Source organism: Arvicola amphibius, chromosome 14 (genome assembly GCF_903992535.2).
Source record: "Arvicola amphibius chromosome 14, mArvAmp1.2, whole genome shotgun sequence".
Lineage (NCBI taxonomy): Eukaryota > Metazoa > Chordata > Mammalia > Rodentia > Cricetidae > Arvicola > Arvicola amphibius.
Window position 1 is genome coordinate 19880022 of NC_052060.1, and position 54499 is coordinate 19934520.

The 54499-nt window shown below is 40.4% G+C and overlaps 1 protein-coding gene across 2 annotated transcripts; it reads left to right on the forward strand.

The window, feature by feature from the left end:
- The first annotated feature begins 1814 nt into the window (after positions 1-1814).
- Wdr47 (WD repeat domain 47) lies at positions 1815-52826 on the forward strand. Of its 2 annotated transcripts, none has more exons than XM_038311236.1 (15): positions 1815-2059; positions 16396-16562; positions 19328-19411; positions 20631-20715; positions 26318-27120; positions 28630-28756; positions 30670-30848; positions 32553-32810; positions 35046-35121; positions 37464-37621; positions 41679-41848; positions 42962-43132; positions 43785-43916; positions 49465-49683; positions 51592-52826. In XM_038311236.1, exons 2-15 carry the CDS (start codon positions 16405-16407, stop codon positions 51732-51734), a joined length of 2763 nt encoding a protein of 920 aa, XP_038167164.1. In that variant the 5' UTR covers positions 1815-2059; positions 16396-16404; the 3' UTR covers positions 51735-52826. The 2 variants fall into 2 exon arrangements, with proteins under 2 accessions (XP_038167164.1, XP_038167165.1); XM_038311237.1 differs by having other exon boundaries at positions 28633-28756.
- Positions 52827-54499: the final 1673 nt, after the last annotated feature.

Here is a 54499-nt window from a genome sequence, read left to right on the forward strand (position 1 = left end):
ATGACATTGAACTCAGTCCTCTGGTCTTTGCTTCTCAAAGTCATCTGTGAGTCATTTGGCTTTTTTTTAAACTGGTTACTTTTTATTTTTAGATGGAGGTGTCTCACTTTCTACCCCTAACTAACTGTAAGCCAGGCTGGCCAAATCTCACAGAGATTGGCTCACCTCTGCCTCCCAAGTGTTGGACACCTGGCTGGACAAAATTATGCCAAGGGTGTCTTCTATCTATATTGTTACAATCCTGAAGCTTTAATCCAGCTCCTTGAGCATCATATATTTGGGAGAACACCAACACAAGTATTGTAGGAGCGAGGCTCCTGCTGTAAGTAAAAGAGCAGGCAAAACAGTGACCCCGAGAAGTGCTTCAAGGAAGGATTAGCTTTACATTTTAAGAAACTGGAAGGGGGCCAGGAGGTGGTGGCGCACACCTTTAATCCCAGCACTCAGAGGCAGAAACAGGCAGATCTCTATGAGTTCGAGGCCAGCCTGGTCTACAAGAGCTAGTTCCAGGACGGGTACCAAAGCTACACAGAGAAACTCTGTCTCGAAAAACAAAACAAGACAAAAATAAATAAAAGAAACTGAAAGGGGACAGACAAGATGCTAAGATTTCATGGAAAGAAGTAGAGTATGGAGAAGAGGATGCAAGATTTATTTAATTTAACCTTTATTAATAAATTATTGGCCGGGCAGTGGTGGTGCATGCCTTTAATCCCAGCACTCGGGAGGCAGAAGCAGGTGGATCTCTGAATTCGAGGGAGTTCCAAGACAGCCAAGTCTACACTGAGAAACCCTGTCTCGGAAAAAAAAAATATATATATATATATATATATATATATATATATATATATTAAGTAGAATAACAGTGGAACAGTGGAAGTCAATATATATGTATATATAGTGTATATGTCTATTGTATATATATATATATAATATATATGAAGTGCACAGAGGTCTTCTACATCTGGAAGCGTCAGACCTGTTGTGTAGTTACTCTTTTATTGCTGTGTCAAATCACCATGACCAAGGCAACTTTAAAAGAAAGCATTTTATTTTGGGGCTCAGGGTTCCAGAGGGTAAGTCATGATATCGTGGCAGGCTGTATGTAGCTAAGAGGTTTACATCTGATTCACAAGCACCAGACATAGAACTAACTAGGAATGGTCTGGGCTTTTGAACCCTCAAAGTCCACCAGCCAGAGACACACCTCCTCCAAGCAGTCCTCGCCTCCTAACCCAGTGGTTATCAACCTTACTAATGGTGTGATCCATTAATACCTTCCTCGTGCTGTGATGACCCTAACCATAACATTATTTTCATTGCTACTTCATAAGTTTGCTACTGTTATGAGTCATAATGTAAATGTCTGATAGGCAGGAGATCTGATATGCGACCCCTGTAAAAGAGTCCTTCCACCCCCAGGTTGAGAACCACTTCCCAAACAGTCCACTAACAGGGGACCAAGCATTCAAATGTATGAGTATATGGGGATAATTCTCATTCACACCACCACACCTGTCCACGCTATTTTGGGACACCCGATGGTTCAGGGCCTGCATCCTCTTACCGGCACCTCCAAATCCTTAAGGGCATAGAAGTTGGGAGCCAGGAGCCTCCGGCCCAGTCTCAGTTCCTGCACTCCCTCTCCCCCCCGCCCTCGCGTTAGGCCCCGCCCGCAGGCCCCGCCCTATCCTCCCTGGCCGGCCCATCCGAGTCTCTTCTGCGCAGGCACCTGCCTAGCCGCCCCGCGAGGAGAGGAGGGGTCCTGAGACGGCCCCAGGGACGGGCAGTGATTGGCTGCAGCTGGCGGCTGGAGCCCGGCTCCAGCGGCGCTTGACAACCGCAGTCTGCGGAGCTGAGCGGTCGGAGGCGGGATTGAGGCGAACGCGACGGGGACCGGCTGCCGAGCTGATGGATTGACGTGCGGGCTGCTCAGCCCCGACCGCCGCCCTCGCGCTCGCGCCTCAGCCGGGGGATCGGCTGCCTCGCGGCTCCGGCCGCCGGCCTCTCGACCGCCTTTCCCTCCGCCGCTTCTGCCGGCTCCGCCCGGAGCCCTCAGGTGAGTGGATTCCAGAAGGCGGGGGCGGGCCGCCGGGCACCGTGGGTTGCCATGGTCACCCGTCGCCACCTGTCACGAGCCTGATGAGGCGCAGACCCCACGGCCCCCCTGGGTTGGTGGTCGCGATCGGGAGGGGTGTCTGGGGTAGGCTCGGGTGGCGACGGCGAGTAGATGGGTCGCGGGTGAGGCCCGGGTGGCCAGGGGACAGGACCTGGGACCCGCCAGGCCGCCTCTCCAGGCCGCCGCTCCTGGACCACACCTTCCCCTCGTTGCCAGCCCGATTCCGGCGGCGGAGCGATGCGCCTCGCCCTGGCATGGTGTACCCACCTCGCCGCCGCTGCTGAGGGAAGCGAGGCGGGCTGACTGCGCTGCATCTGCCTGGCCCCTGTGCTGGGCTGGAACGAGATCGAGGGCTGCGCTCTTGTTCCTTTCCCGGCTCGGCGAATGGTAGGGAGTGGCGGGGCTCGGGGGAAGACACGGGGGGGGGGGGTCCTGGTTTGCCCTTTCTGACGTCAGTGGTCTCTAGGAGCAGGCCTTCGGGGAGTCTGGGAGGGTGGTGACAGGGGCACCGTCTGAATTTCGAACGCGGGTTGTGCTGCGGGGCGGGGGGGCGCCTGCGTAAAGGACACCGGAGGGGGGTTGTGGAACTCAAAGGGTTAAGCCTCTTAGCTGTATTGGGGAGAAAAAGATTGGGACTCTAGCTCTGGGACGACGCCTTTGGCAAAGGAGTAGGGACCTAGGTAGGCAGGGGTAGTATTTGACCTGATGATTTTTTTTTCCTATACATCCAGTCATGCAATTAGCAACTACGAATGATGTCTGAGGGGAGCTTCTGGTTTCCTTTTTTTTTTTTTTTTTTTTTTTTTTTTTGGCAACTTGGTTCTCACTGCATAATGAAAGGAGAAGTCTTTGTTCCACCCAGATTCATCGGTTGAAATCCTGACACTTAGTTTTCCCCCTTTGTTGTAGAGTTCATAGAATGCTATAAAAAAGTTAATGACACAGAAATTAACATACAGGTTTAAAAGGGCTGTAAATCTTTTTCACAGAAAATACAGGTTCAGTTTTTTGTTTTTTGTTTTGTTTTTGTCTCAAGTGCTGGCATATGTTCTTTACATTTTACTAGAAAGGAGAACCGCCGAGGAGCCAGTTTTCCTTTATTTGACACATTCCGGAGGTCTCATTATAAGGGAGATGTAATGAATCATTATACATTAGTATTTGGAGGAAGGTACATTGCTTCCAACAGCAATATAACACATAAATGGGAAAGACAACTAAATAACCCATAGGTAAAGCAACCACAACATAAACTCCTTGATTTGGGGTGCCATTATTGTGTGTGTGTGTGTGTGTGTGTGTGTGTGTGTGACATTTAACTTATTTCCCACCATGTCACTTCCTAGTTTTTGTCCCTTTTTATGAAAATCAGTAGTAGGAATGTATCATAGGAGAGTAAGAGCACTAACCAATATTTTCAGTTACATAATTGTGCAGTCTCTTTTGCTGTTTGTGAAATAACTTCTCACTGAATGGACACCATATGACTTGGTTAGTATATGCTACAGTTTGAAAAACATTTCAAAATAAGAAAAATGTCCAGTTTTTCTTGGCAGTTCAGTTGCCTAGAAATCATGTTGCCTGGATTTAGGCTTCTCTTTCTTTGCTACTGTAATCACAGTCTTGGAAGAGATACGTATCCAATCACTGACCTTGTTTTCTTTCTTGTTCTGTAATATAGGAGTAACGCCTGGTGTTGAAGTCTGAGAGGGACTGTGATGTTGAGAACAGTTTATTTGCAAGCACTTGAGACAACATTAAGGCATCTATTGACCACCTCTTATTAAAAGGGACACAGACAAGGATCATTACCATTTTCTCTGCAATCTTTTTAACATTTCTAGTCCTAGGACCTTATTTATTACAGGGGCTAAAAGGAATTATGGGAACACTTGAGGTGTATTTCCATTCTTGGTAGAGTTTTTTAAAAAATTTTTCTTGCTTATATGGTGACGTAGGTGTAAGGCTATTTTCTTCTTGTATGTAAGGGTTAGTGATGCTTTCTTGCAAATCAGGCTGTTACTAATAACTTGAGTTATGTTTGGCACTGGATAATCCTCACCGTGATTCACCAGTTCTTGACTAATGAAGACATAGCTTTATTCCCTCAGACTTAAGTTTTTAAAAATTCAGGTGTTGACACCATTTCAGGTTGGGTGTGTAGTTCAGTGACAGATACTGTTATAGTTTCCACAAACCCTGGGCTTGATCCCCAGAACAACAGAAATGAAATAAAGCATGAATAAGCTTCAGTAGCCAAGAAACTGATCTGTATGCATGCAAGTGGCACAGGAAGGTGTCCTGAATTTCCCGTGAAGAGTTGGACGTGTTTGTGCAAAACAAAGACACAGCGGGAAGGCAATATTAACACTAATTTCATGATAACATTTAGAGATTTCAAAGTAGATTTCCCGTTGGAGTTCACTGACGCCAAATAAACTCTCAGCTGAGTTTAGTTTCTTCTGTCCTTAAGTATAAAAGTTAAAGAAGCTTAGTTAATGAATGGCAAGTTCTCACATAGCCCAGGAAAAAAGCCAGATTTCAGTTTTGTTATTTTTAAGGTTTTGAAAGGTTCACCATCACTTAAATTCTAATTTTTCCTTCTATTTTAAAGCCCTGTAAAAAGTTAAGAGTACTGTAATGGGAAATGTGCAGCTTGGTCAGTGGTTCTCAACCTGCAGGTCTTGACCCCTTTGAGGGGTTCGTGCAACCCTTTTACAGGGGTCACATATCAGATATCCTGCATATCAGATGTTTACATTAAGATTCATAACAGTAAAAAAATTACACTATGAAGTAGCAATGAAAATAACTTTATGGTTGGGGTCACCAGAATGTGAGGAACTATATTAAGGGGTCACAGTGTTAGGAAGGTTGGGAACCACTGGTTTAGATAGATTGACCATTTCATCTGGGCCATGTACTTATTTTCTCTAGAGGTAAATTTTACTCCTGAGCATTTAAGTGTAATCCCCTGTAAAATGATGATCACAGGGGCACAAGGACTAATATAGATAGATAATGTATAGAAGTATCTAACAGAAAGTCTTCTGTTAGATACTTCTGCGTAGTTTCAAAGACTAATAGTTTGGGGCTGGAAAGATGGTTCTGTGGCTAAGAGCACTGGCTGCTCTTTGAGGACCTGACTTCAAGTCCCAGCATACATATAGTGGCTTACAACCATCTAAACCTCCAGCTCTGGGATCTAACACCCTCTTCTTACCTCTGTAGGCATTAGGTGCCTGAGTGGTGTGCACAGACATACATGCAGGCAAAACAATGATAAATTAAATAATAAAATACAAAATTTAAAAAGAATATTTTTATGCCCGTGTACTCTGTACTTCATGTTCTTTATAAAATATCACACTGAGCTGGGTGGTGGTGGCTTCTGCCTTTAATCGGGAGGCAGAGGCAGGCAGATCTCTGTAAGTTGGAGGCCAGCCTGATCTACAGAGTGAGTTTCAGTACAGTCTCCAAAGCTATACAGAGAAACCCTGTCTGGAAAAAAAAATCACACTGTTTTAAAACCAAGTGTACATGTGTTTGCGTGTGTGTTATTCTCATGTTCACCATAGTGACTTAACATTGTATCTGATGTATGCAGACTGGTGTTAACACGTAAAAAATACTTAAATATATGTTTAAAACTTTCAGTTACATTTATTTACTTACTTTGTGTGCATGCACAGTGTATATGCAGGGGACAAATTGAAGAAGTTGGCTCCCTCTTTCCATAATATGGGTCCTGGGATCAAACTCAGGTCATTGAGCTTGGTGGCAATTACTGAGGCAACTCGCTAGTACTAGTTAAATGTTTTTGTTTTAAAGATTTATTTAATTAGCCTAGTGTGGTGGCGCATGCCTTTAATTCTGGCACTCTGGAGGCAGAGGCAGGCTGATCTCTGTGAGTTCAGGTCCAACCTGTCTACAAAGTGAGTTCCAGTACAGTCAGAGCTACAAAAAAAAATTTAAGAGGGGGGGAAGGTGAGGGGGAAGAGAAGGGGGAGAGGGAGAACGTTTGTGTGTGTGTGTGTGTGTGTGTGTGTGTGTGTGTGTATGTGTATGTATTTGAGTAGGGGTGTGTGCTTCTTAGGGCTGGTACCCAGGGGGACCAGAGGTTCCCCTGTAGCTGAAGTTTAAGTGATTGTGAGCTGTCTGATGTTGATGCTGGTCCTGGGGACTGAACTTAGTCCCTCTATAAAAGCAGTAGATGCTCTTAACTGATGAGCTCTCTCAACTTCTGGTTTTAACAGTTTTTCAAAGGTTATTTCAAAGGGATAGAACTAAGTAAGTTTTGTTTATCAATTTTAAGAAAAGTTGTCGGTGGGGGGGGGGATTGTTGGGGATTTAGCTCAGTGGTAGAGCACTTACCTAGTAAGCTCAAGGCCCGGAATTCTGTCCTCAACTTTGGAAAAAGAAAAAAAAAAAGAAAGAAAAAAAAAGGGAGGAGGGTATGGTGGCACACATCTGTAATTCAGCCCTTGGGGTGGAGTCAGAAAGATCATTAGTTCAAAGCCAGCTTCTGCTACACAGCAACTTTGAGGCCAGTCTGAGCTATAGGATCTCATATAGATCCTGTCTCAAAAAGCAGTTAGAATTACATGCTGTAATTCCAGCACTTGGGAGACGGTGGATTACTGTGAGTTTGGAGGTAGCATGGTCTACATAACAAGTTCCAGGACAACCTAGACTATAATAATGCCTCAAAGTGTGTGTGGTGGGGGGAGGCTTGGTGACGAAACTTTAGGTAATGCAAAAAGTAGATCACAAATAAGTGATGACATTAGGCAGGTTTTTTTTTTCCTTTGGTGCATTCATTGTAAAATGGCCTCAGTTGTGAGAAGTGTTAGTTTTACTGTATATCGTTACTGACCAGACCATACCCAAAATACTGTGTTCTAATCTATGTGCTTTAATTAAGACATATTTGCATGTGTTTAGAGGCGCATCTTCCAGTAGGGAGGGGATGTGAAGAATGGTTTTGTAAGGCTCTATTAACAATATACATAAGATCTAAGAATAGTACCCAGTGTTTATATATTGTAAACTAAGCAGTTAATCTTGTTTTGGGGATTCTGCTTTAGTTTGCAGCTCAAGAATAGAACAGAACCTTTGTGATCTAATTTAAAATTTTTTCATTTGTAAATTTTATTTAAAAATTTGAAGGGTTTAGTTTTACTTTTATTCCTGTGTGTGTGTGTGTGTGTGTGTGTGTGTGTGTGTGCACATGCCATATGCGTATATGTGTATATAGGGCCTTTTGTGGCCCTAAGGAGGGTATTGGATCCCTGGGAGCAGGAGTTCAAGCATGTTGTAACTCATTGGATATGGGTGCAGAAACTGATCTTGGGTCTTCTGCAAGAGTGGTGTGTGCTTTAAACTGCTGAATTATCTCTTCAGCCCCAAGTTTTTAATTTTAAAATTAAAAGTTGTTTTCATATCAGAAACCCACTGGCAGGGTGCATACCTTTATCTGCAGTACTCAGGAGGCTGAGGCAAGAGGATCTCAAGTCTGAGACCAGCCTGAGCTATGTAAGATGATGATGATCCTTTGAAATGGAGTCTTTCTGTGTTCATAAGACTGCTTGGAATTGCTGAGGTTTGAGCATATAGTCCTGCCTCAGCTTCTCAAGTATGTGGAACACCATAGTCGTCCTGGATGAGGCAATTTAGATCCAGGAAGACAAGCATTGCATTTTTTCTCCTCATATGTGGATATTGGTTTTTAAGCTTTAGATATGTGCATTTCATTTAGAATACTCACAATGGTTAAGTTGATAGAAAGTGGGATGTTTCCAGGAAGGGGAAATTCAGTATACTGTTATAAAAGGATAAGGGGGAATCAGAACCAGAGGATCAACTTGGGTAGGGATTGAGAGGGCAGGGTAGAGGAGGGACAACTAACACTAACCTTTTGAAAGCCACCTCGGGGGAGTGCTGAGGATATGGCTCAGTGAGTAAGAACATTGACTGCTCTTGCCGAGGACCCAGGTTCAATTCCCAGCACCCACACGGCAGCTCACTACTGCCTGTAACTACAGTTCCAGTGGATCTGACTCCCTCACAAAGACATGCAGGTCAAACACCAATGTATATAAAAATAAAAAGATAAAAAAAGATAGCCATCTGGAAGCCTGCTATAGTAGAAGTTTACTAAAATAGATACATATAAAAGGAGTTTACATAGCATTACCTTATAATGAGGGGAACAATAGTCCAACTAAACACAATATGCCACCAAATAAAACCCCCAGTACCAGGAATGGATTACATCTTTATGAGTCATTGGCCAGTTGAGGTCTGTCGATCCCACAAACATTACAAGCTATTGCCAATGCAATATTATCCTTCACAACTTGATAGTAAGGCATTGTTGCTGAAGACACTACATTTCTTGAGTCAGAGCATGGAGAAGTCTAGCTGGTGCTCAGCTGGAAGCTGCTGGAAGGTATTATAAACAACACTGGAGGAAAAATTAATCATTATTCTCACCCAGCTGTGAATGCTATGAGCTATAACTGAACTGCCTGCAAAGTAAGTCCCCTGGTGCAGTAGTGGCACAAACGTTATGGGGATAACATACTACTTTTTGATTGGGCTTAAGGTCTGCTCCATAAGATGGAGGCCGTACCTGGTAATGGCTAGTTAGGTCTTTGGCCCTAGGGGAAAATCTGTTACTATTATTAAATGATCATAGCAATACTAAAAATGATTCCTAATTACATATTGCTATATTCATAGATCAGTGCCAATGTGAGAAGTTGTCTTGGATTATGAGAAGATACAAATGTCTCTGAAGTAATACTACTTTAATATATATGTACTAATTTGTTTTTTTTTAGGGTTTATTTTTAGTTATATGTATGGTAAGGTTATGTGTGCAGGTGCCTGACTATACTGGCACTCACTATGGAGACCCAGCTGACCTGGAATTAATTGCTTCTGCTTCCAAGTGCTGGGATTACAGATGCATGTCACCATGCCTGGCTCAGAATCTGAAGTTGTTTTTTTTAAGGTGTTTCCTTTTGTCAGTTTGTCTCTTCCTTCCTTCCTTCCTTCCTTCCTTCCTTCCTTCCTTCCTTCCTTCCTTCCTTCCTTCCTTCCTCACTCTGTTCCTCCCTCCTCCCTCTCTTTTCTCTCGCTCCTTCCTTCGTCTTTCTTTCTTGTGTATATGTGTGTGTGCATGCACACATGTGTGTCCATGTCTCTCTCTCTCTCTGTGTGTGTGTGTGTGTGTGTTTGTGTGTGTGTGTATGAGAGAGAGAGAGAGAGAGAGAGAGAGAGAGAGAGGGTCTCAATACACAGCCTTGACTGGCCTAGAAATCTCTCTGTAGGGCTGCCCTCAAACTCACGGATATCTGCCTGCTTCTGTCTGTGCTGCTATTTTTAAAGTATATGCTACTATACCTGGCATAACTGTTTGCTTATGTTTTATTATTTAAAAGGTTTTTTTTGACATAAGATCTTGCTATATAGCTCAGGTTAACTTGCAACTTAATGTAGTCTAGGCTGGCCTTAAGCTTGCCATCTACTTACTGAAAATCCTCAAGGCCTGGGATTACCATACTTGTGTGTTTGTGCAAAACTCAACTTTGTGTAGAAATTTTTATGTTTTAATAAATTTCATGTGTGAAATTTAATAAATACATGTGTGCCACATGTATGCAGTTGCCTGCAGAAACCAGAGAAGAAGTTGGGTACTCTACAGTTGGAGTTACAAGTGGTTGTGAGCTACTGATGTAGATACTAGGAACTGGGACTTGGGTTCTCCGGAAGAGTAACAAGCTTTCTTAACTACTGAACCTTCTTTCTAGCCTCACATTTACATTTTTTGAATGTATATTGTTTTATTTGTTTTTGTTTTCTGAGACAGGGTTTTTCTGTGTACCTTTGGAACCTGTCCTGGAACTCATTCTGTAGACCAGGCTAACTTCGAACTGAGATCCACCTGCCTCTGCCTCCCGAGAGCTGGGATTAAAGGTGTGCACTGCCACTGCCTGGCTAATATTTGTAATGGTACAAAATTCAAAAGATTTAACAAGGTATATTGTAAAAGTCATCTAGCCATTTCTATTACTTATCTAGGTCTTCGGGAAACAACCATTATTGCCAATTCCTTGTATTTTTTTTTGAGAGACATTTTAGGTATATGTATATGCTAACTTTATTTCTGTAGCTACTTAAAGTAGTACCAGGCTTTAAGCATCATTTGTCTCGTTATGTCCCCAATTGTCTGTAGTCATGTCTGTCCCTAATTCCCCCACCCCACCCCAGCTTTATCCCACTGTTGTGATTTAGGAGTGTGCCACCATGTCCGGGCATAATATGTTTCTTCTTGTTTTAGCTTTTAAAAGTTTATGGTGTGTGTTGTGTATTTGTGTGTGCACGTTATTGTGTACATGTGAAGGTCAGAGAATAGCCTGTGGGGGTAGGCTTTCTTCTTCTAAGACATGGATTCCCAGGGATCAAACTTAGGGTTTCAGGTTTCATGGTCAGTGCCTTTAGGTACTGAGCCAGTTCTCTGGTCCCCTTTTTATATTTTGAGCAGGCCATGCTGGCCTTGAACTTGCTCTGTTACCAAGGATGACCCAGTCTTCCTGCCTCTTCCTCCCGAGGGCTGGAGTTGCAGGTTTGCATCACCATGCCTGGCTTATGTGGTCCAGTGCTTCTTGCATGGTAGCTAAACCCTTTATGTTCACATCTTCAGCCCCACAGTCTGTTTCTGTGGGTCACCACCATCCACAGTTCTGGAAGGTAAGTGAGTTGGTGATCAGAAGATGGTTGTCAGCATTATGAAAGGACACGTGTTTATGGGTGATTAGCAGAATGATGAAGCTTTGGAGTTAGAAGGGAAGTTTCATTTGGTAAATTTTTTAAAGAGACCTGGATAGATGGTTCAGAGGTTAAGAGCACTCACTGTGCTGTTCTTCCAGAGGTTGTGAGTTCAATTCCCTGCAACCACAATGAGGCTCACAGCTTTCTTTAATGAGATCTGGTGCCCTCTTCTGGCGCAAGGCGTGCATGCATGCATAACACTACATACATTATACATAAATAAATCTTTAAAAAATTACTTAAAGAGTATCTATTTTCTTTTATTTAACTCACTTTATAAATTCAAAATTTCTGATTATCCCAGACTTTATAGTATCCACCAGAATATGTGCTTTCCCTTTCTAAAATAGTTGAAGTAAATCACAAAAATTAAATGCAAATCATAGAAAGGAAACTCTAAGCACTTTTTTTTTACTATCCTAATTTCCTCCGCCTTAACTTCTGAATCATTCTTAGCCGCCCATGTTTTCCTTCTTTCCAATTCTGTATTTTAAGTAAGCAACGTCATTGCAAAGGAACAGTTAAGTCATTTCTATTTATATTTGGTTAGAAAGCTAGCCCTGATTTTTACTTTTGAGACTTTGTCTTGCTGTGTAGCCCAAGTTTGCCTTAGACAAATTAGATAGCTCAGGCTGACCTCAAATTCTCGGTAGTCCTGATGTGGCCTCTTGAGTGCTGAGTTTACTATAGTATGTTACCGCTTGCAGCTAGTTTTTCATGAAATTTTTTTTGTTTTGGATTTTTAAGACTGGGTTTCTCTGAGTTGCTTTGGAGCCTGTCCTGGAACTTACTCTGTGGACCAGACTGGGCTTGAACTTAGAGATCTGCCTGCCTCTGCCTCCTGAATGCTAGGATAAACATACACAGCTGAGCCAGTGTACTTTTTTTTTTTTTTTTTTTGGTTTTTCAAGACAGGGTTTCTCTTTGTAGCTTTGGAGCCTGTCCTGGCTCTTGCTCTGTAGACCAGGCTGGCCCCAAACTCACAGAAATCCACCTGCCTCTGCCTCCCAAGTGCTGGGATTAAAGGTGTGTGCCATCACTACCCACGCCGGTGTTTTAAATCACTGTGTGACCTCTTCAGCCCCTATTCTCTTATATTAAAAAAATTGTCACCTAGTTTAGTTATTAAATAGAAGTAAAAATTTACCTCTCAAAAGAAAATCCCTAAGAAACATAGAATTACATGTTGTGACTTCAAAAAAGCTATCATTTATTAATGGATTTGCGGACATTGAAATCCCTCCCCCTATTTCAGTGGAATATACCCTATTGTTGTTCCTTTGTGAATTCTTTTCTAAGTAACCATAGGCTGGGAAGCCTACCTAAGATGTTTTTAGAATTGACTTCTACAAGGGACCAGAATGGCATTTAAAAAAAATTAGAGAGGTTGGAAACAAAACTAACTTCTTATGGCCTTAGAAGTATATGGTATGTATGTATGTATGTATGTATGAATGAATGCATGTATATTTGTATTTTGTTTCTGTTTTCCTTTTGGGTTTTTGTTTGTTTTCAAGACAGGGTTTCTCTGTGAAACACTCCTGGCTGTCCTGGAATTCACTCTGTAGATCAGGCTGGGCCTGAACTCACAGAGATCCACCTGCCTCTGCCTCCCAAGTGCTGGGATTAAAGGTGTGCGCCACCACTGCCTGACTTGTTTTTTGTTTTTCAAGACAGGGTTTCTCTGTGTAGCCTTGACTGTCCTAGAACTGTATAGACCAGGCTGACTTCAAACTTAGAGTTCTGTCTGCCTCCGCCTCCCGAGTGCTGGGTTTAAAGGCGTGAGTCACCACTGCCTAACATTTTTTGCATCTCAAGTTTGTTTAACTAGCATTAGTTGAACATATGTGGTGTTGTGTCCTGTTCCGTCCTGTGTGTGTTGTGGTCGTGTGTCCCCCTCCCCCATGACAATTTCCATGATGGATCCAAGGGATCTCATGTCCTCCTCTGGTGTCCTTAGGTACTGCATGCACATGGTGCACAGATATATAAGCAGGAAAACCATACACATAAATAAGTCCAGCATGCCTTTAATTCCAGCACTCACTCAGGAGGTCGAGGCAGGTAGATCTCTGTGAGTTAGAGGCCAGTCTGGTCCATATAACGAGTTGTAGGTTAGCCAGGGGTTATAAATTTCTTTTTTAGTTAAGTAATTATCTTTTTAAAAAATATTTATTTATTATGCATACAATATTCTGTCTGTGTGTATGTCTGCAGGCCAGAAGAGGGCACCAGACCTCATTACAGATGGTTGTGAGCCACCATGTGGTTTTCGGGAATTGAACTCAGGACCTTTGGAAGAGCAGGCAATTCTCTTAACCACTGAGCCATCTCTCCAGCCCCTTAAGTAATTATCTTAACACACTCTTCTCCTTATCCATGAAGCTTCTCTGTATAACAAACAGTATGCTGATTGATGATGAGAACATTCTCGTTGGCTGTACATTTGCATTTCTCTTCATGAAGAAATAGAGAATTAACAGATTGAGAAGAGCAGAACTGGATTATCTACAAGCTTGTGCTTATGTTTCTGTGAGCTTGGTTAGAATGACTTGATCCTGTGAGAAAGAATGCTTCCTGGTAGTTCTGTTAGTTATCAGGACTGTTTCTTGCAGCTAGTCCATTAGCATGATAATCTTGCATTGCTGTGAGGAAGTTTTTATATATATTTATTTTGTGTCTGTGTGAGTCAATGCATGTCATAGAATATGCAAGTCAGAGGACAACTTGCCAGAAATCTCCTCTCCTTTCACTGTGTATGTCCTGGGCATTGAACTCAGGTCGTCAGGCTGGACAGCAAGGACCTTAATTGCTGAGCCAAATTGACAGCCCTGCTATGAGTTTGTTTTCTGTTTTTTTTTTTTTTTTTTTTTTTTTTTTTTTTTTTTTTTTTTAAAGATTTATTTATTTATTATGTATGCAACATTCTGCCTCCATGTATGCCCGCACACCAGAGGAGGGTGCCCGATCTCATTACAGATGGTTGTGAGCCACCATGTGGTTGCTGGGAATTGAACTCAGGACCTCTGGAAGAGCAGCCAGTGCTCTTAACCACTGAGCCATCTCTCCAGCCCCCGAGTTTGTTTTCTTTAATAGAGGTATTTTACTTTTATTGTTCCCAAATTGTACTTATGATCCGGGATCTTGTTTCTGGAGCTGGGTAACTCAGGTCTCACTCATCAGCATGCTACACTGCTCCCTTTTCAGACACACAGAGGCCATCCAAAACCTTTCTGATGGCCTGTTCTTAACTGTTGTGACTTGTTGGTTCAAAGCCATGGAATTGAAACAAATTTAATATCATTTCCTTCAAGGATTATCTAGGCTTGAGAAACAGAACATATTTTTCATCCAAGATATTTCAGATTTCAACCAGAGACCCATTCTTCTGGATAGTAACAGTGCTGTGCAAGTGAGCATGTGCAGACCTCGTTTTGTAATGGAAGCTCAGCGTAACACTCTTGGTCCTGTTCTGATCATGACCACAGATAGTTCAGACAGTAGCCATTCGTCAACCCAGAACCTCTTCTTTTTCTTTCCAATGAAACTCAGCTTGATGTTGATGTGATCGAAGTCCTCCTGAAGGGTTCCTCTCCGGGCCCTTTACAGTAACCACGCCCCTTCAGTGTGATGTCACATTTTCTGGAATGTGGACAGTCTGATTGCTGAGAATGCTCTTCATTTTCACCATAGATGTAGCAAAAAGAGAGCTACCTTTGTCCATGTTCTTGTAATCTGTCAGGGTGTTTCCTATGTGTTTTAACATTTGAAAAGTACAGTTGTATACAGCCTGTACAAAATGAGAGGATCTAATGGTTCTTTTAGTCCTCTGAGTTGTAAATCTTTCTGCTTTCATAGCCTGTGTATTAAGTTGTATCTTTACAGATTATAGGTAAGTGTTAGGGAGAGGAATTTTAGTTTTTTCTGTTGAAAACAGTTTTTTTTAATGAAATATTCTGATCACAGTTTCCTCTCCCACATCTCCCGAATTATTTCCACCTCCCTATGCATCAACTCCACATCTCCTTTCTCTCTCTCTCTCTCTCTCTCTCTCTCTCTCTCTCTCTCTCTCTCTCTGAGAAAACAGGCAAATAAAAAAAAATCGAACAAGAATTTAATGAAAATGTGCACGAAATACACACACAAACAAAATCCATAAAAACACAAAATTGGAAACCATAATACACAAGCAAAAGACCAGTAAGATTTTAAAAATGCTCAAACAAAGCAATATGAGACAAAAAAGTTCTACAGAAATATCATTGAGTTTGTTTTGTGTTGGTCATCTCCTGCTGGGCTTGGGACCTGCCCTTAAGTGTGGCTTATATACCCAGTGAGACTCTGTTGGAGAAAACTAATTTTCCTTTTGCGAGCAGTTGTCAATTGGAGGTAGTTTCTCGGTTAGGGATGGAAGTCCTTGTCCATGTCCCCCTCTGAGCACTGGGACCCCATCTGTCTTGGGCCTGTGCAGGCCTAGTGCATGCTGCCTTTGGGTTCATATGTGCGTCAGTACTGTTATGTCTGGAAGGCACTGTTTCCTTTGGTGTCTTCTTCCCCTCTAGCTCTTGGAATTGTTCAGCCTCCTCTTTGCATAGTTCTCTGATCCTGCAGCGGGAGAGGTTTGATGAAGTCATCCCATTTGTGACTGAGTGTTCTTTGCACGTTGTTGAGCTGTGGTCTCTGTATTAGTTTCCATCTGCTGCAAGAGGAAACTTCTGTCTTGATGACTGAGTAAGACGCTGATCTATAGATAGGTACAGCAGAATATTGTTAGGAGTTATTTTATTGCTATGTTTCTTTAGCATAACAATGATAATTGGTTTTCCTTAGACCCATGACTAATCTAATCTGAGTCGAAGGAATTTTAAAGTGTTGAAATATAATTGATATTACCAGTACAACACTGAAATTACCAATACATTGCATGTTTCAGTTGAGCCTTATTATGTTTAACTCCAAAATGATTCATGGGTGACCAATGTTTGATCCACAGGCTGCATGTTTCCTAGGTTGTATATGAATTTAACCCAGTGAAAAATTGTAAACTTACTTAAAATTATGATTTTTTTTTGTTGTTGTCGTTAACTCAATTGGGAGAGGGGAGGTATTCTTGAGATGGGCTTCGTAGGTGACAGCATTGTGGCACAGTGTCTTGAGTGTTAGACACTCCTGATGTTGTTACTGCTAGATTATTCTGAGACGCCTCAGACCTCATCATTTAATCTGTCATCACTCCAATGTGTATTTCTCACAGATTAGTAATTTTAAAATATCTGAGCTATATTTTTTAACACATTAAAGAATGGCTCAGTTTTGATAGTTAATTTTACTTTGAAATACATGTACTAAAAATTCCCAAGTGACATTGTCATTTCTAGGCAACTAAACCTACACATAAAACAGTAAGACTAAATTTTTTGTTATTTTCATTTATTTAGGCTAGCAATATGACGGCGGAAGAGACCGTGAATGTGAAGGAGGTGGAAATCATTAAGCTGATTTTGGATTTCTTGAATTCAAAGAAGCTTCATATTAGTATGCTGGCTCTTGAGAAGGAAAGTGGAGTCATAAATGGCCTATTTTCAGATGATATGCTTTTCCTGAGGTATGTTACATCATTACTACAAGGCTTACATGTAGCTCTTCCAAAGAAGACCATTAATATGGTGGTATGTGTAATATGCTCATAAAAGACTGTAAGTATAATTGTATAATTGGTTTTTATTTCATGATAGAATATTCACAGTGTATAGTAACAGATCTGTAAAATGTTTTCAATGGTAACATGCATAGTCTTTGGAGTCACAGTGTTATCATAGCAATTTAAAAAGTACTCAAGAGGGCTGGAGAGGTGGCTCAGAGGTTAAGAGCATTGCCTGCTCTTCCAAAGGTCCTGAGTTCAGTTCCCAGCAACCACATGGTGGCTCACAACCATCTGTAATGAGGTCTGGTGCCCTCTTCTGGCCTGCAGGCATACACACAGACAGAATATTGTATACATAATAAATAAATAAATAAATATTAAAAAAAAGTACTCAAGAAATCCAAGGCACTGGAAAGGTAAACATTTCTAAAATATGCATAAGGAGTACAAGGAAACAAATGCCATAAAATAAATTATAGAAATATATTCATTATTAAGAATAAAGAAAATTTACCACTACCTAGGAGCAATTGTGATTCATATATATGTATATATTTATATACATGCACGTATACATTTTAATATAGTTAAGCTTTATTTATGCATATTTGTGTTATGCCTGAATGTATGTCTGTGTACCATGTGCATGTTTGGTACCTGTGAGGGCTAGAAGAAGGTGTCAGATCCCCAGACCTGAAGTTAGAGATGGTTGTTAGCTGCCGTGTGGGTGTTGGGAATTGAACCCTGGTCCTCCAGAAGAGCAGGCAGTACTTTTAACCACTGAATGATCTCTCCAGCCCATCTTGTGTATATTTTTTTTTAAATAGAAAAATTTCCAGGCATTGTAGTGTATGTCTTCAGTCCCAACACCTGAGAGGTAAAGGCAGGCAGATTTCTGTGAGTTCCAGGCTAGGTTGGTCTACATTACTGGTTCTCAACCTTCCTAATGCTGCAACCTTTTATTACAGTTTCGGATGTTGTAGTGACCCCCAACCATAACATTATTTTTGTTGTTCCTACATAACTGTAATTTTGCTACTGTTTTGAATCATAATGTAAATATCTGATGTGCAAGATACCTGATATGTGACCCCAAAGGAGTTGAGACCCACAGGTTGAGAACCACTGATCTATATAGTGAGTTCCAGGACAGCCAGAGCTAGACTGTCAAAAAAAAAAAAAATTGTATCACAAGAATTCTCTGTGATTTCAAATATATATGTTAAAACTTTTCAGTTTAGTCTCTTAATGCTTCACCCATTTTTAGATCATTGTTTCTAATTTTCTTTTTTTCTTTTTTTTTTTTTAAAGATTTATTTATTTATTATGTATACAACATTCTGCCTTGATGTATGCCTGCACACCAGAAGAGGGCACCAGATCTCAGTACAGATGGTTGTGAGCCAACATGTGGTTGCTGGGAATTGAACTCAGGACCTCTGGAAGAGCAGCCAGTGCTCTTAACCTCTGAGCCATCTCTCCAGCCCCCGTTTCTAATTTTCTTAACTACTCTATTGAACAGTTTTTATATATGGGACTTTCTGTATTTTGAATTATTTTTCTAGGGCACAATTCTTAGCAGGAGGGATTTTCAAGGCAAGGGAAATTGCCATTTTTGCCACAGTGGAAAACTGAATATATCCCAAACTGGCTTGCATGGAAAAGAAAAGCTCTAAGATAGAAATACAATTTATTTTAATGATTCCAAATATCCTTGAGAAGGACTGTATATTCTTGAAAGAAATGCACTGTTCCTAATTATGAACATGGAGCTGAAAGGAGAAGCAAAGGTTTGTTATATGAGCTGTGGTGTATTACACTTGTACTTTCTGCACCCATGCTGTGGTCCTCTAACCTCAGGGACTACACAGTGCTGGAGATTGTGCTCTTTCACCCTTGTCTTTCTTCTCCTCCTCCTCTTATTTTGAGACAGGGCTTCTCTGTGTGTCCTTGGCTGTCCTGTGACTCGCTCTGTAGACCAGGATGTCCTCAAACTCAGAGATTCACCTGCCTCTGCCTCCCAAGAGCTGGGATTAAAGATTTGCTCCACCATACTTGGCTTGCTGTTGTCTTTCAAGTGTTGATACCTCTGGAACTTAGTACTGTTCCCTGAGTCCTCTCCAGGAGCCTGCTGGCTTGTGATAGAATTTTCTGGTCTGAGGTGAAATGGAAAGAATTACAGGATAGAAAGTTTTTATTAAATAAATTAATGTATTCATCTTAAAGATCTAACCTTTGAAATTGTGCCCTTTCTCCCTTTTTGAGATTAAAACATTCCTTTAACCCTAAGAGAGACATATATGGATCTAATCTACATGGGTAGTAGAAAAAGACAAGCCCTCCTGAGTAAATTGGGAGCATGGGAACCTTGGTTGAAGGGGAGGGGAGAAGCAGGGAGGGGAGCAGAGAAAAATGTAGAGCTCAATAAGAATCAATTAAAAAAAAACCATTTCTTTGTAAAAACTACTGCGACATGTATTGATTGGTTATTAGTAGTCTTTAAGTAAAATGTTGGTAATCTTATAAAAGTCCTTCTGCCTATCCTTTTTAAAAATTTACTGTTATCATAAATCCAATATTGAGAAATTTTTGTTGTAAAATAATACTCTAATGTTTGAGGAATCAGGTCAATCTCATTATTTGCTTTAATATCTGTTTTGTCATCTGTTCTATCAGCTGTTAGTGTGACCTGAATTGACTAGCATTCTGGGTTTTTCTTTATTTAGGCAGCTAATTCTTGATGGTCAATGGGATGAAGTTCTTCAGTTCATTCAGCCTCTAGAATGTATGGAAAAATTTGACAAAAAAAGGTAGGATTTTATTTTAAACTTTAGTGTCTTGTCATTGGTAGCAGCCTAGCAGAACAATAAATACATTTAATGTAGCCTTCCTATGAAGCAGCACACTGCATCCGTAGGATACATTACATAGTTAGAGTTCTTGAAGTCTTTGCAAGTCTGAAATGCAGAGTTACTTAGTCGGTAGTATGTTGCAAAGAGATATCAGCACAGGCTTCAAGGATGTCTTCCTGCTCCCTCTTGGCCTTCATTGTTCAATGAGCAGTCAGCAGTAATTTGGGCCCTTATTCTCTTACTGTAACCATGTGTGTGTGTGTGTGTGTGTGTGTGTGTGTGTGTGTGTGTGTGTGTGTGTGTTTGTGGTGCCTTTGGAGGTCAGAAGAGGATGCCAGATCCCCTGGAACTGGAATTAGAAAAGTTGTGAGTGTCTATGTAGTTTCTGGGAGCTGAACCCAGGTCCTTTGCAAGAACAGCAAGTGCTCTTAACCACTGAGCTATCTCTCCAGAGCCCAGTTTTACTTAGAGTAACTTCTGAGTTCATTTGTCAGATACTAGAAAATTATGGTTTTTAGGTTTATTTTAAAATAATAATTGATACCTTTTAAAACATGTAATTGTATGTGTATATATGTGCACACCTGCTTTCCATAGTGTACATGTAGAGAGCAGAGGACAACTTATAAGAACTGATTTTATCTTTCCACCATGTTGGGGTTTGGGGCTCAAGCTTAGGTCTTCAGGTGTGTTAGCAAGCACCTTTACCTGTGGGGCCATCTTGCTGGCCAATTTGATCATTTGTAAAACAAAATGGAGTGTTGCTCTAGCTCAGTGATAGAATGTGTGCCTGGTGCTGGGAAGAGGTGGCACACACCTTTAGTCCTAGCATTCCTAGGCAGAGACAGGAGATTTCTGTGAGTTCGAGGACAGACCGGTCTACAAAGTGAGGTCCAGGACAGTTAGGGTTACACAGAGAAACCCTGTATCAAAAAATACAGACAAACAAGCAAACAAAAAAGATTATGCACCAGGCATATGCAGAATCCTGGGCTTAGTCTGCAGTTCTGCAGGAATCAAACTTTGCCTGTTGTGTTTCAGAAGCTGAGGTTTCTTCAAGATAGTGTCTTCTCATGTTCCTCCTTATCTGCCCTCCTGAGTCAGAATTTACAGATGTATGCGACTGCGGATGAGATCATTCAACTTTTTAATCATTTTAATGTTTCCTCTTTCTTAGGTTTCGTTATATTATCCTCAAGCAGAAGTTTCTAGAAGCTTTGTGTGTTAACAATGCAATGTCTGCAGAAGATGAGCCCCAGCATGTAAGATTTTTATTCCTGAAGGTTTGCGCCCTAGTCTTGCTTTCAGTTATTTTATTCACTAAACCAGAAGGTTATTATCATGAGTTTTCAAAGTTCTGTGAGCTGTGATGAAGCAAGATCTGTAGTTTTGCAGTTGTGGTCCTATTAATCTATAGTTCTTTTAAACTTGCTCCATGATCTAAATCAAGGTGCTGTAGGACCACTTCAAGAGTATATTCTTCTCCTTTCAGGTAGGTTAGACCAGATTTGTGTGTGTATGGTGTGAGCTGTACCCATGTGTGTACACACGGAGGAGGGAGAGTGCTCCCAAGGGTGTCCTCAGTTACCCTCTGCTGGGGAAGGATTATAGAGCCATCTCTCTATGCACTCGCTTATTTAAAAAGAGGGCCTCCGAGATTGATTCCCAACGTCTACATGATGGCTCATGGCCATCTGCAACTCCAGTTCCAGTTCAACACGCTGTTCTGGCCTCCCGGGGGCACTGAGCACACATGTGGTACACATATATGCATTCAGGCAAAACACTCATGCACCTAAAAAAGAAAAAAGACAGGTTCCCATGTAGCCCAGGTTGGCTTGGAAAAGGCTTATAGCAGAGGAAGACCTTAAACTTCTGTAAGATCCTCCTGCCTCATATACAGCAAGCCAACAGCCAGCATCAAACTAAATGGAGAGAAACTCCCAGCGATCCCACTGAAATCAGGAACAAGACAAGGTTGTCCACTCTCTCCATATCTATTCAATATAGTTCTTGAGGTCTTAGCTAGAGCAATAAGACACCAAAAGGAGATCAAGGGGATACAAATCAGAAAAGAAGAAGTCAAACTCTCACTATTTGCTGATGATATGATAGTTTACATAAGCAACCCCAAAAATTCTACCAAGGAACTTCTACAACTCATAAACACTTTCAGTAATGTAGCAGGATACAGATTAACTTAAAAAAAAAGTCAGTAACCTTCCAATGATGAATGGGCTGAGAAAGAAATCAGAGAAACACCATCCTTCACAATAGCCACAAATAGCATAAAATAATCTTGGAGTAACTCTAACCAAACAAGACTTGTATGACAAGAACTTTAAATCTTTGAAGAAAGAAATTGAAGAAGACACTAGAAAGTGGAAAGATCTCCCATGATCTTGGGTAGTTAAAATTAACATAGTAAAAATGGCAATCTTACCAAAAGCAATCTACAGATTTAATGCAATGCCCATCAAAATCCCAGCAAAATTCTTCACAGACGTCAAAAGAACGGTATTCAACTTCATATGGAAAAGCAAAAAACCTAGGGTAGCCAAAACAATCCTGCACAATAAAAGAATTTCTGGATGCATCATAATCCCTGACTTCAAACTCTACTACAGAGCTACAGTACTGAAAACAGCCTGGTATTGGCATAAAAACAGACAGGAGAAACAATGGAACCGAATCAAAGACCTGGATATTAATCCACACACTTTCAAATACCTGATTTTTGATAAAGAAGCAAAAAATATCAAATGGAAAAAAGCATATTTAACAAATGGTGCTGGCATAACTAGATATCAACATGTAGAAGAATGAAAATAGACCCATATATATCACCATGCACAAAACTCAAGTCCAAATGGATCAAAGACTTCAACATAAAGCTAGCTACACTGAATCTCATAGAAGGTGGGAAGTACACTTGAACACATTGGCACAGGAACCACTTCCTAAATAGAATCCCAATAGCACAGGCACTGAGAGAAACTATTAATAAATGGGACCTCCAGAAACTGAAAGGCTTCTGTAAAGCAAAGGACATGGTCAACAAGACAAAACGACAGCCTACAGAATGGGAAAAGATCTTCACCAACCCCACATCAGACAGAGGTCTGATCTCCAAAATATACAAAGAACTCAAGAAATTGGTCATCAAAAGAACAAATAATCCAATAAAAAAAATGGAGTCTAGACCTAAACAGAAAATTCTCAACAGAGGAATCTAAAATGGCTGAAAGACACTTAAGGAAATGTTCAACATTCTTAGTCATTAGAGAAATGCAAATCAAAACAACTCTGAGATTCCATCTTACACCTGTAAGAATGACCGAGATAAAAAACACTGATGACAACTTATGTTGGAGAGGTTGTGGGGAAAAGGGAACACTTCTGCGTTGCTACAACCCCTTTGGATGTCAGTGTGGTGATTTCTCAGAAAATTAGGAAACAACTTTCCTCAAGACCAAGCAATACCACTTTTGGGTATATATCTAAAGGATGCTCAACCATGTCACAAGGACATGTGCTCAACTATGTTTATAGCAGCATTGTTTGTCATAGCCAGAACCTGGAAACAACCTAACTGCCCCTCGACTAAAGAATGGGTAAGGAAAATGTGGTACATTTACATAATGGAGTACTACACAGCAGAAAAAAATGACAACATCTTGAAATTTGCAGGCAAATGGATGGAGCTAGAAAACATCATTTTGAATGAGGTAACCCAGACCCAGAAAGACAATTATCACATGTACTCACTCATAAGTTGTTTTTAAACATAAAGCAAAGAAAACCAGCCTATAACTCACAATCCCAGAGAACCTAGACAACAATGTGGACACTAAGAGAGACTCACATAGATCTAATCTACATGGGAAGTAGAAAAAGACAAGATATTCTGAGTAAATTGGGAGCATGGGGACCTTGGGAAAGGGTTGAGAGGGAGGGGAGCAGAGAAAAAAACAGGGCTCAATAAAAATCAATTAAAAAAAAAGATCCCTCCTGCCTCTGCCCCCTGATGCTTCTCATTTTTATGTAAGGGATTAAATCTTGGCTAAATATTTTATATTGCAGGATGTAGCACATCTTCAACATTTTCAGAGTTCATCAATGTTTTAACATCTTTATTATTTATTTTATTGAGGGTGTCATACACTCCATGGTGAAAGTATGTGGAGGTTGGCGGACAGCTTGCAGGACTCCTTTTCTACCATCTGGGTTCCAGGGATCAAATTGAGGTCATTTATTTGTTTGTTTGCGACAGAGTCTCACTTTGTAGCTCTGGCTGGTTTGCAGCTCACTATTTAAACTAGGTTGTCCTCGAACTCCAGAAATCTGCTTGCCTCCGCCTCCCTAGTGGACATGGCTTTAATCCCACACCCTGTCTCCGAACTGACTTTCAACTGATGGTCAGTCTCCTAAATGTCGAGTTTATGGGCAGCAGCATCATGCCCTGGCTTCCAGGTTTTTTTTTTTTTTTTTTTTTTTAATGAAATGCTTGGTTTTATGACTTAAGTTCAATACTATATGATACATTTGGATTAACAAGTTAATTAAAAGTTAAATTTAAAAAGTTTGTTATTTTAGTACAGGGGATTAAACCCAGTGTCTCACGTGTCTCAGGCAAGTACTTGATGGAGGAGGGTCATCTATGTGTTACTTTCATTGGTTAATAAAGAAACTGCCTTGGCCCTTTAATAGGACAGAAAATTAGGTAGGCGGAGTAGACAGAACAGAATTGTGGGAAAAAGAAAGCAGAGTCAGGCAGACACCTCAGGCGGCTGCCATGACTCTCCTCTCCGAGACATTCGCAAGTTAAGATATTTCCTGGTAAGCAAACCACCTCGTGGTGCTACACAGATTACTAAATATGGGTTAAAACAAGATGTAAAAATTAGCCAATAAAAGGCTAGAGCTAATGGGCCAAGCAGTGTTTAAAAAAGTACAATTTGTGTGTTGTTATTTCGGGGCATAAGCTAGCCAGGCGGCCGGGAAGCGGCCTGCCGTCCATCTACAAGCACTGTACCAACTGAGCTGTATCTCAAGCCCTAGGAAGTTTCATCTGTTTATTTTTGTGTGAATGGTATGTGTGCGCGCATGCATGTGTGTGTGTGTGTGTGTGTGTGTATGTGTGTGTGTGTGTGCGCACACGAGTGTGCATGTCAGAGCATTGTGGTAAGCATGGGAGTCTGAGAAAAATTTTGTGTCTTCCCTCTTCTTCTGCTGTGGGTTCTGTGGATTTAACATAGGCTATTAGACTTGTGTGCAAAGTGCTTTTCTCCCCTGAGCCATCTTGTCAGCCAGAAAGTTACTTTAAAGAATTATTTTTATTTATGTGTAGATACATTTATCTGCGTGTGGTTATGTGCACGTGTATGCAGATATCTGTGAAGGCCAGAAGTGAGTACTGGATTCCTTAGAGATGGAGTTACAAGCGGTTGTGAACTGCTGGACATGGATTCCCGGGATCCACATGTGTGGATATCAGAAGATAATTTTAATCAGTTCTTCCCTTTCAGTGTATGGATCTGGGGATTAAACTGAAGGTTGTCAGGCTTGACAGCAATCCCTTTCTTTACCCACTGAGCCGTCTTGCTGGCCTAGTTCTGAGGATCTGAACTCAGGTCCTTATGCCTGTGTAGCAAGTGCTTTATCCCTGAGCTATACCTACAACAGATTATGGGGAAAACAGGTTCTCAGATCATAGCTTAACCCAAAGGATATTACAGTGGGAATTTTTGCCAGATAATAATGTTCACAAGTAGGAAAAACATTGGAGCAAGTTAAAAACCTCAACTTATTATTTTAAGTTTGTCACTAACCAGTTGATTAAATCTGTATCCTAATTTCTCCCACATGTAAGATAGGCCAAAATAATTCAATTCTATCAGGTGTGTTTAACCTTTTGACATTGGGACATGACTCAAGAACTGCACAGTTTACTTGAAATTAAAAAAAAAAACCCTCAGTGTTTTAAATCAGTTTACATTTAGTTGTTACTGGTTTTGTTTTTGTTTTTTAGAGACAGGATTTCTCTGTGTAACAGCCCTGACTGTTCTGGAACTCACTTTGTAGACCAGGCTGGCCTGAACTCACAAGAAATCTGCCTGCCTCTGCCTCCTGAGTGCTAGGATTAAAGGCAAGTTTACATTTTTGAGTTAGGCATATTCATAGCTAACCTGGGTCACATACTACCCCACACTCCACAAGTTGGACAGTCCCACAAGGTATTCAGTATGCACTTTGTTGTCAGCATCTCAGCTAAGCTTCTCTTTGTTCTGTTTCTGGAGTTTTTGTAGTTATCAACTGCGAATGTTTCCTTTCGTGAATTTTGCTTTCTGTCCTCATATGAACTTGTTCTAAGACAAGTTGAGACTGAGAAAATGGCTTTTGCATTTGGGACAAACCAAACCAATTTGTCAAACAAACTATTGACATCGTTTGGTTTTTACTTTTAGCTGAGCGTGGTGGCTTTCAACTATGATCCCCAATATTCATAAGACTGAGACAGTAGAAGCTTGAGTTCAAGGCCAGCCCGAGTTATGTGGAGGCCCTGTATCTAACCATATTAACAAAATGAAAGTAAATTAAAGAACAGTTGGAAATTAGAATTTTAAATCTGAATTGATTTAGAATGTTAATTTTGTAGGTAAAATTTTAATTTAGTAATTAACCAAATTCTTCATTTTTTAAGTTGTGAAAACATCATAAATTAAAATTTTTTACATGTTCTACAAATTATATCTATGTTCTCTGGCACAAAAATTTATCTTTTATGCTCTCAGCTTTCACATTTCATTTAAGGTGATCAGTTGCCTTTCATCTCTTTTTATAGTCATCCTTTGTATTTTTTAGTTGGAATTTACCATGCAAGAAGCTGTCCAGTGTCTGCATGCTCTAGAAGAGTACTGCCCTTCTAAAGATGATTACAGCAAACTCTGTCTGCTCCTCACTCTGCCTCGTCTGACCAATCACGCTGAATTTAAGGACTGGAATCCCAGCACTGCACGAGTTCATTGCTTTGAAGAGGTCTGTGTCATGGTCGCAGAGTTCATCCCTGCCGACAGGAAGCTAAGCGAGGCTGGTTTTAAAGCAAGTAACAATCGCTTATTCCAGCTCGTAATGAAGGGCTTACTTTATGAATGCTGTGTAGAGTTTTGTCAGAGTAAAGCAACGGGTGAAGAAATTACAGAAAGTGAAGTACTTCTTGGCATTGACCTCTTATGTGGCAACGGTTGTGATGATTTAGATCTGAGTTTATTATCTTGGCTTCAGAATCTCCCTTCTTCAGTCTTTTCTTGTGCATTTGAACAGAAAATGCTTAATATTCATGTTGACAAACTCCTGAAACCTACAAAAGCTGCGTATGCTGATCTCTTGACTCCTCTTATCAGCAAGCTTTCTCCCTACCCATCGTCACCAATGAGAAGACCTCAGTCAGCTGATGCCTATATGACTCGCTCTCTGAACCCTGCCCTAGATGGCCTCACATGTGGATTAACCAGTCACGATAAGAGAATCTCAGATCTTGGGAACAAAACTTCTCCAATGTCACATTCCTTTGCTAACTTTCATTATCCAGGAGTACAAAACCTTAGCAGAAGCCTCATGCTTGAGAATACAGAATGCCACAGTATCTATGAAGAATCTCCTGAACGGTAGGCATTTGCTCAGTTCTAAGTAGTCTGTAGTGTGCATGCAAATGCTCTTGGTGTTCAGCATCTTATAGTTTTAAGAATTTTAAGTTTATATTTAAAGTTAGCTTATAAAGTAATGGGTTTCATGGTGGCACACATGTTTATACATATATACCATTATTACTTGGTTCTGATTTGTCTCCTCTGTGCCCCCATCCCCTGCCCACTTCTGACTGGCTCCTCCTTTCCCCTCACATCTCTTTACATTTTTGTGCACATGTGTTCCATTTCCCTCTCTTTTCTCCCTCTCCTTAAGATACCTTCCTCCCCTGTCATGATCCCCTGTCTAGTTTCATGACCTAAACATACATCATATTCATAAATATAATTGTAAATATAGGTCCTTCATATGATAGAAAATGAGGTATTTGTCTTTCTGGTCTGGTTTATTTCATCTAATACAATCATTTCCTGTGTATCCATTTCATACACATGTCATTATGGGTGTATTTCTGGGTCTTCTGTTTTCTGTCTAGTTTCATACTGATACAATGCTTTTTTTAAATATTTATTTATTTATTATGTATACAATATTCTGTCTGTGTATGCCTGCGGGTCAGAAGAGGGCACCAGACCCCATTACAGATGGTTGTGAGGCACCACGTGGTTGCTGGGAATTGAACTCAGGACCTTTGGAAGAGCAGGCAATGCTCTTAACCGCTGAGCCATCTCTCCAGCCCACAATGCTTTTTTTTTTAAAAAAAAAAACCACAGTTCTCTGTGTGGTGGCACTTACTTTATCATGGTTGTTAGTAATTAATAGAAGTCTGGTAACGAATACTCTTATACATGCACACGTAGTAGTCAGAAGGACGAGCTCCTAGGCAAAGGTTGCCTTTGTGACAATGACTGTCTACTGTTGCCTTCCTGATCCCTACAACTGTGTTTCCATATATCCTGTGTACACTGCCTAGAGAGATCAGTACTGTGTGATTTAACTTCTGCAGTAGTTTCCATGGTGTTTTGTAGCAACAGATAAATCTGTGTGTGTGTCTGGTATTCAACATCTTCAGATGACTTCTTTCTTTCTTCCTTCCTTCCTTCCTTCCTTCCTTCCTTCCTTCCTTCCTTCCTTCCCTCCCTCCTTCCCTCCCTCCCTCCCCCTCCCTCTTTTTTTGTTTTCTTTTTTATTTCTCTTTCTTTATTTTGAAACAAGGTATGTAGCTTTGGCTGGCCTGGAACTAACTCACTGTGTAGAGCAGGCTGTCTTCACACTCATGGAGACCAAGCCTCTGCCTCCTAAGTGCTGGGATTAGAGGTGTGCATCACCACACCTGGGTCAATGTTAACATTATTTGAGATTTATGAAAAGCAGTTAGTGATTTATCTATCTATCTATCTATCTATCTATCTATCTATCTATCTATCTATCTATCTAAACAATAAACCCTTAATACTCTTTTTAATGCAAGAAAAATTCCTCTAAAATGCATTTTAACCCCATCTCTGCTTTTTCTATTTTTTTGGAAGAAGTGATACACCTGTTGAGGCCCAGCCACCTGTCAGCAGTGAACCCACGTGCCAGGGTACAGGTTTTGAAAAAGAGCCTGCAAATGGAGCACAGAATCCAGTGCCAGCTAAACAAGAAAAAAACGAGGTAATATTTACTGAGTGTAATGTGCCTCAAAGTTGTTCTCTTTGTAAAAGTTAATAGGATTTCTTATATACAATGTAAAAGACTTTTATATTAGGGAGTAGTACTAAGATTTTAGATATTCTGATTATTGGCTCATTTTTTGGTTTCTCTCCAAAGAATTTATAGTATGTTTAGTTGCCATCATGTATTTTATAAGTAGAAGAATTTATTAAAAATCTAAAATGCCACATGTTTCATGACTCAAATAATTGAATTTACAGTAAATTTTCATTTTAAAGACATATTCTATATTTTATTTGTGTTTAATGAACAATAAAAATGTATAATGGTGATACTTTTATCTAAATCTAAGATTCCATCTTTTATGTGTTTCTGACAGGAAATTGTACTATGACGTAGAATAGAGATTTATGTACTGTTCCACTTATAAGAGGTGTTAAGTTTTTCTTTTCTTTTTTTAAAATATTTTTTATGGTTTATTTAACATTTATTTCTTTTTCTTTTTTTTCTCATTTTTTTTATTAAAGATTTCCATCTCCTCCCCTCCTCCTCCCCCTTCCCTCCCCTCCCTTCCACTCATACCCCCACTCCACCCCTCTCCAAGACAAAGAGCCATCAGGGTTCCCTTCACTATGTTAAGTCAAAGGTCCTCCCAACTCCCCCTAAGTCCAGGAAGGTGAGCAACCAAACTGACAAGGCTCACAGTGAGCCTGTCCATGCTGTAGAGTTCATGCTCATCGCCGTTGTCCTTGGTTTCTCAGTCCTCCTCCACCGTCAGCCACATTCAGAGAGTCCGGTTTGGTTCCCTGTTCCATCAGTCCCATTCCAACTGGACTTGGTGGTCTCCCGTTAGTCCTGATGAGGAGCAAAAGGAGAGAGATCATGAGCAAGGAAGTCAGGACCGTGAGGAGTGCGTTTAACATTTATTTTATGTGCATTGGTGTGAAGTGTCAGATCCCCTGGAACTGGATCTTCAGACGTTGTGAGCTGCCATGTGAGTGCTGGGAATTGAACCCGGGTCCTCTGGAAGATCAGTCAGTGCTTTTAACGACTGAGCCATCTCTCCAGCCCCTAAGTTTTTCTTTTAAAAAAATTTAATTATTGGATTGGTGTGTGTGTGTGTGTGTGTGTGTATGTGTGTGTGTGTCAGAGGAGGCTTTTGTGGGAGTTAGTTCTCTCCATAACACACTTGGGTTGTCAGGCTTGGACAGTGGGCATCTTTACCCATCTGCCTATCTCTCCAGCCCCTACACTTTAGGAGAATGAATGGGAAGTATTGAGATCCCTGAACTTAAAACCGGTTTTTACTCATTAAAGAACATTTGGAACCTAGTTTTTAGGCAAATACATGTTTCTGTCTATAGAAATCTATTACATGCTTAGTATTAAATATGTTTGATAAAAGTAATCTTTTTTTGGTTGTTTTTTCGGTTTTTCAAGACAGGGTTTCTCTATGTAACAGTCTTGGCTGTCCTGGAACTCTCTTTGTAGACCAGGCAGTCCTCGAACTCACAGAGATCTGTCTGCCTCTGTTTCCCAAGTGCTGGGATTAAAGGCGTGTCTCACCCCTATCTGGCTAAGGTTAATATTTTCTAAGTAGTAATACAGTTTTTCTAGACATTTAAGTAATACCAAAGTTATCATTATCTACATGTGTATTCTCTGACTGTGTACCTGTTATAACCATCAGTTGCATGTCAACTTTGGGCTAGTAAGGAACACAGAGTAACCAGTCATTTCAGTTGGTGTTAGAGAGTAAAGGAACTGATAATCTGTGACTGTTAGTTTTCAAAGAGCAATGTAATTTTTAAATTGTTTTAGTTGTGATTTTTATTCAGCATTTATAGATGATATTGTAAAAACATAATTTAGTAATGATCTGTTATATGTATTGTTTTTCTAATATTTTTAAGCTTCGAGATTCCACTGAACAATTTCAAGAATATTACAGGCAAAGATTGCGCTATCAGCAGCATTTAGAGCAGAAGGAGCAGCAGCGGCAGATATACCAGCAGATGTTACTTGAAGGAGGTGTGAACCAAGAGGACGGTCCTGACCAGCAGCAGAATCTCACAGAACAATTCCTTAATAGGTCTGTTGAGCCTCACTGTAAACACGAGAGTCATGTAGAGCGGTTTACAGCAGGCAGTAACTGCGGGGGCTGGAGGGAAGGCACATGCTGCTGCTCACAGAAGACCAGATCTAGTTCCAGCACCCACATGGTGGCTCAGAAGGCTCCCCACCAGCGTTAACTCCCTTCTGACCTATTTGGGCACCAAATACACATGTGGCGTACATACGTACATCCAGGCAAACCCATAAAATAAATCTTTAAAAAACAGGCAGTAATTGCTATTTTCTATGTAGTTTGAAATTTTCAAGATTTTAAAAATGTTTTATGTAATGTAGAATTACATACTGTCTCAGTTACAAAATCCAGATATGTCTTTCTTCCCCAATTAACTACTGTTGCAGTGTGGGCTGGAAGCTTGTGGGCTAGGTGGATCCCATTTTACCCAAGGTAGATTAGGATATAGACGTTACTTTGTTTCTTTTGTATTGTTTTTAAACTTTAATATTTTATGCGTACTGTGTTTTGTCTCTATGTATGTCTGTGCACCATGCACTTGCCTGGTGTTCATCAGATCCCCTGAACCCACCATGTGGGTGCTGGGAATTGAGCCCAGGCCCTCTGGAAAAGCAGCAGTGATCTTAACTGCTGAGCCGTCTCTCCAGCTCATACTTAGTTTCTATCTGCTCATCCATTTTCCCTAGGTGCCATGAAAGTAAATGAGTTCATCTGTTTACGTGCTGTGAGCACTCTACTATGGTTGCCATTTTATAGTTATTAGTTTTAAACCTTCAGATTCAGCCAGGCATAGTGACATGTTTTTATAGCTGTAGCTATTTGAGAGGCCAAGGTGGGATACTCATTTGAGCCTAGGACTAAGGTTGGAACAGCTTGACCAACAAAATGAGACTATCTTTAAAAAAAAAAAAAGAAAAGAAAAAGAAAAAACCAAGACAACTTGTAGATTCTTTTGGATTCAATATTAATTTCTTTTTAAAGTAAATTATCTTTATTTATTTATTTATTTATTTATTTTAGTTTTTCAAATTATGATTTCTCTGTGTAGCTCTGACTGTCCTGGAACTCACTCTGTATACCAGGCTGGCCTTGAACTCAGAGATTCTCCTGCCTCTGCCTCCTGACTGCTGGGATTAAAGGTGTCCCCACTATCACCTGGCATTGGACTATCTTTTTTTTTTTTCTTTTTCTTTTTTTTGGTTTTTCGAGACAGGGTTTCTCTGCAGCTTTTTTTAGAGCCTGTCCTGGAACTAGCTCTTGTAGACCAGGCTGGCCTCGAACTCACAGAGATTCGCCTGCCTCTGCCTCCCGAGTGCTGGGATTAAAGGCGTGCGCCACCACTGCCCGGCTATCTTTTTTAGTGTCTTGGTTATGTCTTTTTTTTTCTTTTTTCTTTTTTTGGTTTTTCAAGACAGGGTTTCTCTGCAGCTTTTTAGAGCCTGTCCTGGAACTAGCTCTTGTAGACCAGGCTGGCCTCGAACTCACAGAGATCCGCCTGCCTCTGCCTCCCGAGTGCTGGGATTAAAGGCGTGCGCCACCACCGCCCGGCTTTGGTTATGTCTTAAATTGATGGAGATTATATTTAAAATAAAATTTCCCCTAGATTATATATGTACATGTGTTTGTCTTTTCAAGCTTTTACTCTTGGATATATAAGGAATGTTTTAAACTACACTTTTATTTTAAACTGTGTTGTTATTTTTATAGGTCTATTCAAAAGCTTGGTGAATTAAACATTGGAATGGATAATCTTGGTAATGAGGTACCAGTGCCCAACCAACAGTGCACTGGGAACAAAAGCAGTGAATCCAATAGTTCTTCTGTGACTAGTTTCAGTACGCCACCCCAAGATTCCGGTCAGAGGTTGATCCACGATACTTCCCATATTCACACAAGCACTCCTCGTAATCCTGGATCTACCAATCACATCCCCTTTCTTGAAGAGTCACCCTGTGGAAGCCAGAAGTAAGTGCTTGAGTGTAAAGCTTGAAATGTTACCTTCTTACTGTGGTGCTAGGAACATAAGCTACAAGCTCACTAGCTCCTGATTTCTCTCTGACCTGCTGCCATTTGTCTGTTTTATCTCTCTATATTCTCCTTTCCTGTCTGTTTTCCTTCTGTTCCCTTGCCAGCAGCAAGACAGTTCCATTTTTTTAAAACCATCTTATTGAGAGAGTCTGTAGTTTTAGGCTTTATCCTGATTTTTCCCCCTTGTTTTTTGACATTTTTCAACAGATAAGCTCATAGACCTTTGGGCTACAAGAGGGTGTTTTACAGCATGTTAGAGCGATTATAGAAGGACAGTTTTGGCAACTGTGAAAAAATTATAGCAGCTAAAGACTTTGCATATTTATGTTTTCACCAGTTAGAACATTTTTAATCTTTCTATCACTAGTAAACAAGTGTTAATTAATGCAGTGAGAATAGTCAAGGGGCATTTTCTTGCATTACCATAAAACACTTCTCAAGTAGGATAATTTAAAAATATATAACTTCTTTGACACTTATGTACTTGTAGGAATTTTTGTCATATTTTACTTTTGTAACTGGGCTACTGGTTTCAGGCTGTTATACAAATGTTCTTGAGTAGAGATAGGAATTAAATCTTAAAGTTATGCTTTATTTAGGGGGCCTGAGGTCTGAGAAGACAGCAAGTTAGCACCTTGACCTCTACATATAGCATTGCACACACCCATGCACACACCATAAGTAAAAGTAAGAAACAAAACTATTTCATTAAGGTAATTTGTTGTCTCTTTCCTCTGTGGGTCATAGCTCCAGCATTATATTCTTGCTTTTATTTACTGGCTTTACGCCATTATTTAAAAAAAAAAAAAAAAAAAAAAAAACCAAGACAAAACCAGACCTAGAGAATCTTAGGACTTTCCTCCTTATCTTCCTGGGTTGTTCTTTTCCTTTTCCCTGTGTTGGATCCTCTGTAGCTTTCATGTAGTTCTTTGAAAAAGGATATATGTCAGAAGTAAACTTTCTATGACCTTGCATATCTGTTCATGTTACTGTATTTCCCAGTGTTGGTGTAGAATTTGGGATGGTAACCATTCTTCTTCTTCCTCTTCCCTTTCCTCCTCCTCTTCTTTCTTTCTTTCTTCTTTCAAGACAGGGTTTCTCTGTTTAACAGCTTTGGCTATCCTGGAACTTACTCTGTAAACCATGCTGGCCTCTAAACAGAGCTCCACCTGCCTCTGCCTCCTAAGGCTGGGATTAAAGGCGTGCGCCATAACTGCCTGGAAGTAACCTTTTTCAGTGTTGAGAGCTCTGTGATGTGACCTTTCAGTTTCAATGCTCGTATGAAGAAGTCTGATGTCCTTTTGGTTCTTGATCCTTTGTGTAAGGCCTGTTGCTTTTTCCACTCTGAAATTTTTAGGTCCCTTATTTTCCCCATGTTCTGTAGTTCTGTTCTGTTGAATCCCCCATGGGTCTTTTAAAACTAGAAACTTAAGATTTAGGAAGTTAGAAAAAGTAATATCCTCATCTCTATTTTCTATTGATTTTTTTCCCCTGATGTGATGTTTTGATTAAGAGTTCTCATTCTCTAAAAATTTACTTTAAAAAAGTGCTGCATTTTTTCCCGAGATGAAATCCTCTTGTCTGTAAAGCGTGTAATTGTTTTTAGTATTGGGACTTTGTTCTTGAAGCTTTTCTCTTTGCTTGCTAACTTTAGTCCCTTGCTTCTTTGAGGATTTGGAAGCCTCTGAGTGTAATTTCTTCGGGTTTCCTTAAACTTATTAGACAAGAACTGCGTGTGTTGGTGGTTCATGTGTCTTTGGCTTACTAAACAAGGAGTAATTGGAAATACTCTTCTAGGAAGAGATAACTATCAGTTTTGGTTTTTTTTGTTTTCTTATTTTTTTCCCAAGGACAGATAATTTTTATAAAGAGCAGTCTCTAGGCTCTGCTTGGGGTAGAGTTAGCATTGCAGGCCTGTGGGACAGGCAGAGAGGCTCTTGCCCTTCACCGTACAGTGTGGGAACATTCTTTCCAGCATGGCATCTCACCTCCCTCCACAGCTCTCCTGATAGGATACCATGTCAGCCCAGCCCCAGGGCCTCCATACAGTGTCTTTGAACGGAGTCACTGAGGATTACTTGCTAAAAAGTAAAATAAAGATGAAAGGTTAAATTAACTTAGTTTCTGTTGTGATTTTTAGAGTAAACTTTATTTGAAATTCTATTCCCACAGCTCATCAGAACATTCTGTCATTAAGCCATCTCTTGGAGATTCTTCAGGGAATCTATCAAGATCAAAAGGGGACGAGGTAATGTTTTGGAGAAGTTTCTTTCTGTATGTGTATGTATTGCAAAGATTTTTTTTTCCTGAGACAGGGTCTTGTGTGTAGCTCTAACTGACCTGGAAATTGCTATGTAGGCCAGGCTAGCCTCAAACCCACAGAAATCTGCCTGCCTCTGCCTCCCGTGTGCTAGGATTAAAGGTGTGTGCCATCATGCCTTGTTGGAAAAGATTCTTAATTCAAAGAAAAGCTATAGAAATGGTCATTATTTATCTCAAAGTAGTGGGATAGGTCTAAATGGAGAGTCTGCCTTAGGAAAGACCTGTGGGATGGCTAGCTCAGTGGGAGATGGTGCTTATCACCCAGCCTGAAGAGCTGAGTTCGGTCCCCAGGACCCACATGGTGGGATAGAGAACCAACTCCCAAAAGTTGTCTTCTGGCCTCCGCATGCTTATGTGCGTGTGTGTGTGTGCACGCGCGCGCGCGCGCGCGCACGCACACACACACACACACACACACACTCAGTTAACTTAAAAATGAAAACACATTTGTGAGTATTCATATTAATGACCTCACTGAGAACTGCTACTCTGAATTTTATGGTGGCTTTGTTTTGATATTATTGGTATTTCTGCTGGGCCTTTCATCTCAATGTGTTTTGTGTTTTGGAATCAGGGATTCTTTTCTTACTTTTTTTTTTTTCCAGCTCAGAATTTAGCCTCATAAATAAAGATATTTTCCAGCTACCTGTAGGGCAAACAGGAAACAAATGAAGAGTGCTCACCATTTTATTAAGTGCCCAGGAATATTTGCTCCTTGTACAAAGAAATGCATGATACCAGTGTTTCCAGTTTCTTTGATCTCAAGAAAAGCTAGCATTTATTTTTATATGAAGTCTTCTATTAAGAATATTGCTGCATTTAAAAAAATGTAAAACACATTGTATGAATAAAATCAACTTACATTATTTCTGCTATAAAGAAATTCTTAATGTTTAGAAGGGTGTTAACCAACCATCCTCTCCGTTTTCTCTTATCTCCTGCATACTGCTCATTGACATCCATTTCCTGAACATGGACTAAAGTCTGTATGAATAGCAGAATTCAGTTAGATAAGAAAAATGTATGTGGTGTTAGTTTTGCCTTTGCTTCTCTAAGGAGGGCGCATTGTTTGAATGCATGAAAGCTTGGGTAGCAAGAGGGAGGGTCCCTTCACTGCTCGCTGTGATTCTTCTTTGCTATGACCAGAGCTGAAGCGATTGGCGTTTTTGTGTCCTTGCCATTGCCAAAGACAAGATTACGTTAATGCTGTCAACTTTGCATCTGGAGATCCATGTTCCTGGTCCAGACAGTCCTGCTCAAGGTAGCAGTGCTGTTTCAAAGGACAAAACAGGAGCTGTGGACATTTTTGTCTAGAGTGGCTTCAACTCTCCTCTCTGGGAGAGTGTGGCGGACAGACTGACACTTTAAATAAACACAAATCTCAAATATTTTGATTAAAATCATTTTTATAGTTTTAAAAGGACATTCTACATTTTTAGTTTGAAATACTGAAATATTAATTGCCAGAGATAATAGTGAGTTGTCTGTTTTTAACTATAAATGGGTTAAATTAATAATAGCCTTTTATATTTCTTCTTTTCTTCCTGAGAGAGTAATCTGATTGTGTTGCCCTCTCCGGTCTAGAGCTACTTCTCCTCAGTTTCTCAACTAGCAGCTCATGAGTTTCCTATTAGAACACAAGTGACACTCTGTTGCTTTCACTAGAACTGTATATGTGAGTTCCCCCTGACAGTTAAAGAGAGCTTCATATGGGAATATCTGTTCTAATGTTATAATTTGTTTACCTGAGGAGGTCAGAAGAGGGAGGGCATCAGTTCCCCCTGAACTGGAGGTATGCATGGTGCTGAACTACTGCCATGTGGGTACTGGGAACTGAACCTGGGTCCTCTGTAAGAGCAACAAGTACTCTTAACTGCTGAGCTGTCTCTTCAGACCCTGTATTTTGTCCTAGTCTGACTTTTGTTTAGTAATATTTGTCACCTAAAAGATTACTGGTGGGCTGGAGAGATGGCTCAGAGGTTAAGAGCATTGCCTGCTCTTCCAAAGGTCCTGAGTTCAATTCCCAGCAACCACATGGTGGCTCACAACCATCTGTAATGGGGTCTGGTGCCCTCTTCTGGCCTACAGGCATGCACACAGACATAATATTGTATACATAATAAATAAATAAATAATTAAAAAAAGATTACTGGTAGTTACTATGAAATGATCAAACTGGAATAATGTGGTTGAAATGAATTAGAGTGGATGAAGGTGACTCCGATTTGTTTTTCCATATTTTGACTTTTATATCCATTCTTTCCGTAGGATGACAAATCAAAAAAGCAGTTTGTTTGTATTAATACTCTAGAAGACACACAAGCCGTTAGAGCAGTGGCTTTTCATCCAAGTGGTAATTTATATGCTGTTGGCTCAAACTCAAAAACCCTGAGAGTGTGTGCCTATCCTGAAAAAATTGATCCAAGGTAAGAATTGCATTGTTCCACTTGCCTGAGTTTTCAGTTATCTATGTTGGTTGCTCTTTCTTTCTTTCTTTCTTTCTTTCTTTCTTTCTTTCTTTCTTTCTTCCTTTCTTTCTTTCTTTCTTTCTTTTTTTCATCCCCCTCCCCCTATTTTGGATTTTTGAGACAGGATTTCTTTGTGTAATAGCTCTGGCTGACCTGGAACTTGCTTTGTAGACTGGGCTGGCCTCGAACTCACAGAGATCCGCCTACCTCTGCCTCCTGAGTGCTGGGATTAAAGACGTGCCACCGCCGCCCAGATGGTTGCTTTTTCATATTTGTCATTTATTAATGTTTCAGTTCTTCCTTTTCTTCTGTTAAAGCTTTATTAATCAGTGCCTTCATTATTAACTTATCACCCATCATATTTTTGATTATGGCATTTTGTATTAGTAAGACTTTCCTATTTCTATGACTTTTTATCTTCAGGGTTCTTATAATTAATTATGCAAAACAAAAATCAGCTAGGTGGCTCATTACAGACTGAAAAACTAGACTTTTTTCCCGTATGAAGCAGCATTTCACTTGTAGCCTAGGTTGGCCTTGAACCCCAGATCCTTCTGCCTCTTTCTCCTTTGCAGGCACCTGCCACCATTCCTGCTGTTCCTGTTCCTGTAGTTTCAGAGGAGTTTAAGTTAAACTATAGCAATTGCTGATATTTGGCCATTTAAAACCTACAAAAAGTAAAATTTCATTTGGTTAACCTAACAATAATTTTTTTACCCTGTTGTTCTAGCAAATTTTAGGATTTGAAAACCAGGTATATATTCTAAAAGATTTGTCATGAAAATGCTAATATCCATTATTTATAGCTTTGCAGTGGTATATTTGCCTATGGTGTACAAGGCACTGGACTGGGCTCAGACCCCAACACTGCAGAAAATTAGTTTTTGTTTTGATGTAACTTCATAGGAATCTACATTAGAGCTTTTTTGTCAGTTTTTTTGTTTTGTTTTTGTTTTTGTTAAATTGTTTGCTATGAGTAAGCTAACATTATAGGCCTAGGAGGTGGCTCAGCAGTTAAGAGCACTGGCTTCTGCTTCAGAGGACTTGGGTTGAGTACCAGGTTCCATGTTGACTCACAACCATCTGTAACTCCAGGAGAACCAATATGCTGACACATAAGACACAGACATAAGGCATAAACATGCATGCAGTCAAAACATTCATACACATAAAATAAAAAACGAGCATTATAAAGATTATGAGATAATTTGGTAAATTTTTCTGGTGATGGAAATAAAATTGTATTAATACTCTAGAAGACACACAAGCTTTTAGAACAGTGGCCTTTTATCCAAGTGGTAGTTTATATACTGTTGGTACTGTTGGCTCAAATGAAAAAACTCTGTGTGTGCCTATCTAGGAAAAATTAGTTTTCATATAAAGATACTCAAACAAGCTATGTAAATCCTTAAAAGTTTTAATTATTATAAGTACTATGAGATATGTTATTTTGTGTTTATAAAGCAAATTTTAATATACTTACCTGACAATTTCATACATGTATATAATGTACTTTGATCATATCCACTCCTCCCCCTTTAACTCTTCCTAGACCCCCCCCCCCCGAACATACATACATCGCCCCTCAACTTCATACACTTTTTGTTTTTGTTTTGCTTTCTTTTTCAAGACAGGGTTTCTGTACAGCCCTGGCTGTCCTGTACCTCACTCTGTAGACCAGGCTGGCATCAAATGCAGAGATGTGCCTGCCCCTGCCTCCTGAGTACTGGGATTAAAGCTTTGTGCCATTGCCTTCTGATTTTTTTTAAGTTAAATACTCAATGAATCTAGTTAGTATTTTTCACACACATATGAGTATGGGGCCATCCACTGGCGCATGGGTAACCTACCAGCGCCCACACCCCCGAAGAATCCTGACTCTCTGCTTATTACCAATAGCTCCTCAAGTAGCAGTGGAGCTTCATGAGCCCCTCTCTGGTCCGTTGTTGGAATTTGACTGGCTTGTCCTTTCGCAGGTCTAGAGTAGGTGCCCCAGCTGCGCGGAGTCCGTGAGTGCGATGCCATGTCATGCAGAGGAGGCAGCATTTCGTAGTGATTCCTTTCCAAGGGTCTGCTGGTTTAGAGCTGAGCACTGGCGCTCTCTTATTCCTAGCACTTTGACCAGCTGTCCGTCTCCGTATTAACTGTTGCCTGCTGCAAAAAGAAACTGCTTTATCCAGAGTTGAGAGCAGCACAGATCTATGGGTATAATCAAATATTTAGAGGACAGTTTCACAGCATGAACATTCAGCAAAACAGCAATAATAGTTTACTTCCAGCCTTATGATTGCCCCTTATAGGAGGTTTTTGACTAGGTTAATTTTTTTTTCAAGACAGGTTTCTCTGTGTAGTCCTGGCTGTCCTAGAACTGTGTAGTCCAGGCTGGCTTAAAACTCAGAGATCCACCTACCTCTGTCTGCCTCCTGAGTGCTGGTATTAAAGGTGTGCACCACCACCACCCTGCAACAATACCAATTTTTAAAGAACATTTAAAGACTTATTATAACCCTGACAGAACAGAATTAATGGAGGTTTTTGTTTTTGTTTTGTTTTTTTGAAACAGGGTTTCTCTGTAGCTTTGGAGGCTATCCTAGAACTCACTGTGTAGACCAGGCTGGCCTCGAACTCAGAGATCCACCTGTCTCTGCCACTGAGATTAAAGGTGTATGCCACCACACCCAGCTTAATGGAGCTTTTAATAGTATTTTTATTATCTATATATCTGAATAATAATTTTGACTTTTCCCCTGTGGAATCATTTAAAGACATAGATAGGAGGTGCAGAAATAGTTCAGTGTTTGAGAGATAGTTCACTTGATGCTCTTTCAGAGAACCAGCGTTCAGTTCCTGGCTCTCATCAGGTGATTCACAACCATCTGTTAACTTCAGTCTCAGGGTCTGATACCCTGTTCTTGCCCCCAAGGGCACCTGAGTTCGCATAAGCAAACATACATGCAGACACACATCTATACATAAATTAATAAAAAAATAAAGATTAGGGAAAGGAATCATAGAGCCCCTGTTAGTTCACAGTGTTAAAATATTGTGTTGCTCATTGTATGAGTAAATAGAGTGGATGAATGCTCTTGTATTTAAGTGCAGCACATGATGCAGGGCCTACAGAGGCCCAAAAGGGTGTCAGATCCCGGAACTGGAGTCACAAGCAGTGGTGAGCTGAACCCAGGTCCTCCACAAGAACAGCAAGTACTCATAACCACTGAACTATATCCAGCTCTGCGTTACTAAGTAGAAATAGTTAGATCAGGGAGTGGATAGCAGGAGTTGTGGTGGCACAGCCCAAGACTTGTCTGTGTGGAGTTGATGCGATGTTTGTCCCTGTCCCAACCTGAGCAGCCCTTTCTGACCTATATTCTTTCCCTGCAGCTGTTCTCAGACTTTTACTTTGTTGGGGGAAAAAAATCTTCCTATCTTTTAGAACTCAAAACTTTATTCTATCCCATAATGACTTACATGTAGTGGTCACGACATTATCTACCCTAACTAAATTTTTAAACTCTGGAAAGAGATCTTGTCTTTTTTATTTTTATCCATTTTCACCTTTTCTTAAAGTGAGCCACATTGTTTATTACTTGTTAATAAATATTGTACTATCCTAGTTTGTATTAGCTTTCTTTTGTTTACTTTTTTCTTGGAAAAAACTTCATGAAAAATGGATAAATGGAGATTAAAAAACCATATATCCTATTTATTATGTGATCTGAAATGAGAAATTTGTATAATAGTTATAATTTTACTATTTTGGTTTAAAATATGGTTTATATTATTTTATGATTTTAGAAATCTGACAATCTACTGTAAGTTGGATGTGGTGATTTAACATCAGCATTCTTGAGTCTGAGACAGGAGGATCATTGAGTTGGAAATACAACCTCTCCCCAAATAAAACTTTGCTGCTGGATAGTCTTCTCTTCCTTCCCTTATAATAGAGAATTTTATGTTAACTAATTTTAAAAATCAAGAAGTTGAAATATCTTTATGTACTTTTTCTTTTCAGTGCACATGACATGCCTAAGCAGCCAGTGGTACGATTTAAGAGAAACAAACATCATAAAGGATCCATTTATTGTGTGGCTTGGAGTCCTTGTGGACAGTTATTAGCAACTGGATCAAATGACAAATACGTAAAAGTGCTGCCCTTCAATGCAGAGACTTGTAACGCAACAGGTAGGGCCCGAGTGTGCAGCAGTAGCTGACATGCCAGTGTACCTGTGCGCTTCCCCTGCCGTGTCTTCCTGTTGTTACTCGTGAAGTCTCAGAACATCATCTTGAGGAATTCATTTTTTTGTTCTGATTATTCCACTCCAGTGAGGTATTATTCTTTAAATAAAAGTCTTTTTTTTTTTTTTTTTTTTTTTTTTTTTTTTTTTTTTTTTTTTTTTTTTTTGGTTTTTTGAGACAGGGTCTCCCTGTAGTTTCTAGAGCCTGTCCTGGAACTAGCTCTTGTAGACCAGGCTGACCTCAAACTCAGAGATCCGCCTGCCTGTGCCTCCCGAGTGCTGGGATTAAAGGCGTGCGCCACCACTGCCCGGCTAAATAAAAGTCTTACACATAGCCAAATGGCATATGAATTTTAGAAAAACATTAAGGTGAAAATAATTTTTTTCTGGACTAGGGATGTAGCTGAGTGGTAGGCCACTTGTACAGTGTACAGAAGTATGCACACACATACACACACACACGAGACAGTGACAGAAACAGAGACAGAGAACCTTTAAATAACTACCATAATTGAACTAGTGGATATTTTCTAGAGTTTATCTGTCCTTTTTGTTTGAAATAAAAGACAGGGAGGTACTGGGTGGTAGTTGCACATGCTTTTAATCCCTGCTCTCAGGAGGCAGAAGCAGGAGGATCTCCATGAGTCCCAGGCCAGCCTGGTTACCATGAGCAAGTTCCAGGATAGCCACGGCAGTTTCACAGAGAAATCCTGTCTTGAGAAACTAAAACCAAATAAAACAAAGTTCAGAGAGGCAATGAACTTTCTGTAGCTCTGCTTTAAGGACAGTAATAACTAAATCAGTACATTGATTTCTTGAAGTTTCATGTTCAATAAGAGAATTATGTCAATTCCTAAGTTTAAATATAAACCACACTACACTATTTTGAAGATGAAAATTTTAGGTTAGCTTACAAGATGATGGGTTTCACTGTGGTGTGCCATGCTTTGCTCTGACGCTGATGTATCATCCTTGGCCAGTGCTTAGGCACCTTTAGCATCCTCCTCACACAGTAAGTTGAGCAGCATTTTTTTGTTTTTAATTCTTACTGCTGTTTCAGGACCAGATCTGGAATTTAGCATGCATGATGGGACAATCCGAGATTTGGCATTTATGGAAGGCCCGGAAAGTGGTGGAGCTATTTTAATAAGTGCTGGGGCAGGAGATTGTAACATTTACACAACAGATTGTCAAAGAGGACAGGGTCTCCATGCTTTGAGTGGACACACTGGTACGTACACACTGTGTGCTCTTTCCTTTTCCTCAGTCTGTGCTATGTGCTGTTTTCATTGGTGGGTAGAGCTCTTCATAATGGGTCTTTCTGAGACAGATTTTTATTTCAAAGACCTTCATTGTGAGTTTTGGATATCAGAGTAGTAATAATGGTATTATTATCTATTTATTCATCTCAGAATTCCTGTAGTTTAATCTTCACAGCCATTATATGATGTAGGAAGTTTTATTCCTCTTTATATATGAAGACAGTGGGGCAGAAAGGGTAACGCCAGGAAGTGGCAGATCAAAGATGTGATTCTATATCCATTTCATTCAAAGCTAGTAATCTAAGACCACGGAATAACTGTCTGTGTTTTCTTCATGAAAAAGTTACCGTTATTTCAAGTGACAAATTTTGTGTGTATTAATTATTATATTTTGAAATACAGAAATGACTTATTTTACTAATGGAGTCACCAAAGAAAGAATAAATTTGTTCAGAGTGGTTTTGATGTGTGTTTTAATGGATTTTTAAAAATTAATCTATTTGATAGTATATAAAATCTCTATGCTGTGACATTTGGTTAACCAGTAATGAGAAGGACTTGCTTTGAGACATGTTGTGGAAAGGCCCTTTCTCACTTAACTGCGTGTGTGGTCTTTTATAGGGCATATTTTAGCACTTTATACCTGGAGTGGCTGGATGATTGCATCTGGTTCCCAGGATAAGACTGTTAGATTCTGGGATCTTCGAGTACCAAGCTGTGTTCGTGTGGTTGGCACAACATTCCATGGAACTGGTAGGTTTTTCATAGATATGAAGTTCTATGAGAAAGGAACTTCATAAATTATGCTAGTGTCTGCTTTCCTACCCCTCCCCCCATTTTCATGTGGAAAGGAAACTAGGGCTGGGAATGTAGCTTAGCTGACACAGTGCTGGACCAGTTAATGGGAGCTCTGAGTTTAATTCTCAGTACTAAATAACCCAGGTCAACCTGGGCTACAAGAGACTCAAAAAACAAACAAACAAAAAAAACAAAAAAAGGAAAGGATATCTGGGGCGGGGGTTGTGAGGGAAACTGACTTTGTATTTTATTGATTAGTTTCAGTTCTTTTAGAATTCATTCATATGTTACCATATTTGTAAACTGATACTAGATTAAATATTGTGTTCCAAATTGGCCTCTTAGGGCAATTTTAGAGTGTGTGGGTATGTGTGTGTGTGTGTGTGTGTGTGTGTGTGTGTGTGTGTATAGAGAGAGAGATTTGTTTATTTATTATGTATGTAATGTATGTAGTGTATACACCCCAACAGTGTACATTGTATATGTAGCGGCAGAAGACAACTTGTGGGAGACCATTCTTTCCTTCCTTGTATGTGCCCAGATCTCAGATATTTAACACTTTTTAATTAGATGACTTATTTATGTGCAGTTACATGTTTACATGAGGTCAATAGGTAACTTGTGGGAGTCATTCTGTTCTTTCACCTCACCATCTGGATCATGAAGATTGACCCCAGGTCATCAGGCTTGGCAGCAAGTGACCATTACCTAATCAGATCATCCCACTGGCTCTAAAGAACTCTAGATCTTTGTTAAGTTGGGAGCGTAGGTCACAGTCCCTTGCATCTATCCCAGCCCCCAGGCCTAGTCTGGACTTCAAATCCCAGCAGGCTAGGTCCTGACCCCTCCCTGAGGGTGGGTACTTAAGTGATCCCCCAAAACACCCTCCCGGGGGTCGCCTTCCTGCAGCTTCCCAGTTTCCCCCTTGGGGCCACCCGAGCGCAGATCTCCCATTAAACCTGGATATTTCTTAATTTGGCTTGTTTTGATTTGGCTTGATTGGGAGTTTTTGCGTCGTCAGGGAGCTCGCGTTAAGAAATATTCCTAACAATCTTCAAAATGATTTTTCAAAGATTTATTTTATTTTATGTGCATGGGTGTTTTGCCTGCCTGTATGTCTGTGCACCATGTGTTTATATTATCTGTGGAGGCCAGGAGAGGATTTCGGATCCCCTGAAATTGATGGTTTTGAAGCTACCATGTGGGGGCTGGGATCAAACCCTTGTTTTCTGTAAAAGCATTAATGCTCTTAATCACGGAGCCATCTCCCCAACCCATCTCAGTCGGGGTCCAGTGCCAGCCCAGACCCTGTATTGTTTCTCCGGCCTAGAGGGGAGGCATGGGATTAAAGACACACAACTCACATGGTTTTATCAGGAGGGAGATACTCAATGATTCCCTCATGAAATCCTGAGTTCACATCCTGAAAATTCCCCTAGTTTATTCTCCAAACAGCCTTACATAAACTTAGGGGAAATTCATTAGCACTCTGTTTCCTAGGTAACCAGGCGAATGTCTCTGGTCACACCCACACCTTTGACCACGCCTTTCTGTGCCCTTTTTGTCACCTCTCCTATCTTCCTGCTCTGTGTGCCAGCTCTGTCAAGTAGACCGAATTAACACCTCTTATCAGGCAATCTCCATAATTACAAAGAAGGGAGCAAAACAACATTAGCATATCCTGACCCTTTGTTAGGGAGGTGACCACCTCCTATGTGGCAGGTGCAAACTATGGCCTGAGATTCTGGTCACCATACCATATAGAAATATGGGCCTACACCTCTCCCTGCTGATGTAGGTTGCCTTTCTGTATGCTGTGAATATGTTTTATTACCATTGACTAATAAAGAAGCTGCTTTGGCCTATGGCAGTACAGAATATAGCTAAAAGGGAAAACAAAGCTAAATACGGGGAGAAAGAAGGTGGAGTCAGAGATGTGAGCAGCTGCTGGAAAAGCAAGTGAGGTAACAAGCCGTGAGCCTTGTGGTAAAATATAAACTAACAGAAATGGGATAATTTAAGTTATAAGAGCTAGTTAATAATAAGTCTGAGGGGGCTGGAGAGATGGCTCAGAGGGTAAGAGCACTGGCTGCTCTTCCAAAGGTCCTGAGTTCAATTCCCAGCAACCACATGGTGGCTCACAACCATCTGTAATGAGATCTTGCCAGCAGTACATTGTATGCTTAATAAATAAATCAAATTTAAAAAAAAATAATTAGTCTGAGGTAATAGGCCAAACAGTACATAATTAATATTAAGCCTCTAAGTAGTTATTTTTAAAGCAGCTGTGGGATCAGGCAGGACGAGAGACCTCCAGTTACACCATGTCTCTATTATTTTCTTTCTTACTGAAACTCCTGACTCCAGGTTTTAAAGGAAAACCTCTTCTTTCCTTTTAAAGGCTGTGCTGTGCTGTGTTTAATATATTGTACCTCTTCTTTCTAATGCTCCTTTCTTCTAATGAACCTCATTTCCTGAAGAATGTTCATGTGCTGGCTCCTTTTTTTGACTAGCTTTGTCTTTTATTTAACAGTGTTCTTACCTTGTGTGGGCTCGGGGCTGTTTTGGCTAAATGGAGTGCTCTGCGATACCTGTTAAGTCTGTTTTTACTCTTTAGCAGTGTTCTCAATCTTCCCAATGCTGCCGCCTTTTAATACAGTTCAAGTTGTGGTGACCCCAACCATAAAATTATTTCATTGCTACTTCATAATGTAATTTTGTTACTGTCATGAATCGTAATGTAAATGTCTTATACGCAGGATATTGATATGTGATCTCTGTGGGTTGCAGCCTACAGGTTGAGAATGCTCTATGGGGTAGTTCAACTCTAATGTTCTCGTTGACTTCTTATTTGGATGATCTGTCTAGAGATGAGTATGGTATTGAAATTACCCACTGTTTTTCTATCAAGACTTATTTAAACTTTAAAAAGCTATTGGTATTTGTTTTATGAAAAGTTGGTATATATCGTCTTGGTGAATTGTTAACCTTTTAAAATACATAGTGGCCTTCTTTTGTTCTCTTGACCCTCAAAGGCCTGATGTTAGTGACCTACTTCTGCCTGCCAGGATCCACCTTCTAAATATTTCATAGCCTCTCCAAATCCCTTCCTGCAGTGGGGAAAGTATTTAAAACACGAAGGTGTAGGGGCAACCTCAGATTTAAGCCTGATCTGGCATCTTGCATCCTTACAGTCTCAGTTCAAAATATTTTCTTTCCTTTTATGTAGCATCCCAAGATTTTCTGTGAATTCATGTTGTTTCTGCAGCCTGAGGTGCTCTTCCTTCTGTCTTCTCTTCATCAGGCTTTTTTTTTTTTTTAAAAAAAAAAAGATTTATTTATAGCTGGGCAGTGATGCTACACGCCTTTAATCCCAGCACTTGGGAGGCAGAGGTAGGCCTATGAGTTCCAGGCCAGCCAGGTCTAAAGAGCAAGTTCCAGAATAAGGCTCCAAAACTACATAGAGAAACCCTGTCTCAGACAGATTTCATTACAGATGGTTGTGAGCTACTATGTGGTTGCTGGGAATTGAACTCAGGACCTTAACCTCTAGGCCGTCTCTCCAGCCCAGGCTTTTCTTATCTTTAGGTTTCATTCAGCATTGCCTTACCACCATGAGACTCCTTTGACTGCCCTAATTCCAAACTCAAACAGTACATAATTAATATTAAGCCTCTAAGTAGTTATTTTTAAAGCAGCTGTGGGATCAGGCAGGAAGAGAAACCTCCAGTTACACCATGTCTCTATTATTTTCTCTCTTACTGAAACTCGAACTCTTAATATCTGCTTAAAATAATGTTTTTGCTTATCTCTCTAATAGAGATTAAATGGTCATATCTGTTTCATATTCCAGAGTAGACAGACTACCTATTGTAAAGTGCCTAGCCCAAGAGACAACTGAATATTAATAGTCAGCTTTTTAAAGAAATGAGTTAAGATTTCTTTTGGAACAAAAGTTACTTCACAGAGTCAAGTAACTGCAACATAAAAGAATGAAACACATCTTTGCATCATTAAAACAAATGTTCCACAGCACAAACAAATGTAACACATCTTAAAATAACATTCCACAACATTCCCCTATGTACCAGCTATTCTCATTTTCCTAATTTTTGTGTATATTTTTATATATGTAGTGTATGTGTGTGTTCATGTGTGTGTGCAGATCTATTCATTGTATATGTGGAGGCCAAAGGTTAGTTGATATCAGGTAACTTCATCTATTTCTCTACCTTATTAATTTCTTTGAGGGTCTTTCACTGATTCTGGAGCTTGCCACGTCTGCCAGACTGACGGGCCAGTGAGCTTGTCTTCACTGTCAGCACTGGGATCACAGACGTGCATGCCTGGCCTAGCTTTCCCATGGGTGCCAGTGATTTGAACTCGGGTCTTTATCACTTTTCCCGGAGTCATATCCTCAGTCCTCAGCTTCTCTAATGGAAAAATAATGATAAATGACTCTGTGTGTATGTGGGTGTAGGTGTATGTTCGTATGTAAGTGTGTGTGTGTGTGTGTTTGTGTATGTGTGGGTGTGGGTGGCCATGTGTTCTGGTGTTCTCCTGAAGGTCCTGGGACAATTGTAGGGTCAGTTCTCTCCTTTCACTGTGTGGGTTCCAGGAATCAAACTCGGGTCATGGTTGTGAACCACCATGTGGTTGCTGGGAATTGAACTCAGGACCTCCAGAAGAGCAGTCAGTACTCTTAACCTCTGAGCCATCTCTCCAGCCCAGCATTTAATTTTTTTAGCCATCTTTTTTATGCTTTGCCATTGAAAATATATGGCAAAGTTAAGGCTATATCCTTCAGACTCAGAACTTTTTAAAAAAATTTGTTTAATTTTAAGCACATTGGTGTGACGGTGTTAGATTCCTGATCCAAACTGAGTTATGGACAGTTGTGAACTGCCATGTGGGTGCGGGGAGTGTTTGAACCCAGGTCTTCTGGAAAGGCAGCTGGTGCTCTTAACCGTTGAACCATCTCTCCAACCCCCAGACTCAGAACTTAATTTCTGTTGTTAATAAATCATAGGTTGCCTTGAGATATTTCCTACACCATTGCTTTACAGTAAAATTTGTTAGTGAGTTTTCTTGTTCCCTCAGCTAGATACTCTAAGCTGAGTATAAGGGGTATTTTTAGGTCTTGCCTAGCAGTGATCGCACGGGGCTGGAGTGTGTTTTCTAGCAGTGATCGCACGGGGCTGGGGTGTGTTTTCTAGTAGTGATCGCACGGGGCTGGAGTGTGTTTTCTGGCACTGTTTCACAACGTTATGCTGGGGGAGGGGTTTTCAACTCAGAAGAAACAGGTTCTCATTTCTAAAAATGATACAGTGGTTATTTAGTTAATTTGATTTTTCCTTATACAATACATTCCTTATCAAATCATTATAATAGTGTTGACAAGTTACATCAGTTCATTAGTGTGTGGTTCAGTGAACATAAAGTGCTACATTGTGTCATAAGTGTATTAATTGTCTGTGTTGCAATTTTCATTTCTCAACTATAGGCAGTGCGGTGGCATCTGTGGCTGTGGATCCCAGTGGCCGTCTCTTAGCCACAGGTCAAGAAGACTCTAGCTGCATGCTGTATGACATCAGAGGAGGCAGAATGGTCCAGAGTTACCACCCTCATTCCAGTGATGTGCGCTCTGTTCGCTTCTCTCCTGGAGCTCACTACTTGCTAACAGGCTCTTACGATATGAAAATAAAGGTGACAGACCTACAAGGTGATGAGATCAGCTTCCCTTCGTTTTTAGTCTCCTATTTGGGGCTTTTTTCTAGTTTGATATGATTGAATAACATTTTTAAGCTTTAATGTTATAGTTATTGAGAAAAATGAATTAAAATTTCTTATAGTAAATTATTAAGTAAATGGAGTGAGATGTCATTTAATAAAACACATTTTATTCCGTTTATTTGCTACAGTGACTTATTCTATGATATAAATGATGGATTTATATGCTCCTTAGCATCCTTAAAAATATTGTACAATTTATATAATTAGTTCTTCAGTGTCCAGTTTTATCTTTAAACATTCTTTAACTAAATGTTTGCTGTATAGCAATTAGGAACAGATGAATTAAACAATTAGCTCCCATCTTAATGGAGGTTGTATTTTAGAGGCAGTGAAAAATAAATTAACAAATGATGTCGTTCTTTTAGGTCCTGGCCAGTGCTATTAAAGGATTAGCTGGTAGGAGACAGTGACTGTAGTTAGGGATGGCTGTTGTAGGCAGGGATCATGAGAGTAAGCTATCCCAAGGCCCTTGTAAACAACATACCGCATGCAAGGACGCTCAGGCAGGCAGATGGGAAGTGGTCATGAGTCTGCAGGAAGCCAAGGTTGGAATTGAGTGAACCCAGGGAAAGAGATACAAAAGTCTAAGTTTGAGGCAAAGTTTATTGGCACAAAAGGTCTGTTTTTAATACAAAAACCAAGAGAAGGGTCAATTTCCCATGTGCTATCTGTCCTCCACATGCATCCTCTCCATTGTCAGTTTTCCCGCCAGAATAGTACGTAAGTTATAACCTGAATCCTTCAGAAAATCATTAATCAAGAAGTAATCTAACCTAATTACATCCTTAGTCACTCTCTTGTGTGTGCTGTTGGTAGGACAGGGATAGAAATGCTGGATTGGAGAAGCTGCTGCTGGAATGGCCTGAGGACAGGCGGTGTCTGGGAGTGAGGTGTGAAGCGGAGGGGAAAGAAGTAGCTGAATTTAAGGGATTTTTAGTTCAGATTAGATGTAGGGAGTCAGAGAACAAGGAGTCAGTGGTCCCACGTTTCTGACATAAGCAGACAGTGCCGCTAGGGAGAGGAGGTGTATGGGTAAGGCAGAACAAATGTGGGCAAGAAAACAAAATAATTGGTTTTAGACAATTAAAATTTAAGACAGGTGCCAAGTGGGTTATTAAATGATTATTTAAAGGCTGGATGTGGTGGCACACGCCTTTAATACCAGCACTCAGGAGGCAGAGGCACGCAGATCTCTGTGAGTTTGAGGCTAGCTTGGTCTACAGAGTGAGTTTCAGGACAAACGGGGCTACACAGGGAAACCCTGTCTCAAAAAAAAAATTTGGTTCCTAATCTGAAGTTTAGGTTTGGGGATGAAGTGAATGTGAATCCTAGGCTTATAAACACACAGGTTAGGTGGGATTTCAGAGGAGGAAAGACAGAAGAGGTCTGCCAGCTGACTCTGGGACCCCTCAAACTTTAAATCAGGAAAGGAAGGAAAATCATCGAAGTCCTTGAGCGAGATCAGCAGCTTTGGAGGAGAGAGTGCAGCCACAACAAGTGTTGCTGTGTGTTTGTTACCAAATCCTGACGTTTATCTCTGCCTAGACCTTTCCTTCTATAGCATCCCAGAGTAGCAGGAAGTCTGTACAATCTGTGTGTCTACTTACTTCTTGTAAGCGTATTCTTTTGAGCGTCCTTGCATGCGGTATGTTGTTTACGAGGGCCTTGGGATAGCTTACTCTCATGATCCCTGCCTACAACAGCCATCCCTAACTACAGTCACTGTCTCCTACCAGCTAATCCTTTAATAGCACTGGCCAGGACCTAAAAGAACGACATCATTTGTTAATTTCTTGTTAATTTCTTGTAAGCCAATGTCTCTTCTTTCTCAATTTAGGGGACCTCACCAAGCAGCTTCCTCTTATGGTGGTGGGGGAGCACAAGGACAAAGTGATCCAGTGCAGATGGCACACCCAGGATCTTTCCTTCCTGTCATCGTCTGCGGACAGAACTGTGACCCTCTGGACTTACAGTGGCTAGAGGCCACCCCACGTCGGTCTATGCAGTGAAAGCACAGACTCGAGACTACTGAATTGTGAGGACTACAGGCCTGAAGAACGCAGACTTTCCAGAAAGACTTTACACAAGGAAGCCCCTTGTTACCATGTCTTGTCGACAGAAGGTGTTGGGTGGTGGTTTTCAGTCTTCCATGTGTGTTCATGCTGCTGTGTAGTCTCCTTGCCAAAGTCTGCAGAAGAGCTCTTATGTTGGTTTGCACGCCAAGTCAAGGTACAGGATGTGTTTATGGTTTATTATTAAATGCACTCTCGGGTTTTGCTCAGATAACAGTTTTATACATACACTGACATGGAATTAATATTTAAGTAATTGTTACATATAATACACCCAAGTTCTCCCCAGATGAAGCATAGGTGTTCAGAAGTTACTTTGCTCTTGTCACAATCCCATATTGTATCACGTGTCTTCTAGAGGTCAGAATTTGATAAATCTCTAAAATTTTACATGATTGCCTTTACATAGGGATCATTATTGGAGTTCACAGATGAAAGGAAAACTGCTTCTCAGTGTATTTCTTTTCCTTAACCCAGGGTCTGGTTGCTAATTTGTCACATCATTTTGTTTCAGGCTAAAAAGTAACCATTTTGCTTTGGAAACTTGTTGATTTCAATTTTTTGAATGCACAAGATACCTCCCTTTCAAGTGATACCATAGAAGCAGAGTGGCCTCAGCTGTGAGGAACAATATCTGATGGTAGGGATGATTTACTGGGTAGCATTTTCCTCCTCAAAATTAAAGACTTTGCCATGACCTTAGCATGGCTTGAGCAACTGTCTGCATGATAATTAAAAGTGGGGAACTGAAACTTTGCACTCCAGAAACTAACTTGGATTTTTCTTGCACAGTTTTGTGTAATGAAGAATAATGATTTTATTTGTACAGTACTATAGATCCTAACATTTTATGTATCTTTATTTTCATATTGTTCAGTATTTTACTTTAAGTTATTAAATAGGCTGTTTTATTTATTTCAACTGCAATTGTATTGACCTGTCTGTTCACCATATGTAGCAAGCATTTTAAATCTATAGTCCAAAGGGGAAGGGCAGTAGACGTGTAACTGTGCTTTTATTTCAATAAAGACCTCTTGACACCTACAACTCTATCGGTTTCCCACGGTCTAAGTCTGTGGCACTCGTTGAGAGTGCTGCTTCCAGGTTCCTTGGAGCAGGTAGGTCCAAAGAAAGAAAGAGTTGTTGGAGGAGTGGACCTATGCCCTACCCTAACCTTTTCCTAAAGCTTGTCTACTAACATGCTCTGTAGCCCCAGCAACAGATAGCACTTCTCTGCCCCTCCATCCTTTCGCCCTTCACCATTCAGGTATTGAAGGATTGAACCCAAGACTTTGCACACGCTAAGCAGTCAGTCTACTACTCCTGAGCTGCATCCCCAGCTTTCTCTTGTGACTTTTAATTAACAAAGCCTGTCACAGCAAGGGCTGGAGCATAGTTCAGTAGTAAAGCACTTGCCAGGGCATGCAAAAGGCCCCAGGTTCAGTCCTCAGCACTGTAAAACACATAAAAATGAATACACATTCTAACCCGGCTCCAGTTGGGTTTGGAAGCTTTTGAATGTTTTACAGCTTCACCCTCACACAGAAGGGAACACTGTAAAAACCAACATCATCTTAAAATTAAATCTCCTTAGTTTAGTTTAATGCACAATTTCACAAATTTTAGAATTTCTGTTTTCATTTTGTTTTGAGATGATCTCACTCTTAGCTCTGGCTGGTCTGGACCTCACAGATCTTTTTTCATTCCAAGTGCTGGGATTAAAAGCATGCACCACAGCCAGGCACTGGTAGTGCACGCCTTTAATCCCAGTATTCAAGAGGCAGAGGCAGGAAGATTTGAGTTCGAGGCCAGCCTGGTCTACAGAGTGAGTTCCAGGACAGGCACCAAAGCTACATAGGGAAACCCTTCTCGGAAAAACAAACAAAAAAACCCCAAAAATGGTGTGCAACACCATAGCCAGGTCTGGTGTCACACCCTTTAATGCCAGCACTCGAGAGGAGAGGCGGATGGACCTCTATGAGTTTGAGGCCATCCTGGTCTACATAGTGCATTCCACAATAGCCAGGGCTGTCAACACAGGGAAACGCTGTCTCAGAGAAAGTATTTTTTCTGTGTGGGCACCTCCATAGATGAATTCTCTACATTTTTGGAGCAGATTTTTCATGGTTCCTATTAGCTGCTTTTCATAAATGGCAAAATTGCTCATTTATCATGGAAGACATTATAAAAGTTACGAATAAGGAATAGGGAGCTTCCCTGGGCAACAACTCCAGGACCTCCATGTATACAGCTACCCAGTCATTCTAGGACAGTTAATTCTTTTCTCTTTATTTTCGCATCTTTCCCTTCCTTTCCACTTCTTCCTTCTCATAAAAACTGTATTTATAGGATACTATGGACTTTTCAACTCCTTTGTATATTTTCTTCTAGGTTTTTGACATGGCACATTATGTACATTAGTAGATAATAAAATATCAAATTTTTATCAGTCTATTCCTATTAAGTTTCATGGTAGTAGATGTGCATGGTGTTACATTCCTGTATAGCAACTGGACTTCCTGAGACCATCTCAAAAGATTTATATTCAAATGAATAAATATAGAGTTAGGGATATAGCTCAGTGGAGAGCTCTTCCTAACAGTGTAGCTCCATGGCAGAGCTCTTCCTGATGTGTTTATGAAATGCTATATCCTACTTTGATCACTGTTGGGA

Coding starts and splice junctions, on each gene's coding strand:
- Wdr47 (XM_038311236.1), top strand. CDS start 16,405: ATGACGGCGGAAGAGACCGTGAATGTGAAGGAGGTGGAAATCATTAAG. Junction 28,757..30,669: donor CTAAACAAGAAAAAAACGAG/GTAATATTTACT, acceptor AATATTTTTAAG/CTTCGAGATTCCACTGAACA. Junction 49,684..51,591: donor AAAGGTGACAGACCTACAAG/GTGATGAGATCA, acceptor TTCTCAATTTAG/GGGACCTCACCAAGCAGCTT.